Below are 69,924 nucleotides of genomic sequence, written 5' to 3'. Positions count from 1 at the left end.
AAAATGAACATGCTCACTGAAGGTATCCTGTGGAGAGCCAGCGGAGGAACACCAAGGATGCAGCCCTGGAAGACGCCATCCTTCAGAGGTCAGGAAGGAGAGGAAGCATTTTAGAGGCTGGGAGAGCCAGCCAAGGAGGCAGGAAGAAGTGGAGGAGAGGGATGCTCAGGAGCTGCTGGGAACCAAGGGTTTCAAGAAGAAAAACAGCTTGGGATGCTTCAGGAGGTTGGGATGGGTTTCTGGACTTGTCCCTGTGGAAAGGTGACTTTGACCAGGCCAGCTTCAGGGGAACACTGGCAAAAGAAACTGAGAAACGGCGCAGAGGTTAAGAGCACTGGCTGCTTTCGCAGACAGCCTATAACTCCAGCTCCAGAGGACCCAAATGCACTCTTCCAGCCTCTGTCAGGGACACCTGTACCCTCGTGGCATCATTCCCATCAGCACACATACATAAAATAAAAACAAGCCCATCAAAAGCACCAACCAGTGTGTCACGTAACTGTGGTCACCACCAGAAACTAGAAAAAAGGAATGGAGTGGGTTTCCCTCAGAGCCTCTAGAAGCAGCCAACCCTGCTAATACCTTGACTTTCGACTTCTGGTTTCTTGAGCTGTGAGAGGAACGTATTATTTTGGGTTAAAGCCACCTGTTTGAGGTAATTGCTATATCAGCCCTGTGGAGTGGATGCAACCCTTATCCAACTGTCCTTCTGTGCCCCCTGGACAAACGCTGATACTGTAGGAGAAGCAGGAGCTTGGAGACTCCAGAGAGAAGCCTGGCAACTCAGTAAGGTAAAGCAGGGCTTAGGAACCCACCCACCTATGACATCACCTATGACGTCACAGCAGGGGGGCGGGCCCCTTCACAACATACCCTGCTTGGATTTTCATGGACTCAGAAAGCTAGTGCTAGAGGTAGGGGACTTGAAAGGTCCTGTCCACCCCATGGGCCACCTCTCCTCTCTTGCCCTCAGTCACATGACAGTTCCCATCAAGGACTGTATGAAGGAGTGAGTCTGACCAGCTCTCCCACTGGAGGTGTTTGGAAGATATGTTGGAGGTATTTTACCCTCCAGCCAGAGGGAGTAGGACATCTCTGTCCCAGCATCCTCTCTTCCTTCTCTGGAAACTCCTAGGACCAGTGCCACCCCTGATCACCCACTCCCTCCTCTCAGCTTCCCATTTCCCTCCTCTCTCTGCAGAGGAAACCTAGCCATATACCCTGTGGTTAGCGTCCGCCTCTCTACTTTCTTGCAGAAAGAAGAGAATGTCCTTGGGAAAGGCAGAGACTGAGTTCGAAGTCAGGTTGGGATGTCCTGTTTTGGGGATCTCTCTCTTTCTCCCAGGCCTTCCAACTATTCTGGATTTTCACTTTATTATTTACTTATTCATTCATTCATTCATTTCTAAAGGAAAGCTCGACTCTACAAGGGATTGAGCTGGAAGATTCAGGCCCAGGGGACCCAGGGTGCCCAGCACTCCCATTCACCAGGGAACGAGCTCTGCCCCTCCAAGGAGCACACCTCTCAGGTCTGCCTGTGCGGCTGCAGCTTGCGGACCAAAGCAGTCCTCCATCCAAGGCCGGATCCGGTCCCACTTCCGGCCTCTCGGGTGCTGCCCAGCTTGCCGGCAGAGAAGAAGCCACCGGTTTCCCGGGTGATGGTCCTTTCTACTCAGCTCTCCCACAACTCCCCGAAGTTGAAAGCCGAGGACAAGCCCCAGCTGCTGGCTTGGCGCGACCAGTCGCCGCTGCGCCAGCTGGTGCCTATGAGCGTGTGGCCCAAAGGCTTTATTGACCCACTCCCGAAACCTTTGCCCGAGCAATCTCTGAGCACCTTTATCCACATCGAAGGGGTTCACATCCCCAGGGCAGTGTCCCCAGGGATATCACTTGTGGAAGACACTGAGGCCTTGCTGCCACCTTTACTGAAATGAGTGTGTTTAATCAATTATGATTGTCTACTGTAAACATGTAAAGCTGTTTATCTATTTTAACCAAGAATATATTTTATATACTCATTGTAAACCCAGTTGAGACTTCCGGAATTCTGTAGTACAGTGTGTCTTTCGAAATATATTTTTGTCTTTGTGTGTGTGTGTGTGTGTGTGTGTGTGCGCGTGCGAGTGCGTCTGATTGTAAGTGCAGTAAGTTGGTGAAGGTACCTGAGAGGGTGCTGGATCCCCTAGGACTGGAGTTCAAGGCAGCTGTGAGTTGCCCAGTGTAGGTGCTGGGAATTGAACCTGAGTCCTCTGCGAGAGCAACAAGCACTCCTTTCTAACTGTTGGGCCACCTCTCCAGGCTCTGCCCCCTTGAGACAAGGCCTCATGTAGCCCAGGTTGACCTTGCATTTGGTATGTAGCTGAGGCTGGCCGGGGACTATTTCGCCTCTTGCCTTCAGCTCCTAATTGCTGGGATTTCAGGCGCGGGTCGTCACACCCGGGAACGAGTTCCCGCTGATGATCCTTCAGTCACGGCTGCCCAGTCTCTACACGGTGGGTAACTTTTCTGTAGTGCCCATTTCCAGTAGGACATGGAGCCAGGTCACTCCAGTTCACTTTTCACAAACAAACTTACCGGGGTGCTGCTGGGAATTGTACTGAATTGGTGGGTGTGTATAGAGAATTGACATTGCAATCTGAGTCGTTTTACGGGTAACGTGGTGTGACTCCCTTTACCTGTGGGCCAATGCGTCCCTTCCTGAGAGGATGCCTCGGGTGACTAACAGAACGGGGACTGATGGAGTTAGATCTTTCCATTCTCTTGCTGTTCCACCATTTCAGTGTAAAAGTTCTGTTTATTTTCTCTCCCTCCTCCCCCCTCCCTCCTTTTCTTTCCTTTCATCCTCCTCCTCTTCCTCCTCATCTGTTTTGAGACAGGGATTAATGTAGTCCAGACAGGCCTTGAACTTGCTATGTAGCTGAGGACGACTTTGAACTCCTGACACTCTTCCACATACACACATGCATGCACACAGATATTCTACATATGAGAACACTGCATATTTGTCTTTTGAGTCTGGCTTAGTTTCCCAGTCTAATTGCGAAAGCCCAGTTCCATTGGATAAACTCAATGACTTACTCCTAGGCCTTTGGTGAGTGTTGATGCTATTGTGAATGAAACTACGTTGTGGGCAGGTATTAACATGCTTCATTTCATGCGTCTTGAGGTCAGAGGACGAGCTTGGGTGTCAGTTTTCACTTTCCACATTGTTTGAGACAGAGTCTCTTCTTGTTCCCCACTGTGTAGTCCAGGCTAGCCCCTGAGCTTCTGGAGAGTCTCCTCGCTCCACCTTCCATCTCCTCCCATCTCACGGTAGGCACACAGGAGCTACACAGACATGCTGCTGTGTCTGGCTTCACATGGTGCTAGGGATCCCAACTCAAGTTCTCCACACTTGCAGTGAGTCGTCCTCCGGTCTGAACACGGCATTTGTGGGGATTTCTAAACACTGGGTATAGGCTGTGAAGGAGAACCCCAGTGCCACCTGCCCTTCGTTTTCCTTTTAAAGTTTGTTTTTATTAGTGTGTGTGTGTGTGTGTGTGTGTGTGTGTGTGTGTGTGTGTGTGTGTTTAGCCTGCATGTATGTCTGTGCACCATGTGTATGCAGTACCTGCAGAGATCAGAAGAGGGAAAAGGATCCCCTGGAACTGGTGTTATAAAGAGTTATGAGCCTTTATGTGGGTGTTGGGAATCAAACCCGGGTCTTTTAGAAAAGCAGCCTTAACCACTGAGCCATCTCTCCAGCCTCATACTTTCCCTTTTGAAATTAAGCAATCTTAAGTTGAAATTCACATGCCATGCTTTACTTAAAGTACACAATTTGGTGACTTTTAGATTCTTCACAGATGTGTAACCATGGTCACAATCCTGTAGCTAGTTTCCTCATCTTAAATATCCTCCTATGGGGGACTAGAGAGATTGCTCAGTGGTTAAGAACACTTTGTGTCCTTATAAGAGGACCCTGGTTCAATTCCTAGCACCCACATGGTGGTTCCCAACTGTCTGTAATTCCAGTTCCAGGGGATCCACTACCTTCTGGCATCTTCAGGCACTAGGCATGCACATGGCACATAAACATACATGTAAAACATTCATATACATAAAATAAAGCTTTAAAAATCCTTTACCTGTTTCCCACTTGATTTATTTGTTATTATCTGAATGTTTGTGTCCCTCTCTCTATTTCATGGTTGGGATCTTTGATTTTGGAGACAGTTTCCCTACATAGCCCAGGCGGCCCTTAAGCTCAAAACCCTCTGCTTTTGACCCTCATATGCTAGGATTCCAGGCATGTGCCACAGTGGCTGACCTACATTTTGAGATATTTTTTAAAGATGCATTTTATTTTTAATTATGTGTATGTGCATGAGTGGGGTATGTGTGTGAGTATGTGTGTATGCACATGTGTGTGGAGTATGTGAGGGGGTATGTCTCTGTGTGTGTGGGCATGTGCATATACTGGGTTCAGAAAAGGGGGTTGGATCCTGTGGAGCTGGAGTTTTCAGGTTGTTGTGAGCCATCCAGCGTTCTTGGAACTCATCTAGTTCTCTGGAAGAACAGCAAGCAGTCTTAACTGACGCCTGTCTCTTCAACACAAACTAGGAGTTTCTTCAAGTTTCTTGTGAAATGGAGACTGTTTACGATGAGCACCCAGCACACAGCAGGCGTTCAGTAAGCAGCTGGTGCCACTGTACAAATTTTAATTTGTAAATGGTTTAAATTTTTTATGTGTATGTGTGTGTGTGTGTGTGTGTGTGTGTGTGTGTGTGTGTGTACATGTACATGCTTCTATATATGTGCACCATATTTGTGCAGGTGCCAGCAGAGGCCAGAAGAGGGCATCAGATCCCATGGAACTGGAGTTAAAGATATTGGGAGCCATCTGGTGTGGGTGCCGGGAATGAACCTGGTCCTTTGCAAGGGCAGCAGATCTTAACCGTGGGGTCTTTTCTCCAGCTCTAGTGCCATGGTTTGTCTTTTATATTTATTTAGGGCATGTACCTTTGTGTACGTGTACACATACACGTTTGCAATTATGTGCGTGTGTGTGCCATGGCGAGTATGTGGAAGTCAGAGGATAACTTGTGGGACCTGGTTTTCTCCTGCCACGGTCTGGGTCCTGGGGTGGTCAGACTCAGCAGCCAGCACCCTCGCACATGAGCCATCTTGCTGGCCCCACAGTTTGCCCTCCTTCCCTCCCTGGTGCAGGGACATCTCTAGCATTAACTTGTTTCAGTTCCTCCTTCTCCGTCCATGGCATTTAGAGCAGTTACCGGAGGCAGGGAACTGGGTAGCTAACGCAGACGTCCCCCTTTTGAAACTACCGTGGCTATGGAGCCTTGTCTTAGGAATGGGAGTTATATGTGCCTCAGAGACATCCTGTCAAGTTCAGTATCATTATTTTAAAAGTTTCCCATAGAAGTCTGTTTCCCTTTCTTAGATAATTGAAATCAACAGCCACACCCCCTTTTCCTCTATCTGTAGAACTTCCAGAGTAGAGCTCTCAGGTGATGTCAGATCCTGTCAGCCCAGGCCCTGAGAGAAGGTCAGAGTCCACCACCGTATGAATTTCTTCTTGCTGTGTGTAGAGCCATAGTTAAGAGCTCTGGATGCTCTTCCAGAAGACCTTGGTTCAATTCCCGGCACCCACATGGCAGTTCACAAAGGTCTGTAAGTCCAGATCCAGGGCATCCAATGTTCTTTGGCCACCTCAGCCACTGTACAAATGTACAGACGAACATGTGTACACACACACACACACACACACACACACACACACACACGCATGCACGCGCACACACACACACACACAAACGCATGCTCACAGAGCTTGAGTATCTGGAAGCTTTTAAAGCCACACTTGGTGGGCACTCCCCCCACCCCACCCCACCCCACCTCCTGAAGAGACAGGAAGAGAGGATTGATTCATCCTCTCTAGAATCTTCCAGATGATCACGCCTGACTTATGAATTTTCATTACAGGAAAATGGTGCCAGAGATTAAGTGAACCTGCACAGAATGTCAGGAGGTTCAGAGACCAAGGAGGCTGCTCAAAGGCCGGGGGATTCTTAACCTGGCGCAGAAGCCAGATGTCTGTTTCTAAGCTCTCCTTCTCGAGGGCCGGTATTCGTGGAGAAAATAGTGCTGTGCCATTTGGAGCTGGCCTGGAAGGCCAGCACCAAAGAATGCGCGGTAGTACTGAGTGTGGGGTGGGGGAGGGAAGGCTGGTGGCTGTCTTGCCCCCTAAGTTTTCCTTGGTCCGGGTTGCAGCCAAGGAAAACACGAGCCTGGTTCCCCCTTCCCAGCAGAAGAGAAAACCGGGGTTTTACAATTACCGTCTGGAAAAACCTTCCACCTCGCGCCCTCCTGCAGGCCCCCAGACCAGGGAGGGGAGGTCCTCTCTGTCGGCTGTAGGGACACAGATTCCAGGGTCTGGAAACAAGATGGGCTTTTTTTCCCTCAAGGGGCTCACAATCTTCGCTAAAACCAGACAGACCTTGGGCGTAGCGGGGAAAACTCCTTTATTACACACTGAAATTCCATCCACGGGGAAACTGGCTGGAGCGTCGAGCCAGCCTCCAGCCAAGCCCAGGGCAGCCCAGCTCCATCCAGTCTTAGTGCTCACCTGGTGCCCTAGACCCCACTCCAATTCTGCTAGCCATCAAATTTCCGCTGCCTGGTCTGTGTCCCGGCGGCGTCTAGGTCCGCCCCTACCGAAAATCCCAATCGTTTGCTAAGAAATGACTGGAGCGGGTAGGGCTCGGTGAGCTGGAAGACAGTCCCCTGCCTGCGAAACTTCTCTTATCTCACTGTCCTCTCCCTGGGCCCAGATGTCCCCACCCGGTGGAATAGAGCTAGGGAAGGATGTAAGAGGGGTTGCTTTTCTCTGCGAACCCCTCGTCCCTCCCCACCCAGCTGATTTCCTGCCCTGGCTCCCGCACCGGGCTGTGGCGCCAACTAAATCTGATGAAAATGCAATTGCCAAGTCGTTAAGGTATTTGAATTTAAAAAAAAAAAAAGGAAAAAAAAAAAACTCCTGAGAAAGAAAGTATTTGATGGCTAATAATCTCATTTCAATATAATGGGACCTTCTTCTACAGAGAGCAAGACAGGTTAAGAGATATAATTATGACTTCGCAAACTCTCTCCCAAGCGCGGGAGACACGCTGACAGGTCTGTGCGAGGCTGCGCCCAGCTTCTCTTGCTCGGAGGATAGACGCTTTGTCTGAGCGGCCCGTTAAAGACACGCGGTCCCTTTTCAACCCCCAGCTCGGCCTACACTGCAATTTAACTGTCAGCCGCGTCCTCGCTCGGGGATTGAGCGTGAGGGCAGGGGGTTGGGTGACGGAAGGGGAACCGGACTTGGAGGAGCGCCATGGAGGGGTCTGACCGGTCCAACGCTGCTGGACCCGGAACCCGGAGGTGGAGCTTCAAATCTGATCCCACCAGGGGCTCTTTTTAAGGGCGTCTACACCGCAGGGTCCAGGAGGAGCAGCGGTCAGGAGGACTCGAGGGGCACAGATTTATTGCCCGCGTGGTGCTTTTGATCTAAAATGAACAGATTCTACCTGGTGGGACTGCTCGGCGTCAGGGCGTCAGGGGCCAAAAGGAATCGACTCAGGAGGCTGGAGAGACCCCGGACTCCGGAAGGAATGCCTACTTGCCCCCTTTACTACACTAGTAGAAAAACTCCCTAAAAACCTGTGTAGGGAAAGAGAATTCTCGCAGGCTCACCTCTGTACCCTTAACCAAAGTTCAAAGAAGGGAGCCTCTAAAGCGCTGGGCACGTCTGTGAGGGGAAGGTGTGAACGAGTACAGACGGGTATTCAGGCCCAGAGATTCAGGAAAGGTCAAGGCTCGCGACTGCCGAGGAGGAGTCCGAGTCACACAGACAGCGAGATGCGCCCCTTAGTAACGCAGGTGCACAGACCACCAGGGAGCGAGCTCAAAACCTGCGGGACTGCGTGTGCGTGCCTGTGCGCGCGACATCCCGGGGACTGGGGAAGGAGAAAGCCCCTGCAGGGAGATCGACCGTACTCAGGGTGGGTGATCGGACACCAGGTGCAGAATCTGGGGTGTGGAAGTGACCCGAAGTTGGCAGGAGCTTTACACCCAACTTTTCTCACCGAGGTCAGCTCGGCCCACCTTCGCTGAGAAGGAATTCGAAGGATGCGGGCGCACCGGCGACCCTCCCCAATCCTCTAGGCCTAGGGGATCCGCCCAACTCCGACGGTGTAGCCCTTAGGGGAGTGAAAGCGTTGGGGGATCCCCAGGGCTCCTCTGAGACAGGAGAGGCCACTAGGTCACTCAGCGCAGCGACTCCAGGAGTAGGTGACTTCATTTTGCCAAGATCCCAGGTTTTCATCCATTTGCCGCAGGGCTCACGCACTTGCAGCCTCTCCAGAACCATTTCAACAGCAGTACAGTGAGGGTGGCGCTGTCGCGTCCTCGACGTTTCCTTCCTCCCAGCAGGGTTCGGAGCGGCCCGGGAACATCCTCCCCCTGGTGGCCCGAGCCGTCTGTTTTTGAAAATCTTGAGCAAACCACCCTCAAAGCGAGCCTGGCTGCGAGCCTGGCTGGTCCTGGTTGCATACTCCCTCCCGGTTATATGCTAACCCTTTGACCTGGTCGGGCCCACGGTGGCCAGGCTGTGCCAGGCCGAGCCTTTCCCTGCCCACCCCCCTCCGTGTCTCTCCATTGCAGGATGGTGCGGGAACACGTGTAGAAGGGTCCCCAACCTTGATCTAGTAGGCTTCCTGTCTCCTCTCCAACGTGCCCTTCCTTCAATGACCTTAGCACTGAGACCTGGTGAGCACTGGGTGGTGAGCGGCCACCGCAGGAGAGTGTTGCTGATGGGAGCCATGTGGCTGCCAGGCTGAGGGAGGCTCCGGGGTGACCCGTGGTGATGGGGGTTCCCCCATGCTGAACGCGCTGGGGGAAGAGGGCAGCTCCGGGCGGGCGCCTAGATGTGCTGGCCCGGGTCCCATGCATGTGTGTGTGTGTGTGGGGGGGGGGGGCGGAGGGCGGGTGCGTCGCCGGCGGGGTCAGGGGCGAAGGGGCAGGCGGAGGGCAGCTCGCGGGGAGCCGGCGCGGAGGCTCAGGTTACCCGGCCCGGCCCTCCCACCCGCAGCTCGCGCGCGGGGGCCGGGGCGGGCTCGGGCCGTTCCCCCCGCTGTTTGCATTTCTCTGGCAGGCGGCGGGGCTCGGCTTGAAAGGAATGGCCCTGGTTTGGAACGGTGTTTATTTTTCTTAACTAGCCAGTGCGGACAGACGACCCCGTGGGCAAGGCGACGGGACCCGGCCGATCCTGCGCTTGGGAAAGGGGTCAGGACTGGGGCCAGCCGGGCAACGAGGGGAGCTGGGAGTGGGCTCTGGTCCCCCTCCCGCCCCCTCACAGCGACCGCGCTTGGGGGAGGGGTCGCGGCTGGCCCGAGGATGACTTTGTTCCGTGTAGGCAAACAGACCTTCTACCGCGGTTGCCTTAGATTTGACCTTGCACGAGGCCGGGCAGCCAAGTGGCAAACCGTTTGATTTGCACGGCCTGTTTTCTGGGATTTAAGTTCGTTGTTCCTGATTTTTAGTTCTAATACCCGTAGGACCATTGTGACTCAGTTTCCTCCTCCCTCAAAGGGCTCTAACGGTATCGCTTTGCTCAGTGAATGCTGTAAGGCTTTATAACAGCATTATTTAGGGCAGAGAGAGCCTGGGACCTGCCGGGAGCTCTGCAGGTCAGCCCTTTGGATGGGGGCGGTGGCCACGCGAGGACGCATGGCGTGGAGGAACAGACCGCAAGAGTGGGGCCCCTAGGGAAAGGGCTTGAGATGGGGGCCCAGGACTCTAGCTGTAGGAAAGAAGCGAGGGCTGGGGAAGAGTTCTGAGCGTTTTGACAGCAGATGAATAAAATGCAAATGATATTCAAAGCAAGATTCTAATGAGTTTCTATTCTTTGAGCGGCCACAGCCCAGGCAGGGTCCATAGTGATGCTGGAGCTGGAGTGAACTGGAGGCCCGGGCAGGGTCCAGCAGTCCGAGTCTCGGGTGTGCACCACGACGGCGAGTGTGAGTGTGTGCGTGTGTGAGTGTGTCGCGAGCTTCCTCCTCCGGAATGTGCAGAGCGGGCTCCGGGTGTGCTCGCACTGATGAAAATGAGGTCAGGGAAGGTCGTTCCACTCTGCAGCATAAATCAAGGAGGAAAGGAGAGTGGATGTGAGAGACAGTCCCTGGAGACCGGGAGGGGGAGGGGGAGGGGAGAGAGGGATAGAGACAGAGGGAGGGAGGGAGGGAGGCAGGGAGGGAGAGGAGAGAGAAGTTCGGTGTAGACTCTGCAAGAAGGGGGTTTAAGGCTCTTCCACGCTGCGCTTCCCGCGCCCAGAACCAGACAAGACCGCGTCCTCAGCCGTCCCCCAACCTTAACACAAACACTCTTTCTCCGTCTCTGTGCCTCTACCTCTTCGTGTGTGTGTGTGTGTGTGTGTGTGTGTGTGCGCGCGCGCGTATGTGTGTGTGTCGGTGTCTCTTTCCAACCCCACCTCCTCCCTCCAGGGTCCTACTGTGTAGCCCTGGCAGCCTTAGAACTTACTATGTAGACCAGGCTAGCCTGGAACTCACAGAGATCCGTCTGCCCCGTCCTCCAAGCATTGGGATTAAAGGCCTGTGGCACCGTGAAACTCCTGCACCCAGTCCCCCCCGCCCCCCAGGAGTGCACGTGTTACTGCGCACTGTTACTCCTCGGCACAAGCCTGGGTTGGGGGGGTGGGGTGGGGGTGGGGGTGGGGGCGGTGTGTGTGTCCCTGACAGGATCTCAATGAACTGTCCGCAGACGGCTGCCCTCTGCCATCCTCCTGCCTCAGGAGTCTAGCCTTCTCATCTCCCCTGGTAACTTGGCTACTGTCGCCCCCCCACCCCCTTCTCTGCTCCCGGGCTACCAGAGAATGTGTTGCTCCTTCCGGTGCCGACCTGCGCCCAGCTGGGTGATCCCAGTGGGTGATCTCTGAAACCCAGGCTGCCCGGGGCTGGAGCAGACAGGAAATTTCCAGGCTACTCTTGCTTCCAGGAAGCCAGACCACGTGCCACAGGAAGGTGGGGGTGGGATATAGCCGCCATCTTCCTACATCTGGGAGACCTAAGTCTAGAAAAATGAGGGGTGGAGGGGTCACCCGGTCTGGGCAGCACCTCCGTGGTGACCAGGAACTGTGCTCCTGGCTGGCATGACGTCCACTAGCGACCACAGGAAGGGAAGAAGGCGTACTGGGCCGGATGGCGTCTTTCCCTTCCATCTGTGCCTGGGCCTGCGTGAGTTTCTTCTCCGCTCCACTCTCCTGACAATAAACGGCGACGCTGAGACCCTGGACAGCGGGTACAGCCAGGTGCACCACACACATACGGAATTCAGTGCACAAAGGGCTGCTGACATCGGCAGCATCCCTGGGTGTCCGCGTTTGCTAGGTCACACATTCGTTCAACAGACAGTGAACTTCTTCCAAATGTCCGGCAATGAAAAGACGTTGAGGGCGCTTACACTTTCCCGGGGTAGAAAGACAATCACCAGGTAACACAAGAACATGTATGTGGCACCAGGTAGAGCAAGTTCCTGCTGTGAAAGAGATAAAGCTTGGCCAGGAGGACTGCAGGGAGGAGGGGCCTCTGTGAAATCAGGGTTGGGCCACGCAGACTTCTGGAGGGACAGCATGGATGGCAGATGGACCCCAAATACAGTGTCACATGTCGGGGGTGTCTGATTTGAACGGAGGAAGGGGGTGGGACCAAGGTTAGTGGAAGGTCAGGCTGTAGGCCCTGCTGGGGGGCCTTGGACCATGAGTCAGGTGGAAAGGAATGGCATAATTTGATTTATATTCTTTAAAAATGGTCCACCAAGACCAAGGCGATTTAACTAAGTTCAAATCGTCCCGGTCCAACTGTAGACCATTGAACACTTAGGCCAGGACGTATCCTGCCCTCCCCACAATACAATTTTGAAAAATTGTCTGGAACTGGACATTAGGTAGGGTCTCTAAATAGCCCAGCCTCAGAATCTGGTCCCCCAGGACCCATATTCTGAGGGTGTCTGTCCTACCCTGGGACTGTTCCAGACTGTGGAGACAGTGGTGTGTGTGTGTGTGTGTGTGTGTGTGTGTGTGTGTGTGTGTGTGTGTGTGTGTGTGTGTGTGTGCTTGTGCACACTCCGTGTAAGAAGGTGACATCCAGACTGTGGCGCGGCTTTCAGCAGAGGACTGGATGCTGAAAACCACGAGGTGGTACCACACCGCCCCCTAGCGGCTAGGAGGGAGATTGCTCCACAAGTCCCTATCATATGCAGAGCTGTTCCTGGGCGACAGGGGGCGCAAGGACAGGTTTATGGGTTTTTGCCAGGTGCCAGGTGTTTGGCATCAGAGTAACTCAGGAGATTTGGGCTTCCGAGGTAACTTCATCCCTGAAGTCCTGACAAGCAAGATGCTTGGTGAAAGAATGGGCGGGGGCGCTTCTGCAACCTTGACGGCAGGGAGTGGATGAGCTTCCCTGCTTCCTGCTCCTTTAATTGCAAGGTCCAGAGATCCCTGCTTGGTGCTGGGAACCATTCTCCGTCCTCTGCTGTCTCCTAGTGGGCACGAATAACATTGCCATTGCCAGGCAAGAGATGGGACTATCCTGTGAAGATCTGGGTACAGAACACCCTAGAATTACGTCCACCTAACACCAGGGTCGTTATTTGTTTTTCTTTTAAAGACAGTTCTCACTGTGTAGCCCTGGCTGGCCTGGAAATCCATATACAGACCAGACTGTCCTCGATTTCTCAGAGATCCGCCTGTCTCTGCTCCAACAAATATTTACTGATCTACCCAACCACGGCCTCTCAGAGGAGTCAAGAGGCCGAGCCATCTGGTTCTGAGCACCATAGTCATGTTTTAATAGTGGACAATACAGACGAAACGATCCCTCAAGGTTGTTCAGGTGTCTGCCAGAAAAATTAGGATTTGTGCCCACATAAAAACCCCATAAATAACCGTTGATCGCAGCTGACTTTCTAACAGTCCAAAGCTAGATTGCACCCACTTGTCCTTATGAACTTTATTTTTGAAAATCATTTATTACATCTGTTTATTTATGCACACATGCCACAACATTCATGTGGAGGTCAGAGGACAGTTTGTGGGACTCAGTTCTCTCCTTCCACCATGTGGGTCCTGGGGATTGAACTCAGGTTGCCAAAGCTTGGTGGCAAGTGCCGTTACCCACTGAGCCATAATGCCAGCCCTGTCCTTTGAACTTTAAATAACTGTTAAGTTCACAGGAAGTTCAAACACTGTGCACAGAGGTCGCAGGCTCTCTTCACAGATGTTTTACCATCACAGAGATGATGCTACTGCAGCCTTTATTTTGTTTTTGTTTTGTGAGCAGGATTTCACTGTATACCTTTGGCTGTCCTGGAACTTGATCTGTACCCCAGGCTGGCTTTGAACTCACAGAGGTCCACCTGCCTCTGCCTCCTCAGTGCTGGGATTAAAGGCGTGCGCCACCACGATTGCCTCTACTGATGCCCTTTGCAGCCACACCCACTCTCCCTCTCCTCGAAAGGCGACTGGAAGTGGCCTGTGACAGGAGCCTTGTCAGGACAGCGCAATCCCCTTCTGCACTGCCCAGGGGAGAGGCCGCTGCCTCCTCTGACATGCAAGTTTTCCATTGCTTAAGTGGCATTAAAGGCATTTCTGCCTTTCTCTTTGTCTGTTTTGGTATTTGGAGATGGCACACCATGCCACTCAGGTTGGCCTCAAATTTGTCATCCTCTTGCCTCAGCCTGCCACGTCCTTGGCTTATAGGTGTGCACCTGTGATGGCCTTGCTTGTTTTCTCCTTTTCTAACTTTTGCTAGCTTTCTAGTACTGTGAGAAGTTACCTGAGGTGACTAACGTGGAAGGAGGAGACGGGAATTTTGACTCTTGGTTCCAGAGATTGCATCTGGTCCTGTTGCTTTGGGCCTGTCTACTCAACAATACAACATGGAGGAAGAATGTGGAGGAAGGGGGACCTGGTTACCTTGAGACAGCTGGGAAGGAGAGAGAGAGAGAGAGAGAGAGAGAGAGAGAGAGAGAGAGAGAGAGAGAGAGAGAGAGAGAGAGAGAGAGCGACCTGCACACAGAGAGGAAGCCCTGGACCTGAGTTACAGAATGAGACCCCCACACTCAGTGTGTGGTGGGTGAGGCTTCCCATCTCACTCAAGCCTCTCTGGAAACACCTCACAGAAGCGTCCTAGGGAACTCCAAACCAGCCATCTTAGTGCAGACGAACCCTCACTATGGCTTTGGGCTGCAGCAGCAAACAACTTCCGATGTCTATCTCTTGGTGCACGCATCATTTATCCTCCTTCATAGTCACCAGACGTGGGATTGTCAGCAGGTAGTGGATGCACATGTAATAGTTTGATAAATCTGGCTAAACTGATTTCCTAAGGATGCATGAATTTATTCTCACCGACAGTGTTTGAGACTGAATTTTCTCACACCCACCATCACCACTGGGAATAGCCTACCTTTTAAATTGTTATTAATTTGATGGGTACAAAATGATCCGCTCGCTGTTGTTTTTAATTTGCATCTCCCATTCATTGATGAAGTTAGTCTTGTCTTTCATGTATTAACTCCGTGTGCGTTTCTCTCGATGGCGGCTTCCATTGTTCTGTTTCTTCCATTCAGATGTCCTGTCTTATCAACTCCACAGTTCTTTTGCATTTTGGACAGTTATCTTTGTGTATCATAATTAATATTATTTAAAAAATATCTTCTATGGCATCTTTTGACATATGCACGAACTGTTTTTCAGGGGACTGAGGAGATGGCTCAGGGAAAGGGATTGGTATGCAAACATGAGGACCTGAATCCAATGCCCAGCACCAATGTGAGAAGTCAGGCATGGTGGAGTATACTTACAACACCATTCTGAGGAGGCGGAGACCGGGGCTCACCAGGGCAAGCTGCCTAGCTAGACAGTGCAATTGATGAGGTCTATGTTCCATCAAAGACCATGCCTCAATGAATAAAGTGAAGAGTGATTGAGGAAGGTTTCCAGTGTTGATTCTGGGTTTCCACATTCACATGTACACATGCATGCACATATGCACACATATACATTCAAACATATATGCACACATACCCACACATACACATGCAAAAATAAGAGAAACAAGATGGACGGCTCCTGAGGAAGGACACTTGGGCTTAGCTTCTGGCTTCCTCACACACTCCCATATGTGCATGCACACGTGTACCTGCATGTACACAAACACGCACCCTCCCTGTATTAGTCAGGGTTCTCTAAAGTAACGGAATTTATAGATGGAATCTCTCTATAGAAAGGGGAATTGGTAGGATAATTTACAGGCTGTGGCTCAGCTAATCCAACAGTGAACAGGCTGGATGTCCTGGCTGGTCTTCAGTAGATGCTGGAATGCAGAAGTAGGCTGTAATGCCAGTGAAGGAATGGACTTTCTAGCAAGGTGAGAGCAAGCAGGGGAAGACCAAAAGCTTCCTTCTTCCCCATCCTTAGATAGGCTTCTAGCAGAAGGTGTGGTCCACAATAGAAGCATTCCTTCCCACTGTAGATGAATTTATGAACGGTCTTATTAAATAAAAAACACAGAGCCAGATATGGGGGTGGGGGGGTGGGAACCTGAGAGATCAGGGAAACAGGGAAGGCCACAGCTAACCTTACTCCACCAACTCTGCAGCTTCCAAAGATGAGCTACTTCCTGTCTATCCACACCTATATGCCTTGCTGTTCTGCCATCTGATTTGCTCTCTCTGTCCAGCTACATCACTTCCTCTCCCTGCCCAGCTCTGTCACTTTCTGTCTGTCTGTACAGACAGACCTCCAGACCTCCATGGTTAACTAGTGTTGGAATTTAACACATGTGCTACCATTGCCTGACTTCTATATAGTGGTTGGCTTTTCCCTCTGATCCTCAGGTAAATTTTATTGGGGCACACAGTATATTGGGGAACACAACACATCACCACATCCCACCTCAAGGTCCAGATTAGAAGTGGATCTACCTACTTCAAATTAAGCACACATCCCTCACAGGTTTGCCCTCCATTTTGAATCTTAGCTAATTCCAGATGTAGCCAAGTTGACAACCAAGAATAGCCATCACACTCCCCTTACACACAAAAAGACTGCTTTTCAGGCGGAGTCCTCCATTGGCACTCTGGAGGGAGCTGCCTGGATGTAAGGGCAGTCCTTCCCCAGGGTCAGGTGAGTGGTGTTTCTCTCCTTGTCTCCGGGACACCTAGGGGTAATTCTCAGCGTACTGAGCGTAAGGAGCACTGAATTTCCTGCTGGTGTGCCCAAGCTCACCCCTTGGAGCTCAGCAGAGCACAGAGCCAGACCCAAGTCTGAAGTCCCTGGGGGAGTCATGTGCTGCTGCCGTGTGCGTGGGACTGGTGACCGCCTAGTTGTGGGGGCTTGTCCATCTTCCCTGTGCACGGGGACTCACTCTTTGTTCCCAGCTTAGCTGTGTCTCCTCAGGCCTCAGGTTAGAGGCCTGCTGGGCTGCCCAACGCAGAGCAACCTGCTCACTGTCTGCTCTACAGCCTTCCCCCCACTGTCCTTCCGCTGTCCGGCCTGTCCTCCCCGTCCGGCCTGTTCTCCCCGTCCCGCCTGTCCTCCCCGCCCCGCCTGTCCTCCCCGTCCGCCTGTCCTCCCCGTCCGCCTGTCCTCCCCGTCCGCCTGTCCTCCCGTCCTGCCTGTCCTCCCCGTCCGCCTGTCCTCCCGTCCTGCCTGTCCTCCCCGTCCGCCTGTCCTCCCCGTCCGCCTGTCCTCCCCGTCCGCCTGTCCTCCCCGTCCGGCCTGTCCTCCCCGTCCGGCCTGTCCTCCCCGTCCGCCTGTCCTCCCCGTCCGCCTGTCCTCCCATCCTGCCTGTCCTCCCCGTCCGGCCTGTCCTCCCCATCCGGCCTGTCCTCCCCGTCCGGCCTGTCCTCCCGTCCCGCCTGTCCTCCCCGTCCGCCTGTCCTCCCCGTCCGGCCTGTCCTCCCCGTCCGCCTGTCCTCCCGTCCGGCCTGTCCTCCCCGTTCTGCCTGTCCTCCCCGTCCACCTGTCCTCCCCGTCCACCTGTCCTCCCCGTCCACCTGTCCTCCCCGTCCACCTGTCCTCCCCGTCTGCCTGTCCTCCCGTCCTGCCTGTCCTCCCCGTCCGGCCTGTCCTCCCCATCCCGCCTGTCCTCCCCGTCTGCCTGTCCTCCCCGTCCTGCCTGTCCTCCCCGTCTGCCTGTCCTCCCAGTCCTGCCTGTCCTCCTCGTCTGCCTGTCCTCCCCGTCCCGCCTGTCCTCCCCGTCTGCCTGTCCTCCCAGTCCTGCCTGTCCTCCCGTCCTGCCTGTCCTCCCAGTCCTGCCTGTCCTCCCATCCTGCCTGTCCTCCCCGTCTGCCTGTCCTCCTGTCCTGCCTGTTCTCCCGTCCGGCCTGTCCTCCCCGTCTGCCTGTCCTCCCGTCCTGCCTGTCCTCCCCGTCTGGCCTGTCCTCCCGTCCTGCCTGTCCTCCCATCCGGCCTGTCCTCCCCGTCTGGCCTGTCCTGCCTGTCCTGTCTGTCCTGCCTGTCCTGCCTGTCCTCCCTGTCCTGCCTGTCCTCCCAGTCCTGCCTGTCCTCCCAGTCCGGCCTGTCCCCCTCCCCCGCCTGCACCTGTTGCCCAGTGCCCACAGAGGCCAGACGAAGCAGTAGGAGAGCGCTCCTTCCCACCAGGCAGCCCCTCTCCTTGAGTTCTCGAGTGAGGAGTGAGGGCTGAGGGAGTGATGTGGTCCCTGGGAGTTGGGCCTGGCTCCTCGGAACCCCTGAGCACATCTGAGGAGGAGGGATTGAGACAGGCTCAAGGCCTTGCTGGAGAGAGTGGGAGACTTGGGAATGTTCTCTGAAGAAAGAGCGAAGGCAAGGTGAGGTCGGGACTCTCCCTCCATGTGTTCGGAGCACCCTTGGGCCCTCCAATGTCTCAGCTCTGCTTCTCCTCAGCAGCCTCAGGAAACTCCTAAGTTCTCTGTCACCTCTTGCCTGGCTTCCCCTCTCAGCCCCACGGAAGCTGGTGGAGGGGAGCTGTGGTCCACTCAACTTCCCCTCCATTGCTGGGCCCTGGTTTTATCCACCAGACAGACAGGCTGTCAGGGAAGACCGGTGTGTGAACACTGCCTGGTTTTACACCTTCCATCACACACTACGGTAAGACCTGACAGGTAGGGGACAGAAGGTGGGGAGGGGAAGGAAGGAGAGGGTAGAGAGGAAGCTGAAATCTAGCTCTATCCGGGCTCACATTCAGGCATGGACTGGGCACAGGTGGCTGAAAGAAATCCAAGAGCAGAGATGGAGCTGGGGGAGGGGCATGAGGCAGAAGGTGGTGAGGGGGGAGGGGCAGGAGACAGAAGGTGGTGATGGATGGGGTTGGTTCAGTGGGGGAGTCTCGCCCTGGAAGCCTGGCTGGACCACTAGCTCCCTTGCTAAAGCACCAGAAATACTTGCTGAAAAAAATAGAAGGTGAGAAAATCAGATGTATCTTTCCCTTATTAATATTCATGCATAATTTGCCCAAAGAAGAGATTTAAACCCCCCTAGGAAATTTTGAGGGAGATGTAGTCATTTCAGAGGTCTGCTGAGCCATGCTAAGTTCAGGGCTGCACCGAGACATGGCTGCACCGCTAGGCTTTGGAAGGGAGCTCCTCAGGCATGCTGTGCGCCAGGGCTACCCAGGAGGCAGAAGTAAGGCTGGCCTGGGCGTGACTGCATGTGCCTTTAATCCCAGTGCTGGGGAAGCCGAGGCAGACAGCCATCTGTGAATTCGAGAGGTCAGCCTGGTCTACCTCGAGGGTTCTGGTCTCTTCTGATCTGTAGCAGACACTGAGGGCACTTTTCTGTAATCTCCGCTAGGGCAGGTCACCTGTCTAATTAGCATAGAGGAGCAGGATGCTGGGACATTGTCGCCTGAGCTCAGGGACCAGGTGCTCCTCTCACTTCTGTATTTTTAACTCCTTGCATTTTTTTTTAATGCAGAAGTATTTTAAAATAAATCGCAGATATTCTGACATTTTGTCCTTAAATAATTCATTAGACGTCTCTAAAGAAAGAACTCCTTGCTACATAGAAAACAAGTGTACCCAAGTCGATGCTGATACATACAAACCTATATATGTATATGTATATATACACGCATATACATTTCTCAAGGCTTGCTCCTTGGTCTGAGCTTGCATTCGTGCCACATGCATGCTTGAGAGCCACATGCAGGGAACAGGCCAGTTCCAGCCTCTGAGCCACTATGGGCTTGTACCACTTGGATGTGGTCACCTGTCACCGTCCAGCCTCAGATGACTTGGGTTGCTGATGTGATATCGAGGATGAGAAGAAGCGACTCCCTAGACGCTGGCTGGAAGCCAAGGACATCAAATAGAGGGCGTCTGGGGACAGTGGTCCGGAGAGGGGCTTTCTCTGACCTGCTGTAGCAGGTCAAGGAGCAGCCTGGGAGCGGCATCCCTAAAGAGGCCGACTGTGTCTCAGAAGAGGGCACGAGAGGTGTACAGCATGCCAAGAAGTGCCCTCTTACAGGCTCTCATCTGCTCTAAGCCCAGCTGTCTTTCCCAGAATTCCCACTAAATGAACCCTTGCCCCAGGAAGTAGGCATAAGGGTCATTTGTTTTTATTTCCTGTCACCTGAATAATAAATTTGTAACATTACATTTTTTTCTGGGCTGATTTTTCTTCCTTCTTGGGGATTGAACCCAGGTCCTCACGAAAGTCAGGCAAGCAGTCTACCATGGAGCCATGTTTCCAGTCTTTACCGGAAACTTCAGGGAAAGGGGAGGGGGCCCAGGAATTGAGAGACCCTGCAGAGTGTCTCGGGGGTTGGAGCACACAGTTCAAGGGAAAGGAAAAAGTGAGTGAGCTGGCAGGCCGGTGGGCCTCAGGAGACATTTGGAGTTAAAAGACCAAATCAGAAAGGCTGGTAGTGGTTGGCTGGGGTTGGAGTGTGAGGTCACTCAGGTCGACCTTCTGAATAGGGATAGCCAGGGAGGTGACAGGGGAAGGGGATAGGGACAGAGAGGCCAGGGACTTGGGAGGATGGTGCATGAGCCTACGTGGGCCCAAGGTCACCAAGGACTACAGCAGGATCAGCAAGAGCATCGAGCCAGGTTCAAGACCGAGGATGAATGGGGAGGGCCGGGGTAGCACAGGGGTGGCCATGACGCTGGTGCCACTTGTGCCGTGGACCGACATAGAAGTCCCCTTAGGTGCATACGGCAGACGGGGGAGGCCGTGACGTGTGCTGTCACGCCCAGGTGGCCCGAGGTGAAGGAGAAGACTCAGTGGGTAAAATGCTGGCCTTGCAAGCATGGGACCTGAATTTGATCCCCGGCACCCACATAAAACACAGCTGTGTGTGGTGGCCTGTTTGCCATCCCAGCCCTGGGGAGATGGAGACAGGAGGGCCACTGGGCCTTTCTGGACAGCCAGCCTAGCCTAGTCAGCAAGCTCCAGGACGGCAAGAGACCCTGTCTCAAAAACCAAGGGGACGGCAGCTGGGGACCGATAGGCAAGGTTGTCTCCTGGGCTTCACACACACACACACACACACACACACACACACACACGCACACGCACACGCACACGCACACGCACACACACACACACACACACACACACACACACACACACACACACTCCCAAGGGTACCTGCACGCACACAAACACACATGCACATACAAGACGCACACAACAAAGCAAAACAAAATGAATCAACAACAGTGAATCACCACAAGAGGGCAGCAGAGCAGCAGCGTCCTTACGGAGAGGCCGGTCTCTGTGAGGGCAGGAGGTAGCATTCAGAGGAGCTGGGGGGGGGGGGGGGAGTGGCTCTTACTGAGGGCCGCAGGTTTGAGAGGGCAAAGCTCGTAGATTAGGGGAAGAGTAATGCGCTGCATAATTTTACCTCAACTTGACACAAGCTATAGTTATCAGAGAGGAGAAAAACCCCTCCATAAGATTGGACTGTATTGAAACCCGTAGGGTATTTTTAAAATTAGAGATGGCTGTGAAAGGGCCCAGCCCACTGGGTGATGCCATGCCCGGGCTGGTGGTCCTGGGTTCTATAAGAAAGAAGGCTGAACAGGCCAGTAAGCAGCTCCCCTCCATGGCCTCTGCATCAGCTCCTGCCTCCAGTTTCCATTCCTGTTTGAGTTCCTGCCCTGACTTCTTTCAGTGAAGAACAGCAATGTGGGAGTGTAAGCCGAATAAACCCTACCCTCCCCAGGTTGTTTTTGGTCATGGTGTTTCATCATCCAGCAGTGATAACTGTAACCATGACAAATAGAAATGGGGCTAGCCTCAGGAATTCCTAAGGTCTCCCTGAGATGCGACTCTGGGTGACGGTGTCGGTGAGCAGAGAGACCATGGCAAAAAGAGTTAGTCGGCTGCTCTGGGGACCTCAGTCCCACCCTTTGGGGCAGAAGGAAAACAGGCGCCCCTCCGAATCGAGTGTCAGCACGGGATTCTCTCCTCTGGCCTTTGGTGAGGGCTCCCGGTGGGTGTTCTGAGGTAACTGTGGCATCCCTCCTCACTTCTGCTGAAAAGGTGCAAAGGCCCAGGGGTGGGGGGAGAATGAGGCACAGAACCTGGGGATGAAGTGAAGACCTCTCTCCCAAGGCTGAGGGGTGCTCAGCTCACGGTTTGAAGTTGGCTGACAATCGGATGACTCCATCGACCGGCAGAAGCTCGTGGGGTAGGAGGACTAAGAAGCTGATCATTTTGACATTAGACCTCCCTAAGGCTGAGAGAGAGTGAAGGCCCCAGGTGCCTTGAAAGGCAGTGCAGACATGGGGCTGAGGCAGAGGACAAGCCTTGGGCTGCTCCATGAATCAGCTGGACTTGTGGATTCCACCTTCCTGAGGATAACGGCAGGCCAGGGCCAACCCTGTCTCTTTTCTCGCTTACTTCCCTTCGGAAAGTTTGAGGTGAGTCTCTGAGAAGAATCCCCTCAGAGGCAGCTCCCTCAGTGCCCCCACACCACTGAGGCAGTGAGGGCAAGAGACCCCTTTCTAGTCGCCCTAGAATCCTGAATCTGGGTTACCCCTCCCTCACAGAGCCTTTTCTGTGGAAACTGAGCTGTCGAGGTGAAAGAGTATGGATCCATCTTCTGCCCCAACAGTCAGAGCCCTCAACACACACCTTTTGCTTTCCCTTTGGGAACTGTTGAAACGCTGCAGGAATTTCCAGAAAGCTCTGAAGGCAGACAGAGGCAGACCAGAGGAGAAAACAAAAGACACACAGGGAGCCAGAGGAAAATGAATATCCACAAAGCTTAAGAATCAGTTCAAGGCTCAGCACTTTAGACCCAGGTTCACGGCACAAGCTGTCACCGATCAGCCAGAAGTGGAGGCGGGAAGATCAGGTCAAGGTCAGTATTCCCTTTGTAGGGTGTTCAGGTCCAGCCTGAGCAACATGAAACCCTGCCTCAGAAACAAAACAAAAAGAGTTAACATTTTGTTATTGCCAAAGAAGATATGCTACGCCCAAACCACACAGGCGTTCTGTAAGATGGAACACGTGGAGAAATGAAAGGTGGACCACGGATGTCGTAAACACTGGTGTAGAAACACTGGAGTTTCCTAAGGCACTGTTGAGAGCTTGGCATGGATCATGCCCTTAGCCCCATCTGGGCAGGAGCAGCGGGAATTCAAGATAAGCCTCAGTTACACAGCAAGTTGGAAGCTAGCCTGGGCTACCTGAGACCCCACTTCATAAACACAAAGGGGCCAGAGAGATGGCTCGGTGGTTAAGAGCATGAGCTGCTCTTGCAGAGGACTGGAGTTTGGTTCTCAGCACCCGCTTGGCAGCTCACACCTGATTGCAAGGGCAGCCGCAGGGGATCTGATGCCCTCTTCCGGCCTCTGCACTCAGGGCCCACAAACAAAGGACAGCTTCCCCCCCACCTCCAGGAATGAACCACGAATGGAAACAGGAGAGAAAGGACGACAAAACCAGAGGCTCTGTCTGGAAGGCCTGCTGAAGTGACTGTGTATCAGAGAGAAAAAGATGACTAGCCTATGGGAGTGGCGGGGCCCCTGGGAGCTGGGCAGCTGCAGTGTCTGCAGCCATGCTGGTGTGACAAGGACAGCGGGCGTGGGAGGGGAGGGGGTGCACAGTGGAGGACACGGGGTGCGGCTGAGCATGACTCTGGGCTGATTGACAGGCGGGCCATGGTTTGGATCGACCTTCTGTGTAAGTATAACGAAGCACACGGATGGAAGTCGCCCAGCTGACACGGAGGAGCTCCGCTGTGCAGATTTCGCACTGGGAGATGGACAAGGCTGGTGTGTAGCTGGGGAGGGGCTCACAAGCCCTGACAACTTGTCAGTCAGCCTTCCAGGGTGAGACCGCAGCTCAGTCCGTGGGGGTCGGCAGTGGGCAGGACTGCTCAGATGTGCATCTTTGGCCTCGACTTAGACTTTAATCCTTTTTTGGACCTTAAAGATGGACTTGGGGTCTTTGTTCCTCTTCCCAGCATGGCCACATGGAGTAAATCTCCTGTTTCTTCTTTTCACTACTCATTTTTCTTTCTTTCTTTTTTTGATTATTGAGGATGGGTGGCTGAACTTGACTCGGGGGGCATGGGCTGTACCCCTCAGCTTGATAACATAATATTAGGGAGGGCTCAGGTCTGTATTGAGCAGAGTAGTCCTGAACTCTCGATCAAGTTCTGAACCTTTCTTGAAGAATTATGTTATTCAGAGGTTTGGGAGGAGCTCCTGGGAGCCCCGGCTTGAGGGAGACAGGCCACCCTTCTTGGGACTTGTGGCCTGGCTTGGGTTAGATGCCTCCAGGAAGCTCCTGTGTAGCCCACACACATTTCTTAAGACCCTGAGATGAAGAAGACATAAATGGTCAGTCATACCTGTTCTTGGTGCCCACAGGTGTGCCCTGTCTCCCCACAGGTGTGTCATTTCTCCCCACAGGTGTGCCCTGTCTCCCCACAGGTGTGCCCTGTCTCTACACAGGTGTGCCCTGTCTCCACACAGGTGTGCCCTGTCTCCCCACAGGTGTGCCCTGTCTCCCCACAGGTGTGCCCTGTCTCCCCACAGGTGTGTCCTGTCTCCCCACAGGTGTGCCCTGTCTCCCCACAGATGTGCCCTTTCTCCCCACAGGTGTGTCCTGTCTCCCCACAGGTGTGCCCTGTCTCCCCACAGGTGTGCCCTTTCTCCCCATAGGTGTGCCCTTTTCTCTCCACAGGTGTGCCCTGTCTCCCCACAGGTGTACCCTTTCTCCCCCACAGGTGTGTCCTTTCTCTCCACAGGTGTGTCCTTTCTCCCCACAGGTGTGTCCTGTCTCCCCACAGGTGTGCCCTTTCTCCCCACAGGTGTGCCCTGTCTCCCCACAGGTGTGCCCTGTCTCCCCACAGGTGTGCCCTGTCTCCACACAGGTGTGTTTTTTCTTTCCACAGGTGTGCCCTTTCTCCCCACAGGTGTGCCCTTTCTCCCCACAGGTGTGCCCTTTTTTCTCCACAGGTGTGTCCTTTCTCCCCACAGGTGTGCCCTTTTTTCTCCACAGGTGTGTCCTCAGTCAGGCTGCTCCTGGCCTGCCATGACTCCCTTCACAGCTTTCTGGAGTGGCCCGATGCCTTTTCCCCAGCCCTATGTACATTTCTCTAGGTGTCCCCTGTCCCCAAGCTGGTGACTCATTTCCTACTGTGGTTACTGCCCCCTCACTGAGTAGTAGAACTGAGGATGACAGCTGTGGCGTTCCTGAGGAGGTGGGCAGTGCAGGGGCTTTCTGGTTGTGGTGAAGGGTGGGAGCAGGGGACAGAAGCGTGGAGGAAATGCCCGCCTACAGGTCTGCCCTCAAAGACTAAGGAGGAGGATGTAAGATGGATGGCCTCATGCTTGAAAGCCTGTCAACATTTTTCCTCACCTCTGTTCTCTACAGAGTCCTGCTCTGACACACACACACACACACACACACACACACACACACACACACACGACAGAACCTGTTCTCTGCTCTGTTTGTCCCCCCCCAACCCCCATCACACACCTGAGGAGCAAGGCTAACAGCACCAGGATCTTGGTCATCAGGAGTCCATAGAACACAGGGACCAGGACAGGATCAGAGTCCAGGGTGCAGTTTGGCGGCCTGGAGAGACAAGAGGAATGTGAGAGGGGCTGGTGGTGGTCTTCTCTGCCAGCCCCCACGACAGGCGTTCGTGGATCAGGGCCTGCTGGGCACTTACTCTGTAGCCATGGCGGCAGCAGCTCCTCCATTCCGGGACACAGAGGTTTGTGTCTGTGACAAGACGAGGCTGTGGGGAAGCCAGGCTGCCTGTGAGGAGGCAGAGGCTGTCGGGGAAGAGAAGGGACATGGGTTAGTGGATGGAACAGCTGTCTGCTCCCACAGGAGGAAAGGAGACAGACTGAGTGCAGGACCCATTGGTTCAGAGGGGGAAAATAGGGTTGGAACTTGGGACTGGGCCTGTGAAGTTGCTGCGTCCATGAGGTCACACAGAACATTTTTTTTTGTGGGCCAGTTGATGTGGCTCAGGGCCAGGAACATTAACCAAAGTTAAGACTTCTTGTCTTTTACCAGAATTCTTTTCTACCCCAGGCTGCTAGATGTTCACCTCTGGTGTCTGTCCCATCCTCATACTCCTGGACTGTGGGGAAATCAGCTCCTGGCGGGAAACTAAGGCAGTGTGGTGGTTTGAATGAGAATGGCCCCCATAGGCTCACAAGTTTGAATGTCTGGTCCCCAGCTGGTGGAGCTGTTTGGGAGGGATTAGGAGGTGTGGCCTTGTTGGAGGAGGTGTGTCACGGGGGGGGGGGGGGGACCCTGAGGTAGTCCACACCATTTCCAGTTAGCTCTCTCTCTCTGACTCCTGCTTATGGACCAGATGTAGCTGAGAGTTCTACATCTTGATCAGGAAACAGCAGCAAGAGAGAGTCACGGACCTGACCTGAGCTTTTGAAACCTCAAAGCCCCCCTCTAGCGACTCACTTCCTCCAGCAAGGCCACACCTACTCCAGCAAGGCCACACCTACTCCAGCAAGGCCACACCTACTCCAGCAAGGCCACACCTACTCCAGCAAGGCCACTCTCTATGAAGTCTATGGGGCTGTTTTCATGTAAGAACCACCACACCATGTAAGAAACAGCTGAGTTTCTTGGCAGGTGCTTGTAATCCTGGTGCTGGAGAGGCAGAGGCAAATGGACCTCTGGGATTCATCGACCAGCTAGCTTAGCCTGCTTGGCAAGTTCCAGCCCAGTTATCTTCTGTATTTCACACACATGCATATATACACATGTGCCCATGTACCTGCAGACAGACAGACAGACAGACAGACACACACACACCTGAATCAGATCCCCTGCACCCATGTAAAAACTAGGTGTGGTGGCATGCACTAATTCCTGGGCTGGGGAGGCAGAGGCAGGAGGATCCCCGATGCTCACAGCACAGGCCAGGCAGCTCAGCTTAAGCAGCCAACCTCAGGTCTCAGTGTCAGACCTCGTCTCAACAAAACCAATGTGGATGGCTTTTGAGGAATGATGCCTGAGACTGTGATCTGGCTTCCACAAACATGGGCATACGTGTGCACCCATGTGAACACCCACACACCCCTGCACATAAATAAGAAAAAAAATGAATGTTGAAGCTGCTCACTTGTGTGTTCACAGAGAAATGAGCCATCAATATCTGCTCTTGCCAAAGTCAGAGTGGAAAAGTCTGCTCTGCTCAGCAGCCAATGTATCTGCAAATGGGGAGCCAGTTCCCCACTGTCTGAGAAGATGTGAGCGGCACCACCCACCTCTGCGCGGAGTGCACCTTTGTCATAGTTTTTTTGTTTTTTGTTTTCCGAGACAGGGTTTCTCTCTGTAGCCCTGGCTGTCCTGGAACTCACTCTGTAGACCAGACTGGCCTCAAACTCACAGAGATCCACCTGCCTCTGATTCGAGTGCCAGGCTGGGCTCCATTAATGTTTTGATGCAAGAAAGGTGCCTTAGTCAGAGTTTACTACTGCTGTGAAGAGACACCATAACCTTGGCAACTCTTGTAAGGAAAACATTTAATTGAGGGGGCTGGCTTACAGTTTCCGAGGTTCAGATCATGATGTGGGGGGTGTGGGGGCATGGCAGCGTGCAGGCAGACGTGGTGCTGGCTGCATCTTGACCAGAGGACAGCAGGATGTCAGCTGATAGTCACACTGGGTGCCATTCTGAGCACAGGAAGCCTCAAAGCCTGCCCCCACCGTGACACACCTCCTCCAACAAAGCCATACACTCTAACAGTGCCACTCTCCTTGGGAGCCATTTTCTTTGAAACCACCCCAGAGGGGTGAGGCATGCTTTCCATGCTGAATCAAATCCAGGTTATGAATGTGAAAAGCTCAGAACAGTTTCACTGTCATGGTCTTCGTGGTCTTGATGACTGACGATCTCAGCCGAGTGTGTGCCAGTCTGGATGCTGTGTTTGTGCAGAAGTCACTGCCACACTCATTCGTAATTTGGTAGGACAAGCTATGATAATTGTAAATCCATGGACCCAGAATATATTTTTTCTATGAAAAATAATTTAAGTTTAGCTACAACTTTATAATTTTTCTTCTTTAAAGATGTACTTTTTTCTATTCTGTGTGCATGGGTATAATGTACCCATGTATGCCATGCCCACAAAAGCTGAAAATGGGGGAGATGCTCTGGCACTGAAGTTACAGAGTGTTGCAGGCTGGGGTGTGGGTGCTGGGAGCAGACCAGGTCCTCTGCAGTGTAGCCAGTGCTCTTAACTGCTGAGCCATCCCTTCGGTCCCTAACTTCATTTTCTTTTTCCTTTCTTTTCAAGACAGGGTTTCTCTGTGTAGTTTTGGTGCCTGTCTGGATCTCCGTCTGTAGCCTAGGCTGGCCTCGAACTCAGAGATCTGCCTGCCTCTGCCTCTTGAGTGCTGGGATTAAAGGTGTGCACCACCGCCACCTGGCTTAATTTCATTTTCTTAAGGGGAGAGAAGTAGGCAGTTAATTTTCCTAATAAAGACACTCTAGAGAGTGGGAGAGGCTGCCGAGCTGAGAAAAAATGCACAATTTAAAAGCTCACACTTTCTGTTTTAAGTGGTGAGAAACACAGGGCCTTGTGTGTGCTAGGCAGACACCCGGCTCTGGGGTGCATTTCCAGAGACACCCGGCGCTGCGGTGCATTTCCAGCCACTGTTTTTATGAAATAAGATCTCATAGAGCTCAGGCTAGCCCTGCCTTCACTATGGAGCCTATTCAGGTGTAGAATTCAAAATCCTGCTGTCTTTCATTCCTGTGCATTGAGATTATAGATCCACAGCACCATAGCTGGCTAAAAGATAAAAAGTTTAAAAGTTGCTACTGATAATCAAAGGTTCATTTTGAAGGTGTACCAAACATTTCTGTTTTTTAGTAAAAATTTAAAGTGTTAAGCTTTTGAAATTGTTTAAAAGTTCCTGTTTCTATCAGCATACTTATATGAAACCAATTTCCTTTAAAAATTTAAATTATAGTATATTGTGTTTATTTTTAATCGTGTGTGTGTGTGTGTGTGTGTGTGTGTGTGTGTGTGTGTGTGTTGCATGCACTTACCCCACAAAGTATTTGTGGAAGTCAGAGGACAACTTGCGGGAGTCAGTTCTCTCCTTACACCACACGGATCCCAGGGGTTAAACTTAGTTTGTCAGGCTTGGTGGCAAATGCCTTCAGCACTGGGCCAGCCCGCTTGTCCCGAGACCAGTTTTCTACTGTGAGCACTACTTTAAAAAATCAATATGTTTTCTTGGTATATTATCTCCTAAGAGCTGTGATGTTATTAATAGTTCTTATATTAGGTAAATTGACATGTAAGACTAAGACATTCAAATATGGATATATTATGCATTTGTGAATTCATTTTTTTTTGTTTGTTTGTTTTGAGACAGGGTTTCATGTAGTCCAGGCTGGCCTTGAACCCTTATCCTTCTGCCTCCACTTTCTGAGTGCTAACATTACAGGCATGTGTTATCACACCTGGTCTCTGCTATTTCTCCCCCCTATGAGTGTGTGTGTGTGTGTGTGTCTGTGTGTGTGTGTGTGTGTGTGTGTCTGTGTGTGAAATGAACCACAATGTGAGGATGAGTAAGCACAGTTGTGAGCCACTAAAATTTAGCCAGTAGGCACTGAAATGTGAATTTCCTACAATTTTCACATCACAAAGAATTATTTCATTCCAGCTGTGGCAGCACATACTTTTAATCCCAGAGTGTGAGAGGCAGAGGCAGGCAGATCTCTGTGAAGTCAAGACCAGCATGGCCTACAAAGGGAGTCCCAGGACAACTAGGGCCACACTGAGTGAGACCCTGTCTCAAAACAACAAAACAAAACAAAACAAAACAAAATCTACCTCCTTGCCCCAGGCCAACAAGATGTTTTAGCTGGTATATGCGGTGTTGCCAAGCCTGATGACCCGAGTTCTGCATGTTGGAAGGGGAGAACTGACTTTTGCAAGCTGTCATCTGACCTCTACACATGTGCCATGACATGTACTTCTAAACACGCATGTGTGCGTGCGCACACACACACACACACCAATAAATGTGATAAAATATTACTTTTCCTTTGATTTTTTTCCAATTAGAAGACCCTCCTGACTTTGGGGACTCTAGCTTGCTGACCAGGAGGAGTGGACGGACCCCACCCTCCTACCAGTAAGCCAACACTGCCATGGAATGTTCCAGGGGAGAGTTTCTCGGCAACCTGTGAGCACACATTTGTGGAAGATCCACTCTGTGGGATGCACTGAGGAGGCCTGGGCTCCACGGGGCTCGGACTGCTCAGCACAGTGAGCTGGTCTGTCTGAGCATCTGTGAAAAGCCACTGGCTGCAGGCTGGTGAGTCATGGACAGTTGAGGCGGCTGAGTGTGCACAACTATGTGAGTCCCCGAGTCTTGTTCCCAGCAGCCTTCCCAGGAGGCCACGACTAGAAAGCATCCAAAAGGAAGCGAAGGCCCTTCCCTGGAGGGTAGGGAGAGAGGCCCTCCTGGAGACACCACCAGGTCACATTTGGGGGTCAGGATTCTAGAGCTGCAGGAATCATGTTATTCGGGCATCAGCAGTGCATGGAGTCCTCTTGGATACCATCCCTGGTTACAATGAAGAAGCCAGCACAGGGGTCATCCCAGATTGAGAATCGGGGTGCCAGCATCTGGGGACTGGAGCTGCTGATTAACTGGATGCATGTAAAAGCTGATCTCTCCTGGCACCAGCTTTTCCTACCATGCTTGTGGGTGGGCACTGGTAATTCACAGGGAATGTCTGCCCTGCTCATGGGTGGGCACTGGTAGTTCACAGAGAATGTCTGCCTTACCACTATGTGAACTACCAGCACCTTTGAGTGTGTCCATGAACCCGGAGAACAAGGTCAAGGGTATGCATAGAATTTGCCCCGCACCAGGCCTCTGGCAGCAGTACCCGCCCCCCATACCAGGCCCCTTTTTCCCTCCTTACCTTGGAACAGCAGCAGAAACAGCAGCAGAGGTGGCAGTGGGGACCTCCTGGCCATAAGGCCCTTTCCTACCATTCTGGGAGGGGCACAGGGGACAGAATTGAAGGTGGAGAGGCTTGCTTCTGGGTGCCTCTTCCAGCACCTCAGCAATAAGAATAAATGAGAAAGGTCCAGGCCTGGGGTGGGGAAGGGAGGGATTGTGGAGGGAAGATTCAATGGGCCAAGGGCCATGGGAGCCTCCAGCTGTGGGTGTGGATCTGTCCAGGAGGACTCTTCCTGTACTGTAGCCCAGGTCCCAGGCCTCTGTAGAACAGGCTTGCTCTCTCTTGTGCCCAGCTACCCTCTGCGCTGGATTCCCCTAGGGGAGGAGCATCTAGTCAGAGGAAACTGTGGTCAAGCACCTGGCCTTTCTCATGTCCTCTCTCACTTCTGCAGGCTGCCCCCCCCCTTTTTTTGCAGGCCCCAGCCTGCCTGCCTCTCGAACCAAGGAAATAAGATTTGAAATTTGAGCATGCAGGCACTTTGAGGTCTAATCACAGACCCCAAGGCTCATTGGTTCTTGGGGTGATCAGAGGCTCCAAGGCCATACTGTCTGGTGAGTCAGTGATCCCAGGGGTGGCCAGAGATGCCATGGCCAGGCTGTCTGGTGGGTTAACATCATGCTTCCATCCTGGGAGTGAGAGGAGAGGGGGCATTGAGATTCAATCCCAGCAGAGATGTGTAGGCAGGGCTCCTGGAAAAGGTGAGGGCATATGGGGAGAGCCCTGAGGTGGGGGGTGGTTCTCAGATGAGACAGTGGTAGGATGGGGCAGAGGGTAGGGCTAGGGGACCCAGGAACCCGGGTTGGGCTCATCCTCACATGCTCGACTAAGGCACATGCGTACACTAGAGACATAAACCTAAGTGGAAGAAAGACTTGAGTCTTTTTCATTAACAATTTCATTTTTTAAAAAGGATACGATTCACAGAAGTGGGGGAGGTGCGGGGCGTGAAGTGCCTGCCTAGCATGCGTGAGGCTGTGGGTTTAATCTGGCAAGGCGGTCGGTGCAGGTTTATAATCTCAGCACTGGGGAGGTGGAGGCAGAAAGAGCAGCCTTGGATACACAACTAGTTTGAGACCAGCATGGACTACATGAGAATCTGTATCAGAACAACATCAAAACAACACAAAACAAAAAACAACCATGACAAGAACCAAAGCTTTACAATGGGTGGCGAGGCTGTGTGTAAGTCCTGGTTAAGCCACAAGGGGCACTGCCAGTCTATCTGTTTGGGAGCCTGAGCTGGTAACTGGACAGGGTGAGAGGCACTCGCCTCTAAGTTCACTGCGGTGCCCCCTCCTTGCAGCAGAGGTGACCGAGAAAGGGCAAAGGGATGGACAAAGGAGGTCATAAAAAGGACATCGGGTGGGGTGTTCGGGGAGCCCTGTGGGAAAGCAGGACTAGGCTTTTAGAGCCAGGGGCAATTGGAGCACTCGGATTTAGAATTAATGTCAATTATTTCTGGATTGGTTAGGGATATCTTTTTAAGATTTATTTTTACTACTCATTTATATGTATGTATGTATGTATGTATGTATGTATGTATGTATGTATGTGTGTGGCTGTGTGTGGGTATGTGCATGTGACTGTAGGTGCCTATAGAGGCCAGAAGAGGGCGTCAGATTGTCAGAGCTAGGGTTGCGGTAGTATAGGGAGCCACCTGACCATATTCATCTGTCTAAACGAAACAACTTCTGAAATGTTTGTTTGAAGTATTGATGTGCATATACCTAGGAATTACTTGTGTAATAAATATAGTATTAGAATATATTGCTGGGTGGTGGTGGTGCACGCCTTTAATTCCAGCACTTGGGAGGCAGAGCCAGGCCGATCTCTGTGAGTTTGAAGCCAGCCTGGGCTACCAAGTGATTTCCAGGAAAGGCGCAAAGCTACACAGAGAAACCCTATCTCGGAAAACCAATATATATATATCAACGCTTTAAATGGTCAAGGAGGTAGAGGGAGAAAAAAAATTGGTCCAAAAGTGGACCTTTAAGGCCTGGAGGATGTGCGGGTGTGGCAGCCACGGGGCAGGATGTAGAGTGTGGCCTTCCTGCGCTCTGAAGAGGTGACGGACTTCTCTGAAAGATGGTGAGGGTGAAAGCTGAGGAAGCGATGGCTGCAGGGGAGATTTGAACACACTCGACCCAGGCCATGAGGTTGGGACCGGAGCTGCGGGTACCCTGTAGGGAATCTGGAAAAGGGACTGTTGAGGGGTCACTGGGGCTGTAGACGAGGCAACAGACAGGCTTCGGCAGGGGAGCAGAAAGAGCCCAGCCAGGCTCAGCCTGGAGGCCGAGGGCCCCTGACGTCAGCCTGAGCCGGCCTAGCAGGCTTCAGCCGTGTCACACGTTTTCAAATACCGACACCCCGTTAATGTTGTTTCTAGGACCCTCCAGCCATCCATCTTGAGGACCCCAGGGCAAGCATGCATTGTGGTTTTTATGTGACACATTCCCTTTCCAGCAAGCTTGCACACTTGGTCCCCAGCCGGCGGTGCTGTTTGGGTGTGGGTTCCCAAGCCGGATGAGGACGGTAGAGTGTTACCCCTACCCTGGACACCACTCAGAGAGCACGGTAAGAGTGGGGCCGCTCCCCACCTAAATCAGGCTTGGGCCTACCCAGCTCCATAGAGACAAAGGCCACATCACGATAAAGTCAGTCAAGCTTCTGTCCCACCCCCCACCCAGCTTTTCAGAAATCACATGACCGACAGTCTGCTAATCACTTGGAGAGGCCTCCCCCCGACCCCCTCCAGGGCAGCCCTTCCTCTGTGACCTCGTCCCCCACCTCCCCCTCCTCTCCGGTGACTCCCATTTCAGACCTGTCCTCAGAAACAGTCTCCCGGGTCGTTCATTCCCGCTGGACTCACACTGCCGCCTGAGACCCTGCTCCCCAGCTCCTCCCTCGGCATCCTGGGACAGCCGGTGCACAAAGGCCAATGGTGCGGGGACCCACATTTGGGAATGTGGAACCTTCATGAGTTGGAGTTTCTTCAGAGAAATTGGGTCATGAGGGTCAGGCTTAGAGGTCTTATAGTTGGCTCGCACTTCCTGTTCCTTCCCTCTTCCTGAGTGCAGATGCAGTGTGACCAGCCAGCCTCCTCTCCTGCCAGCGTGTCTCCCCGCTAAGAGGACTGTACCCTTCTAGAACTATAAGCCCAAAGAAACCCTTCCTTCCTTAAATCGCTTTTGTTAGCGTCTTTTACCATAGCAACAGGGAAGCAAACCAAGACAAAAACAGGACGCCAAACCCAAGGCGCCACGCCAGTTTGGCTCAAGTCGTTTCCAGCCAGTTCACACAGGCCGATATGGTGAGAGCCACGAGGAGCCCACCCGTGAGCAATCAGGCCTGCCGAGCCTCACTCCATCAATCTGCAAAACCGCGTGCGGAGACAGCACCTCCTTTGCAAAGTCATCGTGAGAATTTGTGAGACACTGTACGTGAAAGTTCGGTGCTCAATAATGATATGAGATGTTGATATTAAATGTAAAATCATGATGGAGACATACACCTCGGCATATCTGGGAGTAGGCATCGCAACTGAGGAGTTGTCTCCACTAGAGTGGCCCGTGGACAAGTCTGTGGGGCGTTTTCTTGATTAATAATTGGTGTGGGATGGCCCATTGTGGGTGCTGTCACTCCTGGACAGGAGGCCAAGCTGGTGGTCTACTAAACAGCTATCACCGTGCCCTACAACTTCCTAATTATAGGGCCGACAAGCAGACAGGTAGACGTGACAGCTCAGGCTTTAGACGGATTAAAAGTTGAACATCACCAAAAATAGAATGCATCCATTTTAAAAGCATCACATTTACGATTAAACGTTTCTTTCCTATTTGGAAGACTAAAGGTTATTAGGCTTCATGTAAAAACAAGTCTTTTAGGCAATTCAATAGAATAAACATTTCAGTAGAAATAGGAGATATGGCTAGGAAAAGGGAATCTCCCCCAGAAGAAACACAGCTTAGCAATGTTAATAAGATATATTCAAGATGGAAATTATTAAAATAAATGCGGATTCATTCTTCTCAGCGAGATGAAAACAGAATAATGATAACGGAGGCAGGGGAGGTTTAAAGATAATTGCGTGTGCTGCTGGGTAAAAAGAATCGATTCCATCCTTCCAGAGAGGTAGTGTGGCAAGATGAATCTGAGTCCACCTTGAGGACGTAGGGAAGGTTGTTGTGGAATATTACTTTAACTATGTAAAGGTGTGTTGCTGTTGTTTATGCTGGATTTGTTTAACTATGTAAAAATGAGTTACATTTGCTTTACCTTGCCTATCTAAGGCACCTGATTGGTCTAATAAAAAGCTGACTGGCCAATAGCTGGGCAGTAGGGGGATTGGAGGGGCTGGTGGGCAGAGAGAATAAGTAGGAGGATTGGGGGAAAGAGAAGAGAGGAGAGGATGAGGGAGAAAAAGGGGGAGATGCCTGGGGCCAGAATGAAAGAAAGGTAAAAAGCCCTGAGGCAAAACATAAATGAAGAGAGACAGGTTAAATTAAGTTATAAGAAACAAGCATAAGATAAGGCCAAGCATTCACAACCAATAAGACATCTCCGTGTCATGATTTGGGAGCTGGTTGGTGGCCCAAGAGAAAGCCTGCTACCCAAGGTGGCCTGCCAAGCATGAACACAGTCCTTGGTTTGACCGACCACATTCTTTAACCTGGCTATCACCCTCATGATCCCAGCAATCAGGGTGGAATCAGGAGGTTAGAAGTTCAAGGTCAGGCTAACAGCAGGTTTAGCTACTTGCTATCAGGGCTGATGACCTTAGTTCAATCCCCAGGACCCAACATGGTGGAGAGAACTGACTCCTGAAAGTTGTCCTCTGATCTCCATACACATGCTAAGGCATGCTCAAGAGCTCTCACACATATACACACTAAAGAGATAAATAAACATAAAACAGTTCAAGGCCACCCCTAGCAGTACAGGAAGTTTGTGGCCAGGCCTGGATACAGAAGACTCTGTCTAAAAATAAAACCGAAAACGGGACCCATGAGGTGGCTCTTTGGGTAAAGGCCCTTCTTATCAAGTGTGAGGACCTGAGTTCAATCCCAGAGACTCACATAGTGTAAGAAGAGAAGTGGGTATGTTTCAGGGTCCTTGGGTATGACATTTGTGGATTTTGCTGTGCAGATTTTTCATGACACACAGGCCATTGATGATGCCGGAGTTGTTCTAATTTCGGATATCGGATGGTGGGGTTGGGTGGCCCAGGTTGGAGGCTGGTTTCAAAAATGGTCAGGATCGCTTGCTATGGCGATCCTAGGATGTCTTGGAATTGACACATGCTTCTGGGCCCTCTGCCAACTTAAAGCGCGATTCACCACTCATGCAGATGTCACCGACAGGCCCCGCTAGCTGTCTCAGCACATACTGAATCCACGAAAGTGTGGGTTCAGAAGCTTGATAAGCAGAAGCTTGATAAGCGGTAACCAGAGACGGGTAACTTCCTAGGATAGCATGGGCGCCTAAGACAGGAAGTGTGGAGGGCACTTTCCTATGACGGGTAAGTTCATGCTACTGGGTCGACCTAAGATGGGTGCCGCTTAAATAAATAAAAAGGGAGGAGATGTTGGGATCAGAATGGCTCTGACCCCTCTAAGATTGCCCCCACCTCCCCTGTTCTGAGTGCACTGAGGTCAGGCTGTTCTGTGGATGTTTTGCTGTTTGGTATATCTCGTGGTTTGGCAGCTGTGGCTTCCTGGGGCATGCTGACCGTTCCTTGACCCTGGGTGCTTGATAAACAAATTTGTTTGTTTCCTCCTGAAAGGGTATATAAGATGGGGAAGAAAGAATAAAGAGAGTCCTGATGCTTGCAACTTGACTGGTGTGTGCTGTGTTCATCCCGACTTCCCTCGCCAGGTTTCGGGCTCAATTGCCTTGCAGGCGCGGCATCTGATGATTAAGGATGTTGAGCATTTCTTTAAATGTCTTTCAGCCATTTGTGATTCTTGTTTTGTGAATTCTCTGTTTAGCTCTTTAGCCCATTTTTTAATTGGACTGTTTAGTATTTTGATGTCTAGTTTCTTGAGTTCTTTATATACTGTGGAGATCAATCCTCTGTTAGATGTGGGGTTGATGAAGATCTTTTCCCATTCTGTTGGCTGTCTTTTTGTCTTATTGACTGTGTCTTTCACCCTGCAAAAGCTTCTCAATTTCGAGAGGTCCCATTTGTTAATTGTTGTGCTCAGGGTCTGTGCTGTTGGTGTTATATTTAGGAAACGGTCTCCGGTGCCAATGCGTTCAAGAGTACTTCCTACTTTCTTTTCTATTAAGTTTAGTGTAACTGGATTTATGTTCAGGTCCTTGATCCACTTGGACTTGAGTTTTGTGCATGGTGACAGATATGGATCTATTTGTAATCTTTTACATATAAACATCCAGTTATGCCAGCACCATTTGTTGAAGATACATTCTTTTTTCCATTGTATAGTTTTGGCTTCTTTGTCAAAAACCAGGTGTTCATATGTGCATGGATTAATGTCAGGGTATTCAATTCCATTCCATTGGTCTGTATGTCAGTTTTTATACCAGTACCAAGCTGTTTTTTATTACCATAGCTCTATAGTAGAGTTTGAGGTCAGGGATGGTGATACCTCCAAAGATTGCTTTATCGTATAGGATTCTTTTAGCTATCCTGGGTCTTTTGTTTTTCCATATGAAGTTGAGTATTTTTCTTTCCAAGTCTGTGAAGAATTGTGTTGGGATTTTGATGGGGATTGTATTGAATCTGTAGATTGCTTTTGGTAAGATTGCCATTTTTACTATGTTAATCCTACCTATCCATGAGCATGGGAGATCCTTCCATTTTCTGATATCTTCTTCAATTTCTTTCTTTAGAGATTTAAAGTTCTTATCAAAAAGGTCCTTCACTTGTTTAGTTAGTGTTATCCCAAGGTATTTTATATTATTTGTGGCTATTGTAAAGGGTGATGTTTCTCTGACTTCTTTCTCAGCCCTTTTATCATTTGTGTATAGGAGGGCTACTGATTTTTTTGAGTTGATCTTGTATCCTGCCACTTTACTGAAGGGGTTTATCAGCTGTAGGAGTTCCCTGGTAGAGTTTTTGGAGTCATTTATGTATACTATCATATCATCTGCAAATAGTGAAAGTTTGACTTCTTCCTTTCCAATTTGTATCCCTTTGATCTTCTTTTGTTGTCTTATTGCTCTAGCTAGAACTTCTAGTACTATATTGAATAAATATGGGGAGAGTGGACAGCCTTGTCTTGTTCCTGAATTGAGTGGTATCGCTTTGAATTTCTCTCAGTTTAATTTGATGTTTGCTGTTGGCTTGCTATAAATTGCCTTTATTATGTTTAGGAATGTTCCTTGTATTCCTGATCTTTCTAAGACCTTTATCATGAAGGGGTGTTGGATTTTGTCAAAGGCTTTTTCAGCATCTAATGAGATGATCATGTGGTTTTTTTCTTTCAATTTGTTTATATGGTGTATTACACTGACAGATTTTCATATGTTGAACCATCCTTGCATCCCTGGGATGAATCCTACTTGGTCGTGATGGATAATTTTTTTTGATATATTCTTGGATTCAGTTTGCCAATATTTTGTTGAGTATTTTTGCATCAATGTTCATGAGGGAGATTGGTCTGTAGTTTTCTTTCTTTGTTGCATCTTTGTGTGGTTTGGGTATCAGGGTGATTGTTGCCTCATAAAAAGAGTTTGGTAGTGTTCCTTCTGTTTCTATTGTGTGGAACACTTTGAAGAGTATTGGTATTAGTTCTTTGAAAGTCTGGTAGAATTCTGCACTGAAACCATCTGGTCCTGGGCTTTTTTTGGTTGGGAGACTTTTGATGACTGTTTCTATTTCTTTAGGGGTTATTGGTCTGTTTAGATGGTTTATCTGGTCTTGATTTAATTTTGGTATGTGGTATTTGTCCAGAAAATTGTCCATTTCTTCCTGGTTTTCCATTTTTGTGTAGTACAGGTTTTTGAAGTATGATCTGATGAGTCTCTGGATTTCCTCGTTGTCTGTTGTTATGTCTCCCTTTTCATTTCTGATTTTGTTAATTTGGGTGCTCTCTCCTTGCCTTTTGGTTAATTTGCCTAGGGGTTTGTCTATCTTGTTGATTTTTTCAAAGAACCAACTCTTTGTTTCATTGATTTTTTTTTCGTATTTTTCTCTTGTTTTCTATTTCGTTGATTTCAGCCCTCAATTTGATTATTTCCTGGCATCTATTTCTCCTGGGTGAGTTTGTTTCTTTTTGTTTTAGAGCTTTCAGTTGTGCTGTTAATTCATTGGTATGGGATTGCTCCATCTTCTTTATGTGTGCATTTAGAGCTATGAGTTTTCCTCTTAGCACTGCTTTCATAGTGTTCCATAAGTTTGGGTATGTTGTACTTTTATTTTCATTGAATTCTAGGAAATCTTAAATTTCTTTCTTTATTTCTTCCTTGACCCATTGATTTTTCAGGTGGGCATTATTCAGTTTCCATGAGATTGTAGGCTTTCTATAATTTTTGTTGTTGTTGAAGTCTAACTTTAAGGCATGGTGGTCCGATAAGATACAGGAGGTTATTCCAATTTTTTTGTATCTGTTGAGATTTGTTTTGTGTCCAAGTATGTGGTCAATTTTTGAGAAGGTTCCATGGGGTGCTGAGACGAAGGTATATTCTTTTGTGTTAGGATGGAATGTTCTGTAGATATCTATTAAGTCCATTTGAGTCATAACATCTGTTAGGTCCTTTATTTCTTTGTTAAGTTTCAGTCTGGTAGATCTGTCTTTTGGTGAGAGTGGTGTGTTGAAATCTCCCACTACTAATGTGTGGGGTTTGATGTGCGTTTTAAGCTTTAGCAGTGTTTCTTTTATGAATGTGGGTGCTTTTGTATTTGGGGCATAAATGTTTAAAATCGAGACTTCATCTTGGTGGATTTTTCCCGTGATAAATATGTAATGTCCATCCTGATCTCTTTTGATGGATTTTAGTTTGAAGTCTATTTTATTAGATATTAGGATAGCTACACCAGCTTGTTTCTTAGGTCCATTTGCTTGGAAAGCCTTTTCCCAGCCCTTTACTCTGAGGTAGTGTCTGTCTTTGAAGTTAAGATGTGTTTCTTGTATGCAGTAGATGGATGGGACCTGTTTTCTTATCCATTCTGTTAGCCTGTGTCATTTTATAGGTGAGTTGAGACCATTGATATTGATGGATATTAATGACCAGTGATTGTTAATACCTGTTATTTTTTGTGGTTGTGTTGTGTTGTCTTTCTTTGTTGTATGTTGGTGTGGGATTATCTATTGCCTGAGTTTTCATGGATGTGTTTAGCTTCCTTGGGTTGGATTTTCCCTTCTAGTGCGTTCTGTAGGGCTGGGTTTGTGGACAGGTATTGATTAAATCTGGTTTTATCATGGAATATTTTGTTTACTCCGCCTATGGTGATTGAGAGTTTTGCTGGGTATAATAGTCTGGGTTGGCATCTGTGGTCTCTTAGTGTCTGCATAACATTTGTCCAGGACCTTCTAGCTTTCATAGTCTCTATCGAGAAGTCTGGTGTTATTCTGATGGGTTTGCCTTTATATGTTACTTGGTCTTTTTCCTTTGCGGCTCTTAATATTTTTTCTTTGTTCTGTGTGTTTAGTGTTTTGATTATTATGTGGCGAGGGGAATTTTTTTTTTTTGGATCTAGCCTATTTGGTGTTCTGTAAGCTTTTTGTATCTTCATAGGTATTTCTTTCTTTAGGTTAGGAAAGTTTTCTTCTATGATTTTGTTGAATATATTTTCTGTGCCTTTGAGTTGGTATTCTTCTCTTTCTTCTATCCCTATTATTCTTAGGTTTGGTCTTTTCATGGTGTCCCAAATTTCTTGGACGTTTTGTGTTACGACTTTTTTGTCTTTAGTGTTTTCTTTGACTGATGAATCTATTTTCTCTAGTGTGTCTTCAGTGTCAGAGATTCTCTGTTCCATCTCTTGTATTCAGTTGGTTATGCTTGTTTCTGTAGTTCCTGTTCCTTTAGTCAGGATTTCTATTTCCAGCATTCCCTCAGCATGTGTTTTCTTTACTGTCTCAAATTCATTTTTCAGATTTAGGAATGTTTCTTTCATCTGTTTAATTGCTCTTTCTTGGCTTTCTTTGATTTCTTCCAAATTTTTGTTCGTTTTTTCTTCCATTTCTTTAAGGGAAATTTTTTATTTCCTCTTTAATGGAGTTTTTTATTTCCTCTTTAAGGGAATTTTTTATTTCCTCTTTAAGGGCCTCTATCATCTTCTTAAAGTAATTTTTAGGATTGATTTCTTCTGTTTCTTCTGTCTTGGTATGTTCAGGTCTTGCAGGTGTAGAATCACTAGGTTCTGATGTTGCCATATAGGTCTATATGTTGTTGCCTGTATTTTTGCACTGGCGTCTACTCATCTCTTCCTCTGCTCAGTGCAGGTGGTGTCTGTGTCTGAAAGTGCCTCTCTTGTTCTAATTTTTAGTCTTGGTTCACTAGGAGTTCTTGGTTAAATTGGTGCTGTTGGGCTGTTTCTTCAGGGGCAGCTGATTTCAGTCAGTGAATTATATACTTATGATTCTGGTGATCTGGTTCGATGGCTGGGCAGCGCCTTCTTCTGTGTTCTCAGGTCACGTTTTGCTCATTTGTCAACTCCTCAGCTGATCTTGTTTCCTCAGACTTCAAACTGTAGGGATCTGAATCCTCTCCCAGATGGACTTCAGCTGAGCAGGGTAGTCTCACAAACACCTCCAAGTTGTTGGGTTTCACAGGACCAGCAGCTGGGCCCTGGGTTGGCCTCAGACAGGGTGTTCAGATCCGTTCTGGTTCTATCCCATGGAGATAGCTTCTTCCTGGGGTGTTGGGATTAAAGGCGTCCCTGTTCCAAGTTCTTGATTAAGAGCTTGTTTTCACTAACTCTTCAGCGGGTAATAGCTCAGTTTCTGGTCTTTATTGCAACTGTGTTTTGGCCGCTGCCCGCCAGGCCTGCCTGCCTCTGCAGGCTGCCCCCTCACCCCAACGCCTGTCTCTATTGGAGATTTTAAGATGTTGGTTTTTGATCTTTTAAGACAAGGCAGCCAGGGATGATCTGGAATGTATGATCCTCCTGCCTATACCTACATGGGGACTGGTATATACTCATGAACCACCAAATCCGGCTCATGTGATGCTGGGGATAGAACCCAGGGCTTTGTGAACACTAGGTAGGTAGGTAGTCTATCCCCTGAGCCACAGAACTTATTTGTAGCCCTGGTTTGTGTCTCTTCTCAAGGTGTCTGTGGAGTACCCAGGCAGCCAGGCTGGCATGAAAGCAATCCTTCCAGCAGCCTGGCTAATATTCCTCATCTCAAGGTAGTCAGAAGCCAGGAAAAGATCTAATGGCTGCCAATTAAGACACCAAACCAGAGCGCTGGAGTGGTGTGGGACAGTTGTACACTTTTGAAGGTGTATTTGCTGTGGTTGGTGTAATAAAAAGCTGAATGGCCAATAGCCAGGCAGGCAGTATAGGCGTGATTTCCAGGGAGAGAAAGGAAGAGGAGATGAATCCAGGTACGACAGATGCCAGGAGACAGGGAAGAAGCAGGATGGGCTGTACGTGACAGAACATAGATGAATAGAAATGTGTTAAGTTATAAGAAGAAATCTATGCTAAGGTTGAGCTTTCATAATTAATTATAAGTCTCTGTCATTATTTAGGAGCTGACGGGCAAAACAGAGAAAGACTCACTGCACTGGAGAGATGGTTCAGCACTGGCTGCTCTTCCACAGGTTCTGGGTTCAATTCCCAGGACTACATGGCAGCTCAAAACTGCTGGAACTGCAGTTGCAAGGAATCTGATACCCTCACACAGACATAAGTGCAGGCAAAACACCAATGCACAAAATAAATATAAGCCATTTTAAAAAGGACAGCATCAGTTTGGTCCCATGAAACCTCCCTCTGGAATTTCTGTCCTCCTGTTCCCCTCAGCTAGCCCTCAGGTTCAAGCTTCCAGGGATGCATACCAGGTCTGGGGATTGCTGGAGGATTGGAAGCAGGATCTTTGCCTGCATAGACTCCCCTGCAGGTGCAGGCAGATAGAGAGAAGGGCCCCTGGCTCCCCCACACTGGCCACCACAGGACTTCCATGTAGGCAGGAGAGGTCAGAGCCTAGAGACTGAGCTCCATTTCACCCACTGCTCCAGCTCAGCAGGTAGACCACATTCAGGCCTGAAGCCTCATCCCTTCACAGGACCACACCTGCTGCAGCATCCTGACCTGCCATCTATGCCAGCCATGGCCCTGCCACACAGCCATGACCCTGAAACCACTCCACCTGAACTGAATTCACCACACTCAAATTTGTCAATGAAGCTTGGCCCACCTGGGATCCTACTGGAATTCATGGAAGGGGTGGGGCATCACCCTCAGTTAAAGCTGACACCTGGAGGATCCATTTCTCCAGATTCCAATATCTCAGCCATCACCAGGTGTGTGGCCTTTTTCCTGAGCATACAGGTCACCAAAAGCTTGGGAATCAACAGAAGGACTCCAAATTTGTTTCTGCTGTGTTTATTCATTAAGTAATTCATGGAAAAGTGAGAGTAGAGATTTACGATAGTGTCTAGAGTTCCTGCCTAGGCGTCCTCTTCATGATGGGCTTTAAACTGTGATGAAAACTTTGCTCCCTTTCTTGTTTTAGGTCAGTATTTTCTCACAACAGCAGAGTAGCAAATTAATATATGTATCTGGACTTTGGTGTGTTCTTTTGTTTGCTGTTGTTTGAAGCAGGGACTCGATATGGACTCCTGCCTGGGTGAGAACTTCCAATCCTATTGTCCCAGCATCTCCAGTTCCAGGCAACTGCCACTATAATGCATGTGTCTTTAAAAATAAGATTTTCTCATAATATAAGAAATGTGCGATGGATCATTAATCCCTATTTGAAGTTGTACTACAGAGCTATAGTTATAAAAACAGCATGGTGTTGGCAGAAAAAGAGACATTGGGATGAATGGCATGGAACTGAAAACTCAGACATGAATCCACACACCTATGAACTCCTAAAAGCAGCCCAGAACACAGTGTAAAAATGACACACACATTGTATCTCAACACACAGTGCTGGTCAAATTTGTTTCCTTCGTGTAGAAGAATCCAAATTGAACCACACTTATCCAAATGGATCAAAGAGATCAATATAAAAACAGATACAAATAACCTGATATATGAGAAAATATAACCTTGAACTCACTGGCACACAAAAACTCTTTGAACAGACCACCATTAGAACAAAATCTATAAATAAATAAAAAAAACAAATAAATAAAAAACTGGACCTCATAAAATGGTAAGGCTTATGCAGAGCAAAGGACACCATCATTAAGACAAAGTGGCAGCCTAGAGAATGGGACAAGTTTTTTTTAATCAACTACACACCTGTTATGGGGATAATATCCAAGGCAAATAATGAAAACTAAAAAACGAGATATCAGCTAAACAAATAATCCACTTGAAAAATTGGTTAGAGGTCTAAACAGTAGTTTCCATAGAGAAACTCAAGTGGCTGAGAAACACTTAAAAGAAATGTTTGACATCTTTCACCATCAAGAACATGACAATTTAAACAATTAAGAGATTTCATGTTACATCATCACAATGGCTTAGGTCAATAAAACAAGTGACAGCTCCTGCTGGCAAGGACGTGGAGTAAGGGGAACACTCAGCCATTCCTGGTAGGAGTGCAAATTTGTCCAGCCACTATGGAAACCAGTGTGGAAGGTTCTCCGGAAGATGTCAATCGAATTACCTCAAGATCCAGCTATATCACTTTTGGGGAATGTACCCCAAAATTGCCACATCCCACTAAAGAGATGCTTGCTGAACTATGTTCTGCAAGAACTGTCTCTTCCTCATCCTCCGTGGAAGTCTTACTTTCTTTCCCTGATAGAGACACAAAGAGGTTACAGACAGTCTAACATCACACAGGTCCTGGACAAAGTAGGGAAGAGAATCCCTGATACCTGCTGGGTGGCTGCACTGAGAGGTTAGAGGCATCATGTTGGAACACTAAGGGCTCTCATGATGGTGACTCAGAGCCAAAGTAAGCAGAGATGAGGCACAAAGGCAGGAGAAGTTTTACTAACTGCAGCGGGTAAGGAGAGCCTGGGAATTGATTGGAAGACAGTGTCTTCCTGGAACATAGAAACTATGGGGGATTTTATGCAGGGGCATCTACATATTTTGAGATGTGAGTCAATTCTGGAAGATGCTCATTGAGGGACTATATGACACTTTTAAACATGGTCAGTTCAAGGTCATGTATCTCACACTTTTTAGTGTTAAATGAGAGAGTACTATGGGAGAGAAATACCACTTTGACTGTATCAGTCATGGCACCCCTAAAATGTAACTTAACACTGCCTGACTAGAAACACATGCTTAAGATCACACTGATGCTACTTGGAGAGGTCAAGGACATGAGAAAAGAATATCAAGATTACAAATGCCATATGACCGACTGGACAACTCTGCTGATGTCCACATCATTATGTCCTCCCCTTGTGTTTCTATAAATCTGAAGTTAAATAAACCCTGCCTCCTGTAAGTAGATCTTTGCCAACTATTAGACCACACATGAGAAAAATTAGTAGTAGAGTGGCTGGATATAAGAACGTGAGAGAAAAAAAAATTAAAAATCACTATGTATTTTGCCAAGCCTTGATTGGACCATTGCATGTGACATCACATGGAGTCCAAGTGATGTAAGCTAGATATCAGCCAATAAAAGGGCGCCACCTAGGGCTGGGTTTTGTGTTTGTACTTCAGAGAAGCAGTTGGTTCTCTGAGGAGCAGTTGGATTCAGTTGTATCTGCTAGATTTGGACTTTTCAAAACCTGTACGATTCTCAACTTAGTGAGTACATTTCCCAAGTCTTCAGTTTGGGCTTTTGTCTCTTGGTATCTGTTCATTGCTTTCTTGACACCATTGTTTTGGGTTTTGATTTTTGCCTGTAAGTCCTTTTTCCTCATTTCACCTCATTTTCCTTTTATCAGCTTCTTTTCTTTGCCATATTTCCCTTTGTTATTTTGTAATTTATACACAAAATGGTATAGATTATCTCTATGGCATAAGAAATTTGATCCTGCATTCTCATATCTGAGTATGTTGCATTTTGATCCTATTTACATGCTCTAATTCACTTACCCACACATCGACTGTGACAAGTACTTCCTAATGAGCTAAGGTTATTCCCTCTGCATGTTTAGGACCCCTAGGAAAAAAAATGTGACACTTGTGTTTGTGGAACTGGATTATTTCAAGTAACACTTTCTCTAGTTCCAAATGTGTTCCTGAAAAAGGCATTTCGTTTTTTTTTTTTTTTGATGTCTGATTATAGGACTTACCTAAATGTTGCGTGTGTGCTCTGCTTTGTGTCAATTTGTATGTATGGATGAATCCCCCTGGCTCTGCTTCCTGAGTGCTGGGATTAAAGGCATGTGCCACCGCCACCTAACTGTATTTTTTACATTTCATGAGGGGAGGGATGGAATTGCCAGAGCTTACAGAAGGACAGTGATGCTAGGACAGATCTTCCTTTCAGACAAAAGTTCATCAGTAACGATGGACTAGACACTCACTGGGTGTCTGAAGGGGTTTTATTCCCACCAGACAAAGTATGTCTCCATGAACTTCATGGTTGCTGAGGGGAAAGGAATTGCTTCAATAGCAAGAAGCAGGCTTGGTTATCATGAGAACTATGCTTCATGACAGAGCATGGGTCTTGAATTTAGGCTACTTGGGAAACTCATTGATTGTGTTCATGGGGTGGGTGGGGAGATATGGTCAATGTATGACTTTGTGACAGCAATGTATGTTTGCCTCTTCTGGAAAAATAACAGGAGTGGGGTGGGGAGGGATAGCAGCCCTCTCTGCTAAGGGCATTTGTGCTTGGGTTCAAGAATGTGAACAGAAAAAAAACTGATTTAATAATCAATGTAATAATTTAACGGAAAAATAATTTAAAAAATCACTTTGGTTTTTGCCAAGCCTTGATTGGTCCATTGCATGTGACATCACACGGATTCCTTGTGAGGTATGCTAGATACTAGCCAATCAAAAGGCACTGCCTGAGACTGTGTTTGTCTGTACTTCAGAGAAGCAGTTGGTTGGTGGGAGAGCAGTTGGACTCAGTTGTTTCTCATATACTTGACTTTTTCTTTGACCTGTTGGATCTGGACATAGTGAGTTTAATTCCCAAGTTCTCAGTTTGGGCTTTTGGCAATTGGCATTTATTTATTTCTTTATGTACATTATTGGTTTGGGTACTAATTTTCCCTGTTATTCCTCTTTCTTCATTTCAAGCTATTTTCCTTTTATTAATGTCTTTGTCGTTTTTGGCTGTGTTCTTGTGTATTTTACAAGTTTAGTGTTATATTAAATGCATAGGATGAGGAATTTGATCATTATTTTGATATTTGTCTGTACAGTACTTTGGTCATATTTATCTGCTATATTTCACTTCCCAACCCATTGAATTGGGACCATATACACAGGCTATCCCCCTGCCTGCTCATGACCTGGAGTGAACAACATGTGACACTTGTGTTTGTGGAATGTGCTGTTTGTAATATCGCTTTCACTAATTCCAGGTTTCTTCCTGAATTAGGCATTCCATTCCACTGATGTCTGATTTAGGACTGACCTCAGTGTGTTGTGTATGCTGTGTTCTTTTGTTGTTGATGAACCTTGAGTGTTTCTGCTTAAAGACGTCTTGATCATGAAGTCTGGTCTTATGAATGTGGTATTGAATTTGATGTGAGTCATTAATTACTCTCATTCAGGATTTTCCAATCTGTCACTCAAGGATATTGCCTGATACTAGGATCTTTTTTAAATGTCTTAAATGGTTCGGCAATTAGGGTAATAATTCTTTTATGAAATGTGCTTGAAAAAAGTGTGCCTTCCCTCAGTTATATGGTCTACTGAAATACTTGTGGATCAGTGCTGCTAGTTGTTGAGATTGGACAAGTTGATTTCCAGTTTGCTGGTTTTGGCTCCTGGGATCTAGACTTGCTGTTTCATATTTATATTTCTGTTTTTACAGTTTTTCTTTATATTTATTTTTCTTCGTATAGTATATCCTGACTGCATCCTCACCTCCCTCCACTGCTCCCAGTTGCCCCTCACCTCCTCTCTGCACCAGATCCACTGTGCTCTGTGTCCCTTTAGAAAAGGGCAGGCTCCAAGGGATAGCAACTGAACACGGAATGACAAGATATAATAAGATTATATTAAAATATTTGTTTTTGTTCTAGAAACAATTTGTGCTTAAAGTATCAGTTCCCTCATTAAATGCTACCCAAGTTTAATTTTTGAAAATTCAATCTTTTATTTCCATGTTTTTTCTCAAGTATAGAAAACATTTTCAAAATTACTAGACTAAATTTGAATATTTTTTCATTTTTCTTTGTTAAGAAATTTTCTACTCACTCTACATACTATCCACAGATCCCACCTCCTACCTCTTCCCACACCCCTACCCTCTATCACAAGCCACCACACATCTCCACATCCCCCAAATCAAGGTCTCCCATAGGGAATTAGCAGAGCCCGGCACACTGAGCCTAGGCAGGTCCAAGCCCCTTCCAACTGCACCAAGGCTGCCCAAGGCGTCACACCACAGGCACCAGATTCCCAATGGCCTGCCCATTCACCAGGGATGGATGCTGATCCCCCTGCCTGGGTGCCTTCCAAACAGTTTGAACCAAACTACCATTTTCCATATCCAGAGGGCCTAGTCCAGTCCCATGGGAGCTCCAAAGCCACTAGTATACAGATCATGTGCTTCCTCTAGTGTGACCGGTCATCTCTGCATGTCTTTCCATCATGATGTGGATGTTCCCCTCCTGCAGAATCCCTCCTCTCTCTCATCGATTGGATTCCTGGAGCTCAGCCTGGTGCTTTGCCAAGGATCTCAGCATGTACCTCCATCAGTCACTGGACAAAGGCTCTATGATGACAGTTAGGGTATTTACTAGACCAGTCACCAGAGTAGACCAGTCCAGGCACCCTCTGTACCACTGCTAGCAGTCCAAGGTGGGGTATCCTTGTGGATTCCTGAGAGCCCCCCCAGGACCCTGCCTCTTCCTATTCCCATGATGTCCTCATCTATCATGGTATCTCCCTCCCTGGCCTCCCACTCTGTCCCTGTTGTGGCTTGACCCTCCCATTTCCTTATGTTCTCATCCCGGACACTTTGCCCTCTACCACCACCAACCCCTTCCCCCCACCAACATCCAGTCCTCTCATATAGATCTCATCCACTGCTCCTTCGCTGTGTCATCCATGTCTCCCACTAAGGGTCTTTTCTTGTTAGATAGCCTCTCTGGAGCTGTGGGTTGCAGTCTGTCCATCCCTTCCCTCATATCTAGTATCTACTTAGGAGTGAGTACATACTATGTTTATCCTTCTAAGTCTGGGTACCTCACTCAGGATGATATTTTCTAGTTCTACCCATTTGTCTGCAGACTTATGATGTCATTGTTTTTCTCTGCTGGGTATCCTAGGCTTTTTGTTTTTCCATGTAAAGTTAAGTATTGTTATTTCCACGTCTGTGAAGAATTGTGTTGGGATTTTGATGGGGATTGCATGGAATCTGCAGATTGCTTTTGGTAAGATTGCCATTTTTACTATGTTAATTCTACTTATCCATGAGCATGGGAGATCTTTGCATTTTCTGATATCTTCTTCGATTTCTTTCTTCAGAGACTTAAATTTTTTAACATTACAGAGCTTTCACTTGCTTAGTTAGAGTTAGCCCAAGGTATTTTATATCATTTGTGGCTATTGTAAAGGGTGATGTTTCTCTGAATTCTTTCTCAGCCCATTTATCATTTGTATATAGGAGGGCTACCAATTTTTTTGAGTTAATCTTGTATCCTGCCACCTTACTGAAGCAGTTTATCAGCTGTAGGAGTTCCCTGGTAGAATTTTTGGGGTCCCTTATGTATACTATAATATAGTCTTCAGGTAGTCAAAGTCTGACTTATTCCTTTCCAATTTGTATCCCCTTGACCTTTTGTTTTCTTATTGCTCTAGCTAGAACTTCAAATGCTATGTTGAATAAGTATGGGGAGAGAGAACAGCCTTGTCTTGTTCCTGATTTTAGTGGAATTGCTTTGAGTTTTCTCTCCATTTAACTTGATGTTGGCTGTTGGCTTGCTGTAAATTGCCTTTATCATGTTTAGGTATGTTCCTTGTATTCCTGATCTCTCTAGAACCTTTATCATGAAGGGGTGTTGCATTTTGTCAAAGGCCTTTTCAGCATCCAATGATATGATCATGTGGTTTTTTTCTTTCAATTTGTTTATATGGTGTATTACCTTGACAGATTTTCATATGTTGAACCATCCTTGCATCCCTGGGATGAAGCCTAGTTGGTCATGGTGGATAATTTTTTTGATGTGTTCCTGGATTCGGTTAGCCAGTATTTTATTGAGTATTTTTGCATCAATGTTCATGAGGGAGATTGGTCTGTAATTCTCTTTCTTTGTTGCATCTTTCTTTGGTTCGGGTATCAGGGTAACAGTAGCCAAATAAAAAGAATTTGGTAATGTTCCTTCTGTTTCTATTGTGTGGAACAATTTGAAGAGTATTGGTATTATCTCTTCTTTGAAAGTCCGGTAGAATTCTGTGCTGAAGCCATCTGGTCTGGGCTTTTTTTTTGGTTGGGAGACTTTTAATGACCATTTCTATTTCCTTAGGGGTTATTGGTCTATTTAAATAGTTTATCTGGTCTTGATTTAACTTTGGTATGGGGTATCTATCCAGAAAATCATCCATTTATTTCAGATTTTCCTTTTTTGTGGAGTACAGGTTTTTGAAGTATGATCTGCTGATTCTCTGAATTTCCTCCTTGTCTGTTGTTTTGTCTCCCTTTTTATTTCTGATTTTGTTAATTTGGAATGTCTGTCTCCCAGCTTTTTGGTTAATTTGGGTAAGGGCATGTCTATCTTGTTGATTTTCTCAAAGAACCAACTCTTTGTTTCATTGATTCTTTGTATTGTTCTGTTTGCTTCTATTTTTGTTGATTTCAGCCCTCAATTTGATTATTTCCTGATGTCTGTTTCTCCTGGGTGAATTTGCTTTTTCTTGTTCTAGAGCTTTCAGGTGTGCTGTAAAATCACTAGTATGAGATTTCTCCAACTTCTTTATATGGGCTGTATTCTTTATTGCTATGAATTTTCCTCTTAGCACTGCTTTCATAGTGTCTCATAAGTTTGGGAATGTTATACATTTGTTTTCATTGAATTCTCGGAACACTTTAATTTCTATCTTTATTTCTTCCTTGATCCATTGGTGATTCAATTGGGCATTATTCAGTTTCCATGAAATTGTGGGCTTTCTGTAATTTTTGTTGTTGTTGAAATCTAACTTTAAGCCATGGTGGTCTGATAAGATGCAGGAGGCTATTTCAAATTTTTTTGTATCTGTTGAGATTTTCTTTGTGACCAAGCATGTGGTCGATTTTGGAGAAGGTTCCATGGGGTGCTGAAAAGAAGCTATATTCTTTTTTGTTAGGGTGGAATATTCTGTCTCTATCTCTTAAGTCCATTTGAGTCAAAATGTCTTTTAGTTCCCTTATTTCTCTGTTAAGTTTCTGTCTGATAGACCTGTCCATTGGTGAGAGTGGGGTGTTGAAGTCTCACACTACTAGTGTATGGGGTTTGATATGTGATTTAAGCTTTAGTAATGTTTCTTTTATGAATGTAGGTGCCCTTGTATTTGGGGCATAAATATTCAGAATTGAGACTTCATCTTGTTGGTTTTTGCCTGTGATAAATATGTAATATTCTTCTTGATCTCTTTCAATTGATTTTAGTTTGAAGTCTATTTTATTAGATATTAGGGTAGCTACACCAGGTTGCTTCTTAAGTTCATTTGATTGGAAAGTCTTTTCCCAGCCTTTTATTCTGAGGTAGAGTCTGTCTTTGAAGTTGAGGTGTGTTTCATTTTGCAGCAAATGGATGTATTTTGTTTTCATATCCATTCTGTTTGCCTGTGTCTTTTTATAGGTGAATTGAGACCATTGATTATTAATAGATATTAATGACCAGTTATTGCTAATCCTGTTAGTTTTTGGTGGTATTGTTGTATGTTTCTTTTCTTTGGTATTTGTTGGTGTGGCACTATCTATTGCCTGAATTTTCATGGCTGTATCTAACTACCTTAGGTTGGATTTTTCCTTCATTTGCGTTGTATAGGGCTGGATTTGTGGATAGATATTGTTTAAATCTGATTTTTTTTCGACCACCAATGGTACTTTATTCTGGAAATTTCTATGTATTACATAGGTATTAACATCCTTCCTCTCAGCCCCACACCCCCTGCACATACAGAAAGATTAAAAAAAAGATGTCCTGTATGAAATCTTCTTACCTAAAGCCCTGAAGTGTGTCCCTGCGTGTGAGTGAGACTCTGGAAGGACTGGCCTTGTGCTCAGGACTGCCAGTCCTTCCCTGGGGCAAATGGTCAGCACTCCTGCTTCCTCTTCGAGATCCATTTCTCAATCATTACACATTAGCATTCCCCACTTGACACCTCCTTAGCAACTTGATTGCTAGATATATTTTTCATTTGGCAAAAATTCAATATGGCTTTGCGTGGGATGTTTAGTGTCAGAAGCGGCGGTGTTGATGCTCAGGCTCTGCGGGGAAAATAGAGAGCATGTATATTCCTGGAAGAGCACAGGTTGGAGGCTGAAAGGGCTGTGCAGTTACCGCCTCATCAACACCGCCTGCTTCTCAAGTCTGTGACATTGGCCGGAATACAAAAGCCTCCAAGGACGACCCTCTGCCTGCTTCTATTCCGGGGTGTTGGAGTAGGTATGCATGACACCGACACAAGGCACACTATGGCATCGGAAGATGGCTTCCTGGGACCATCTTCGAAGACCTGGGTGTGCCCGAGACAGCATCCCTCTACCCAGAAGGGTATGCCTTAAGGATCTTCACGTCATCCACGGGACGGTCCTGGGAGTTTGTCTCCACCATGCCCACTCGATTCACCATCCCTATGCCCTGGCACACGCGGCCAAAGATGGTGTGTTTGCCGTCCAGGCACTGGGTGGGAGCGAGGGTCACGAATAACTGGCTGCCATTGGTGTCTGGTCCTGCTTTGGCCATCGCAAGGATCCCAGCCCCAGTGAACTTCAGGTCTGGGTGAAGTTCCTCCTCAAACTGTTTGCGGTAGATAGATGCGCCGCCTCGACCTGTCCCTGTCGGGTCACTGCCCTGGATCATGAAGTCCTTGATGATCCTGTGGAATTTAGTGTCGTTGTAGTAGCCCCAGGGAGTCAGCTCTGCAAAGTTCTTGCAGGTCTTCGGCGCATGCTTCCAGTACAGCTCCAACACAATGACCCCCATGCTAGTCTCCAGGTAGACGTTGGGCGGCTGCCAGGTGTCAGGGGGGATCGCCGCCATGCTGAGCGAAAGTAGCCTAAATCTGGTTTTATCATGGAATATTTTTTTCCATTCTTTTTTTTGTTTGTTTTACAACACCATTCAGTTCAACATAATAGCCACAGATTCCTCTGTTCTCCCCTTCTCGCCCCCCTCCCTTTCCCCCCAGCCAACCCCCCATTCCCACCTCCTCCAGATCAAGGTCTCCCCCGAGGACCGGGATCGACCTGGTAGACTCAGTCCAGGCAGGTCCATTTCCCCCCTCTCCCAGACCGAGCCAAGTGTCCCTGCATAAGTCCCAGGATTCAAACAGCCAACTCATGCAATGAGCCCAGGATCCGGCACCCACGCACAGCTGCCTCCCAAACAGATCAAGCCAAATGACTGTCTCACCCATTCAGGGGGCCTGATCCAGTTGGGGGCCCCTCAGCCTTTGGTTCATAGATCCTGTGCTTCCATTCATTTGGTTATTTGTCCCTGTGCTTTATCCAACCTTGGCTTCAACAATTCTCGCTCATATAAACACTCTTCTTTCTCACTAATTAGACTCCCAGTGCTCCACCAGGGGCCCAGCCATGGATGTCTGCATCCAGATTCCTCAGACCTTGGATGGGGTTTATGGCACAACTATCAGGGTGTCTGGTCATCCCATCACCAGAGTAGGTCAGTTCCTGACGTCTCTCGACCATTGCCAGCAGTCTTTTGTGAGGGTATCTTTGTGGATCTCCGTGGGCCTCCCTAGCTCTCTGCTTCCTCCCCTTCTCATGTGGTCTTCATTTACCATGGTCTCCTATTCCTTGTTCTCCCTCTCTTTTCTTGATCCAGCTGGGATCTCCCACTCTCTTTCCCTCGACCGTCGCCCTTCATTGTTCCCACTCATGACCAGGCTGTTCATGTAGATCTTGTCCATTTCTCCGTGTCTTTTTTTGGGGTCCCATTTTCCAGGTAGTCTCACTGGTGATGTGAGTAGCAGTCCAGTCATCCTTGTTCCACATCTAGCATCTTCCTATGAGTGAGTACATACCATATTTGTCTTTCTGAGTCTGGGTTACCTCACTCAGGATGATTTTTTCTAGATCCATCCATTTGCCTGCAAACTGTATGATGTCATTGTTTTTCTCTGCTGAGTAGTATTCCATTGTGTATATGTGCCACAATTTATTTATCCATTCTTCAGTTGAAGGGCATCTAGGTTGTTTCCAGGTTTTGGCTATTACAAACAATGCTGATATGAACATAGCTGAGCAAGTGCTCTTGTGGTATGATTGAGCATTTCTTGGGTATATGCCCAAGAGTGGTATAGCTGGATCTTGGGGGAGATTGATTCCCAATTTTCTAAGAAAGCGCCATATTGATTTCCAAAGTGGTTGTACAGGTTTGCATTCCCACCAGCAGTGGAGGACACTTTATGCTGGAGAGGATGTGGAACTAGGGGAATTATCATGGAATATTTTGTTTACTCCGTCTATGTTGATTGAGCATGTTGCTGGGTATAATAATCTGGGTTGGCATCCATGGTCTGTTAGTGTCTGCATAACGTCTGTCCAGGACCTTCTGGCTTTTCTCTATCATATCTTCAACGCCAGAGATCCGCTCTTCTGTATCTTGTAATCTGTTGCTTATGCTTGCATCTGTAGTTCCTATTCATTTACTCAGATTTTCCACTTCCAGCAGTCCTTAGATTTGTGTCTTCTTTGTTGTCTTCAGTTTTCAAATCTTGAACTGTTTCCCTCACTTGCTTAATTGCTCTCTCTTGGCTTTCTTTAAGGGATTTACTGATATCTCCCATTGTTTAGTTTGACTTTTCCTCGACTTCTTTAAGGGAAATTTTCATTTCCTCTTTTAAGATCTCGAATATCTTCTTAAAGTCACTTTTATGGTAGATATCTTGTGTTTCTTCTGTGTTGGGATGTTCAGGTCTTGCTGGTGTAGGTTCTGATGGAGCCATATTGGTTTTTATGTTGTTGACTGTATTTTTGCACTGGCGTCTACCCATCTCTTTCTCCACTTGGTGCAAGTGGTGTCTGTGTCTGAGGAAGCCTCTCTTGGTTTGATCGATACTCTTGGTCCAGTGGGAGCTCTTGGTCTAGTCGGTGCTGATGGACTCTTTGCCTCAGGGAGCAGATCTTAGTTCAATTGGCCCTCCTGCACTTTATTAGTCCAATGGGGTGCTGGCTGGCTCTGTCCTAAATACAGGTTTAAAACATATAATATATATTATGTGTAGTAATATGTATATATATACATATTATATATTATGTGTAGTAATATGTATATATACATATTATATATACATATATAACACATTACAATATTTATAATTGTGTATATTATAATATATGCCTATTATAATGTATAATCCCACTAGTTAAGGCTTAGAATATATTATACTATATAGCATAATCATAATTTAATAATCACAACTCTACAGTAAGTATAATACATTACACTATACTCACATTCCCATAAGGGTTTGCACAATACATTTCCATACATGCTTATACTGTACTTGATCATATTCCCCTGCACTACATCAGTTCCCGACCACGTCTTTGTGACAGACACTGTGACTTTCACACAAGCCTAGTCCACTTCCTCATGACCAGGACAGACAGGGTAGATCCTGGTTCTGTTTGTGGAGCTGCTTTGTCTCCTGTAGAACTCTATCTAGTTAAGCTACTTTCCTTAGAACACAACAGTTCTCTGGTCTCTGTGCTGAGCATGGATTCTCCCTACAGTCTCCTTATGTGCTATGCTGTTGTTCCATTTGTTACAAATGTTACTTCTGCCATTCTGACCATGAACTAAGGGCTCTTTAGTGTGTTGCTGAGATGGAGGTGAAGGATCAAGACTCTGGTTCATGATCTTCACATCTGTGTTCATCAAGGAGAGGAGCTCACACATGCTCCATTCCTTGAGCTTACTTGGTGGTGGGATCAGGCTAACACTGGCACAGGGATGAGTTTGAATGCCTGCCTTTGCTTTCTCTTTTGGGAAGTATTTTGTATAACCCTGCTCTTCATTCTTCTGGAAAGCTTTGAATGATTCAGGGATCCATGAGATCTGGGCTCCGCCTTGTTTGGAGCTTTTCTGCTGCAAGTCCTAGTGACTTACATGTTCAAGGGTTTTTGTTTTATCTTAATTCAATATTCACCCATATCTAAGAATTCCTTTCATAGTCTCTATTTTCATGTGGTATAAAAACAGTAACATCCATGAAAGACCCTCTGGACTGTAGATGTATCAGTTACAACATCAGTTTTTCTATAGTGGAATTTGTATCTCATCTCTCTCTATCAGCTTGGTTGAGGGGTTTGCATTGTGGCACATCCTTGAAGAGAAGCAGCTCATTCTCTCAGGGATCTCTAGAATTTCCTCACATGCCAACTTTACTTATACCAACTCAAACCTTTCCTTGGATTCCTCATCCACTGCTTTGAGTTTGGGTTCTTCTAGAATTTTTATATCCTTGAAGAACATCATTACATTGTTTGGGATGTCTCAGATTTCATAACAGAGAATTCCAATCTGCAGCCTTCCCTCCTTAAACTGCATTCATGTTTTTCTTTTAGCATTTTGTGGGTCTGAAATTTCCCACAGGATAAAGTGGTTGAAACTGAGCAGAACACCATGGACAGCCACATGGAAGAGGACATTCTTGAAAAGGATTTCAGGATGTTGATATCTCTAGGCTGTGGTTCCTTCGGGGAGGTGAAGCTGGCCTGCCACCTTCCCACACATACACGAGTGGCTGTCAAGGTCCTTGAGAAAAACACCAACAGTGTGGCTGACATCAGTACTGAAGTGAACATCCTTCAGTCTCTGGAACATAGGAACATCGTTCGATTTTTTCACATGATCGACACACTGTCAACCACTTACGTGATTATGGAGTACGTGGCAGGAGAAGATCTGGAGAGCTGCCTCAGGGCACTGGGCTGTCTCCCGGAGGAGGAGGCTAGAGGGATTTTCCGGCAGGTGGTGTCAGCTGTTCACTTCCTCCACCAGAGACACATCGCACACCGTGATATCAAATTAGAAAACATCCTAGTCGATGCAGCAGGAAATGCAAAGCTTTGTGACTTTGGTTTGGCAATTGAAATCACAGAGGGGCAGAAGTTGGAGGAGCCTTGTGGCTCCTTGCTCTATTGGGCTCCAGAGATCTTGGCAAGAAAGCCCTATGATGGACTGGCAGGTGATATGTGGAGCTTGGGTATCCTCCTATATGTCCTGGTCACAGGGCACTTTCCATACATGGAAGAAACCCTTGAAAGTATGCACAGGGTCATCATCACAACAATGTGTCCCATTCCACACCATCTGTCCAAACCCTGTCACTTCATCATTGCCCGACTACTCATGGTCACCACCTGGTACCGATTCACAATCTCTCAGCTTGTGGAACGACCATGGCTGGGCCCCATTCAACAATATGTTCCGCCTGCCACCAAAGAAATCCTGCCCAAGGTCGTGGAGGCTATGTGCACCATTGGCTATACCTGTGAGGAGATTGTGTCATCCCTAACTCACAGGCGAGAAGATAATCATGTAACGGCCACATGCAACATTCTCAAACACCACCTGAGTTGTGGGGACAGCCATCTTCAAGATCAGATGCCCTGGCTAACTCGCAGCCCTGCTGGTCCTGTTTGCCTCCCTCTCCCCTTGAAGAGAGCCAGTGAACCAGCGTTTACTACCAGTCCACAAGCTGGGAAGAGTCACTCTAAGGTGGAGGGTGTGGAAGAAAGAGACAAAACATGCAGAAGCTACACCATGCCTCACAGACTCTCCTTCCTGGAGACGCTGCCCTCTTCAGACAACACAGTCCCAGATAGAGATGATCTTGTGGCTGGCGTCATCAACACTGCTGCAGAGGACACTGCAGTCAACAGGAATTCTGCTGACCCCCTGCCCGGGAATGTCTCCTCCCCTGAATCAGTCTTCCATACAACACCCACAGGAAGTCTGAACCTGGGCTTCTCTGAAGAAGATGCATCCCAGGAGCCAGACATTCCCAGTGACCAGCCCCAGGTGGCACAAACGAAATCTGGATCCAGGCCATTCAGGGTCTGGAAACTGGTGAGGAAGCAAATTTCCCATGCACTGAGAGCACTGTGCTGCTGCTGCTGCTGCCTGCCCACCTCAAGGTGAGCCCTGAACCCTTGCATCAGGAGCTGCAAGGGAAAGAGGGACAGGGGAGACCTACATGGAGAACAGTAGGTTGGGCCTCACAGATCAATTCCTACATTTTTTAAATATGCTATTTCAATATCTTTTTTAAATGAAAAGCTGTACCCACTCAGAGGGCACAGCAATTCAGATATGTGGTACATTAGATGGCAATTTGCACAGCATTCTGTTCATGTAAAGTTCTGGAAGGTTGAGGCAAAAGCAGATAGCATAGCATGGGGACCACAGGGTGGGAAGGAAGGCAGGAGAGTTTGTCTAAGGGGTTAAAGGTTCAGAATGAAGGAATAAGGATGAGAAATATGGCACACAACTTTTATCTAGCAAAGTCACTAACAGAGGTGCTTTCATATTTCTCTCTGCTTTGAAGTGTGGAAACTGAAATGGCCCAGTAGAATTCCAGCCCTGGGGAGGAGCCACAGAAGGGATCCAAGACAGATCGCCAAGGCGCCAGCTCCCTTCAACACACGGCAACAGGCTCCTGCATCGATACCCCAGCTATTGGGTCTCAGCTGCCACTTTATAACTCCTCCAGCTAACTTTAGCTCCAGCACTATTGTTGGATGAAGAGGTGGTCGGAAGGCAATGTACCCAGTGACTCTCTACCTTCCTAGCTTTTGTTGTGCTTGTAGGACCACTCACACTGCATGGACAACAGCAGCCTTTACAACCAGGAAATGACTTCACATCAATCTCGGCTGCTCATCCTCTTGGTCACTATAACACCTCCAACTACTTCTCTGGCTACCTTTTGGAAAGAAGAGTAAGACTTGTGTAAGTCCTGGAGAGTGGACATGGGTGAAGGAGATAAAGGGGACTGTAGCTAGAGTTATTCTGCCTTGCCCACAGTCAGGACAAATCTTTGTCACCTGCCAGTCCCATAGCCATCAGACCCAACCAAGTAAACACAGAGACTAATATTGCTTACAAACTGTATGGCCGTGGCAGGCTTCCTGCTAACTGTTCTTACATCTTAAATTAATCCATTTTTATAAATCTATACCTTGCCACATGGCTCGTGGCTTACCGTCATCCTCACATGCTGTTTGTCATGTCGGTGGCTGGGAGAAACCCCCTTTCCTTCCTGTTCCCTTAATTCTCCTCTCTGTTAGTCCTGCCTATACTTCCTGCCTGGCCATTGGCCAATCAGTGTTTTATGTATTGACCAATCAGAGCAATTTCGCATACAGACAATCCCACAGCAGGGGACTAATTGGGAAACAGGATGGAGACCGGTACAGGGAAAATGAGAGGTGGTGTAGATTAAGGAATAGAGTCTGCCTTGAGGAACTTCCTGTCAAGAAAGGAACGTGAAGATGTGTGTGTTTCCCTGTGACAGGGGCCATGGACAAACTAGAGCAGTAAGATACCTCCCCTGAAGTGCAGAGTGGGAGGGAGCTGGGAATAGCCCGCAATGAGGAGGAGAGGGCTTGCTCCGATGGTTCCTGGCATGTAACAAGGCACACAAGTAGGATGCTGTCTTGAAAATAACATCCTGTTCTTTCCTACAGATCCGGGTGCAGCAGGAGAATGAAGCAGGACTATTGGTCATTGGAGTCCCATCCTCCTCAGTGCTGAGTAAGTCCTGTCGGTTAAACTCACTAAGACAGGCACTTTCCTTATTCTTTCGGGTTTTTTTTGAGAAAGTGAAATGGCCTATTTGAACAACAGTCTTGGTGTGGTTACATGCAACAGGAGGGATCCAGGCTGGAAATCTGTGTCATGTGTGATGATATGTTAGGGCTCCAGGCTCCAGTATCCATCCTCCAGGTTAGGATCTCCGCTGCCATCTCCGCATCCTTCACCTCACTGTTGCCCCTGCACTGTTGTTGATCATCCCTGAGAGTCAGGTGTAGCATCCACAAAGTGAATGTCTACATCCCTCATGGTTCCTGTGGGCCAGTGTTCCAAGGCATCTAAAAGGGCTGCCTCTGTCAATAGGACAGACTTGCACACAAGTCTCAGGCTTCCATCATCCTTGATCTCTTCATCACCTCCAAACTGCTTTCTGACTGTCTTTTAGAAGAACTACAGCAACTGTAAATCCACTAGGAGATGGGAGAATGGAGATAAGGGGAGGAACAGGGGAAAGGAGGTGGAGAGCATGAAGAGCAAATGAGAGGACCTGTGGAGAGCGGCAGAATGTGTCTAGAGGAGATTACCTGAAATGAGTCATTAGAAAAGGGCGTTGTCCTGGGTAGGGGTCTTGAGGCAGTGAGACCAGGAACAAACGTCTCAAGCAGAGCAGAGTGAGACTCTGCTTTCATCCTTGGCACTCTATTCAGGCATGAGGAGGGAAGGCTCCGTTCTGATCCTTCTTAGCATAGGTCAAGGTAGAGAACTATGAGGCTGCTTTGGAAATGGATTCCCATTCTGGTTTTCTGATGAAGGGTGCGGTTAGGGTGGCTCCATCATTCAGTGGGGTCCTCTTCTGGTCTTGTCTGACATGGCCTTTGGCAGATCTGATGACATCATTGTCATTTCTCCACAGCCTCCTTTTCCCGGATTTCCCATGTTACCTCCCACCTCTTAAGAATCTTGCATCATTTTCCCATGTTATGGAAGGATTTATACCTGATATTTGACCTTACATTAACAATGTTCTGCTCCAGCGTGGGAAGGTAAGTTGACATTGTCAGGCTTGATACTGAGTACTGCCTGTACAAGGCCAGAGCCACGGGACTTCTCTCTGACCAACGCCCACCACTGGGCTCAGGCTTACAAGGAAACCTTGATCATCATGGATCTCTTGATGACAGTCACTGATGCAGTGTGAAGCAATGGTCAGTGTAGTGTCTGAACTGGTTTCCAGGACACCTTTCACTAGGGAGCAACTCACTGATTTGGCAAGAGAAAATGAACTAAACTGGGACTGCAGGGTATTAATCTGTGTGAATCATGAACCTGAAGGTAAGATTGAGTACAGTAAGTATCTGTTTGTGGTAGAAGATGAGTCTTTGAAGCCTGGTCTTGATGTGCTGAAAATGATCCCATGAAGTGCCCTGTGCCAGGATCCATGACACACAGGAAAGTTATCATTGATTTGCTCAACTGAAGAGCAATGGGAGACTGAGAGACTGCAGAGGTGTGAGAAATGAGGAACCAGCTTCTCTGCTGTAGTTGGCCTCCAGCTCCATTCTGACCGTCTGATCCTGACCTATTAACAAACCCTGATGTATATTACAGGCTTTGACCAGATCTTCCCAGCAGGATGAGAGCCATCTTGTACTGTCACTTACTTCTAGATCCCTGATCATCTGGTAAGTCCCATGTGCACACAACAAGACCCAGTCATTTTGATCAGAGAGAGAGAAATTTTCAGTTTGTGGGTATCACCTGGTGTCAGGCTCTGTTTCTGTGGCACATCAGTGAAGGCAGAGTTTTAGACATGGTAGAGGAGTCTGTTGAATTCTGGAAATGAGATAAGGAAATTTCTTGAATCCTCATAGTTATTTTTTTTTTTTTTTTTGAGATTGTGTCTCACTCTATAGCCCTGGCTATCCTGACAGACTCTGTGTAGAACATGCAGTTCTCAAACTCACAGTGATGGACCCCCTTCTCTGCTTCCTGAGAGCAGCGTTTACAGATGTGGACTCACATGCCTGTCTTCAAGTTCTGGATAGCATCAATGGTAAATTCCTGCAAACATTTGAGGCAGAAGTAGACAATTCTGTGCTTCTTTCATCCTGACAGGGTCAGGGACTGAACTGAAGGTTCTGTTATCCAGGATGGACTACAAACAACAGCAAATCCAATTCTAACCCTCAGAATAGAAGTCCATGTCCACCAGTGAACAGATACCTGCAGGTGAGAACTGCTGTCATGAATTCTTCTGGGGACCCTGGTCAGTGGGCTGGAGGAGGTATTCCTAGATGATACATCCTTGGAAACAAGGCACAGAACATGTGGCGGCTACTTTCTAATCCTTTATCTCAGGATTCCCACTGCAGTCCAGGCACACATCCCATGACTTCAACCTGATCAATCAGGAGAGTCCAGATTGGCTACCTGGTCTGATGGATTGAGTTCTTTCCATTTGAGCCATGAGATCACAGCTGAGGACTCAAGGTGGGTCACTGAGACAGCTGGTGCCTGTTTTGGGATGTTGAATGCAGGGCTTTCACTTTAAGGACACCAATGGCAGAAGCAGGGCACAAAGCCACATAGTCTACAGAGGAGCTTCCAGTTCTACTCCTCTGGCCCCCAGATTCTGTCTGCTTGGCTGCTGACTTCCATGGTTATTCTTACCCATGGGTCTCAGAGAGTTTTCGTTACTTGTCAAAACCACTTTGAACTGTGTTTTATGCCAATCAACTTTGTTCATACTCCCAGGTAATTGAGAGCCCAGGGCTGCAGGTTTCTTAATTCAGATCTAACTAGGACTCTGTGCACCCACTCTGGACATTCTGTGATGGGAGAAGTGATCAGCCCTCCCAAGAACATTGTGGACCAGGCCAGGAAGACCACTGTGCCAGTGTTCTGTTGTTCATGTTACGGCCCCTACGAAACTCCCGATTTTAAATATGAAAGAAGATAGTGATATTTGTCCTTTGGGACACACCTGTCATACATAACACAGTCATCCTCAGTTGTGTCTGTTTTCTGAAAAATATCTAAATTTCATTGTTGAGGGTGAGTATGTGCCCTTGCCCTGTATGCTCTTCCTCTATTTAGTTATTACTTCTCTATTTATTTACTCATTATTCATTTATGTATTCATTCTATGTCTTTTATATCCCATATCTTGATCACATTCATGTCCCCAGTTGTAGCAGGAATCTTAAAAGTTCTTATTAATAAAATCAAACCCGAGGCGAGTTATTGGGGTCCATGCTGGTAGATCAGAGAGACAGAACAAGCCACAGCTATCTCACCTTGCCAATTCCTCAGCTGGTCCTGTTTCCTCAGACTGGAAGCCTCTGAGTCCTCATCCAGAATGAATCTCAGCTGAACTGTGTTGCTCCAAAGCCTGAAAGCTTAACCAGCCAAATGCTTAACCAGCCAAAATGCCTCTAGTTTCTGGTCCTCATGCCTTATATATCTTTCTGCTTTCTACCACCACTCTCTGGGATTAAAGGCTGGCTTTCTGGGATTAAAGGCGTATGTCACCATGCTTGGCTTTTTCCAATGTGGCCTTGAACTCACAGAGATCCAGAGGGATTTCTATCTCTGGAATGCTAGGATTAAAGGTGTGTGCTATCACTGCCTAACTAGTGGCTTTTTCTGTTCTCTGACCCCAGATAAGTTTATTAAGGTACACGATATTTTGGGGAACACAATACCACCACACCCAGTACTTCACATCCTCCCTCCATTATTAAACCTGCACCAATAAAACAAAATTTAAGAAAAAAAAGAAAAAAGTAAGAGAATATTAAAAGGAGAAGACATAAAGATCTCCTGATGGAAGCTGCAGTGACCGAGTGTGACAGAGAGAGTCACACTGTGACATCTGTCCACATATCTTCACCTGTCAGTGCTCATTGCACAGTCACTGGTCTGCTTCCAGGCCCTGGGTTTCTACTCCACTAATTTTGTATTTGATAGACCTCGTGTTTCTACTACACTAATTTTGTATTTGATACTGTCGTCTGTCTTTTGCAATGGGCACATTAACTTGTTTCACTCTATGGGTATGCAAATTTAAAACCCTGACTTCAAAATCACCAGTGCCACAGTACAAACCTGCTTCTAAACAAAGAGACAGTGTTGATCTGGAGATGGAGAGCAGAAGATAAAAGCCAGAGATGGCAGAGTCAGCAGGAAGAATTGACTAAGGGAGGAATTTGGATAGGATAAGAGGGGGGGGGGCAGCCATAAGGAGAGGGATGCACAGTAGGTCTAGCTTAAGTGCTGCATATTTCCAGTTCCCCTAGAGTCCCTTTCACATGTCCTTTCTCTTTAAAGTGAAGAGCTCTATACATCAGGAGACACAGGGTGGCGATCTGAGGTGTGGCCTGGGACAGCAGAAGTAGGAGCTCTGCAGGAAGTCCAGATGGCAGTGTGCCCACTTCCCCAGCAGAGAGGGTCTCTGTCCAGCACAGGAGGAGGTAAGCCAACTACCACAGGACTCTCTCCAGGAAACCTTCGTTATTGAGGAAATATGATCCAGGGCTGGTGTTTCACAGCATCCTTGTTTGAGGGGGTCATGAGCCAGTACCATGTACAAGCTACCCATGAATATGCACACCCTGTGGACCAGTCTGCAGGGGAATAACTAGCAGTCCTCATTAATCTGTTTACCCTTAGGGTGTGTGGTCCTAGTGAAATGTTTCCCCAAATGAAGGAAAGGGAGCTCCTTCCTCTATTTCCTCTCACCCCTTCCCTGCTGTTGTATTTGCAGCCTTCAAGTGTCCCTGTGTCCAGCCCATCAGAAAAGACACAGTTCCACTGCATGCTGGTCTAGTTTATGTGTTTGTGAAGGGGCCTCACTGTAGGGAGTTTTTATCAGAACCATATTTGTCTCCTAACAGGAAAGTGCCAGCAAGCTGGAGGAAAATGGGTACCACATCGGATGGAATGCAGAGAATTTGCTCCACTTTTGAAGTGAGTGGGCCTTACCTAGCCTAGGACACAGTGGTCAGAGGTTGGGTCAGCACTTTTAAAACTTTGTACCCAGGTACCACTGTGTACAGTGGTCAAGCCTTCCCAGCCTTGTTGACCTTACAGCTATGTCTTGGCAATAGGCTTTCTGCTTGCTTGTCCTGCTGGGATAAGTGTCTAAAGGGTTGTCAGGTGCACATGACAAGCAGACAATGTCTACGTCTCCATGCAGTGAAGGATGCCACTCTGATGGGGATGAATGTCAAGGCTCATCTATGTGCAACACATGGCCGAAAGCATCACTGAGATCACTCCATAACAGTCTGTAGTAGATGCTTAGTTTTTGGTTTCTGGTCTAAACTTGTTCTGGCGTAGAGGTTAGGAAGAATCAGGATGCCCAGGCAGGTCTGCCTCAATCCCAAGGGTAGGTAGTCATTGGGCTTATGTTACAGAGGACCATAGAGAGAGAGAGAAAGTCATAGGTGAGGCATGGCTACAGAGGGATATTGAGAAAACTTGGTGTGGTGGCAATCTTCCCTCTCTGTTCCTAACAAAATGAGGAGAAACAGTTTGAATCAAAGATGGTGAACATCTTTGAATTGAGACAGGGCTTACTATTGTAGCTTTTCAAGATGAGTTTAATGTGAACTTTTTATATCAGTGGCCACTGCAGGGAGGAAATGGTGGCTTCTAGATGGTTATGTGAGAGAAGTCATCTTATGATGATGCTCAAACACTTAATACTCTCCTTGCCCCACTTACTTCCACCTGGAGGCAGCAGGAATAGGTGCAGATTTTGTTCCAATATCTTTCCACACACTGCCCCAAAGTCCCTCAGTGATGCTCACCTCCCAGTTGAGAAAAGTGAGTCCTAGTGATGCTGGATAGGTTGCTGATTTGCACAGAGCCTGACTGGTTGGAATTGTTTAGATTCCTCTCAGAACACTGACACAGATAGGATGGCTAGGGTGGTGACAGCCTGGGTCTCTGTAGTCTCAGAGGTCAACTCCAGAACTCTCATTGACCAACCTTTTCTCCTCAGATCTGCAGGTTCTGGTGGATATGTTCAGACAACCTCATCTTCACCATATGTGCATCCTGTGTCATCTAGGCAAGTGTTCAGTGATCTGGGTGCAGGAAGCACATCACCTAGAAACAGACATGTTGGTGGAACCGCTTTTCCTTCTTGGTCCTAGGGCCTGTTTATGGGACAGTAGCAGAGCAGCTAGAACAAACCAGTCCCTGAAATCAAGGCTTTCCAAGGAGACCCCACTGAGTTCTCCCTCAGGAAGGTCACATAGGAAGAAAAGGGACATTACTGTTGCCTCATTATGTCCTGAACTCCACCAGAAATAAACCAGCTATTTTCTGAAAGGCCACAGGTCTAGGGTGGGAAAGGAGTTTTCTGCCAGCCTCATCTTTGATCTAACATAAGCATTTTCTCATAGGTGCCTGGCCATATCCCTAGTCTTGGATCCCAAGAATTCCTGACCTGAGTATGTGCACACTTACCATCAGAGACATGGAGGGAAAAGAGCACCTCTCACCTCTCCTACTTTGCAGACTAGCATGGCATTGTCAGAGCTCCAGAGGAACTCAGAGATTCCACACAGCAACAGGAGGCCATGCTGTGGAGGACAATGGCATGGTTTCTCTTCCACCATCCAACTACAGACAAGGACTCCAAGTTAACAACAAGAACTGTGGAATATACAGGAGTGGTCCCTTGTGACAGCCTCCCCGTGGGTACTTACTGTTGAAGCCTTGCCCAACTTAGACCCCTTTGCATTTTGACAGTTTGGAAATTAACATAATCCTCTGTGTCTTTGCAGATAATCCAGAACACCTGCCTGACCATGTAAAGAAATATCTCAGAGGAACCTTGGGAATTAAATGTGCTTCCCTTCCTGAACTGATGAGTGGATTCGTGAGAAGGGCAGTATCCATGGACCACCTGTCCCAGGCCTCCTCTAACATGAAGAAGGAGAACTTGAGGTCATACCCTCGGCCCATCTTTCACTGGTATTAGACTGAGACAATTTTCAAACAAATACAGACGCACTTAATTAGAATAACAACATAATTTCTATAAATTGGCATTCAGAATGTTTGACCCCTGGAGGAGAGAAATCTGAAGCTATATGAGCTCTCAGGTTCTACCAGCTGTTATTCTAAAGGCAACAGATGTTTGCACTTCATCTATACACTCAACAAAATCCAGTCTGATGCTCAAACACAAGATGTAAAAACCAACTGGACCTAAACCTAGAAGAGAGGGCAGAGGACAGGAGAGATTCCTCCCGACCATCATCTTCTTCTTCCAGGACTTCCCACCAAGTCTCAAAGATCCACAAAGGGCTACAGGGAAGTAATGGAGACAGGACACATGGAACATAACAGAAAGTTAAGTAACAGACCCAGTGAAATCCTGCCAGCTGATGTTCTCATAGTCAACCAGGGAAATCAAGGCAGAGAGAGTGGCTTGTCCACAAATGACTGCAGAAGAAGATTTAAAAACAAGAATAAGGAACCCCTTTTAAAAACAAGAATGAGGAGTCCCTTCTAAAAACAAGAAACATGGGCTGGAGAGATGGCTCAGCCGTTAAAGGCTAGGCTCACAACCAAAAATAAAAACAAGAAACATGAACACAGTCACCATTTCAATTGACCCCAAATACAACCACTATAATGTTCAATACACTTATAGAAGAGGACTACGTAAGTTCCTGCCTTATAGGAAGGAGGAAGGAGAATAACACAGATGAACTGTGGACTCAGGAGCCCTGCTGCCAACAGCCATGAATATAGAGAGGCAGGAGCATGGCTGGAGAAGGACACTCCCCAGGACCTCTAGAGAGAGCTTGGCCCTGACACACTCCAGAGGACAGCAAATCTCTGCCAGTGAACGCTCTGTGTCTGTGAGGAGGTGGAGGCGTTGTGTGTGCTGTGTGTTGTGCTGAAACCTATCCCATTGTGTGGGATGGAGATGAGCTGTCCAGCGGATCTGATAACAGCACTGTATGGATGGCCCAGTCAGCTGGGAAAAGCAGCAGTGCTGACACCTAGATACTCACATGTGCTACCCATGCCCCTCCCCATGTTAACATTGTACATACAGGGTCAGTGTAAGGACATGAATGACACCCCTCACCCACACTCACCACATAGTTCTCTTGGTGTTAGGACTAGATATTCAACTCCCTTCTGCTCTCCCCCACACAATGCTAGATTCTAGACCATGCTAGACATGCCTACAACCACACTGTACTAAGACATGGGGAAATGTTGGACACTTGACCTCCTGACAAGGACACACAGTAACTTCTTGGTTCAAACACTCCTGGAATCTTCCTGCACAGACACACAACACTAGGTATAATGCAATGTGGGACACTACAGCCATGCCACCTCACTTGTACTACCAGCTGTCAGACCTGATAAACAACCCCTACATCACACACACACACACACACACACACACACACACACACACACACATACACACACACACACACACACACACACACACACACACACACACACACACATACAAAGCCTCCAAGACACTTACTTCTAAGTATGCATGACTTCTAACCAAATCACACATTGACTGCTAGGTATCAGGCCTTCCTGAACAAACACCCACACACACCTCACATGTATTCCTAGCTCTGCATTCCAAATGTCATCCACATAATCCTTTATTGCCAGCTATTTATCAGGCCATAAAGAACACTCTCTTGCCACTGTACCCAAATACTCTCTTAGTATTGGACCCTACTTGACACCCTAATATCACTGAAATTGGACATACACTGCCAGAGTTCAGGCCCTCTGGAATATCACACACACCACAACAATCTATAATATTAGTATCAGGTCCCCTGGACACTACAGTCCATCAACTCATATATTTCTGTTGGATATCAGACCTGCTGAGCCATGCAACACTCCATGGCAACTCTTAAGAGGCTAGCCAAAAGTCATGGAATGCACACATCACCCTGCAACTACCCCACATGCACTGCTAGGTGTCAGGCTCTTCTGAGACCCTAACACCATCACACACACTCTTAAGTGTCAAGCACACTTGGACATCACATAGCACACTGCCAATCTACTTCAAAATGAATGACCAGACCTTGTCAGACACCAGCTCAGTTACAAGCTAACACATACAACGTAGGGATTGTGCAGAGCTTACACCCTGTAATTCCACTGCTCTCTCTGACATACAGTGTTATCAAACCACCACCCTTTGACTACACATCCAAACATCAGTTGCAGTTTGACCTCATACGCCACATTAATTGACAGCCACCAGCCCAGGCTGGGAACTTCTCCCCCTGTAGGTCTTGCATGATACCTAGAAATTCCATTGCTGGACATCCTTCTGTGGAAGACACACCCACACTGCTAGGCATCAGCTTCTACTGGACTCCTTCCTATGCTGTACAATGTGCTGGGTCTCAGGCTGTACTGCTAGGTACTGGGCCATGCTACACATTAACCCCTGTCCAAACCACACTGCAAATAAAGTGCTGTGTGTCATGTTCACTTGAACACCAGGTTCCATCACAAATGACATGCTAGGTATGAAAGAAGGTTGACACCCACCTTAACCCTTGATATATACTACTGATCCAATGAACACTGCAATATTAATGGCTCTGCTAGACACCCCCATAACTGACATATGAAAGACACACAACTCTGTGCAGATTTCAGTCATGTGTATTGAAGTATTTTGTATGCATATACAATAACTGGCTTCAAGCCTTACCCAAAATCACACCATTCTGTTGACACCACACACTACTAGACAGTGGCTGGGTGTAAACAGGGCTGAAAATTAGCAGGGCTTTTGTGGCAGCAGGTTGGGTGCAGGAAGAGAAACTTACTGGATGAGGTCTGTTATCATGCACAATATCTGGTTGGGACTGGGGAGTCCTGAGGATGAGATACAGAGTAGGGCATCCAGGCCTCAGGCAGGTGTCCAGCAAAGCCTGAAACCAAGCAGTGTGTTTCAGGCTATGTGGCAGGGGTAGGAGTGTCCAGCAGGGCCTGGTAACTAGTGGTACATGGATGGGTTGGAAGCAGGCCTGGGGGGCAGTAGATAGTAAGTCCTGTCATGGGCAGTTCCTGATAGTGGGATGAGTCTCTGGGAGAAGCAGGGGGATGCCCTGCAGTGTGTCTTATGAGTACAACAGTGTATGCTGGGTGGCATCAGTTGGGAGGTGTCTAGA

At 47.9% G+C, this 69,924-nt stretch overlaps 3 protein-coding genes and 1 pseudogene across 11 annotated transcripts; 2 read left to right on the top strand and 2 right to left on the bottom strand.

The window, feature by feature from the left end:
- The first annotated feature begins 848 nt into the window (after positions 1 to 848).
- Positions 849 to 2,029, top strand: LOC143269947 (uncharacterized). Of its 2 annotated transcripts, none has more exons than XM_076557655.1 (3): positions 849 to 914; positions 1,257 to 1,304; positions 1,412 to 2,029. In XM_076557655.1, exons 2-3 carry the CDS (start codon positions 1,267 to 1,269, stop codon positions 1,932 to 1,934), a joined length of 561 nt encoding a protein of 186 aa, XP_076413770.1. In that variant the 5' UTR covers positions 849 to 914; positions 1,257 to 1,266; the 3' UTR covers positions 1,935 to 2,029. The 2 variants fall into 2 exon arrangements, with proteins under 2 accessions (XP_076413770.1, XP_076413771.1); XM_076557656.1 differs by lacking the exon at positions 849 to 914 and adding an exon at positions 922 to 1,059.
- A 20,976-nt stretch (positions 2,030 to 23,005) lies between these two features.
- LOC143269946 (uncharacterized) lies at positions 23,006 to 33,176 on the bottom strand. The gene is made up of 4 exons (XM_076557654.1): positions 30,500 to 33,176; positions 25,242 to 25,347; positions 25,046 to 25,144; positions 23,006 to 23,875 (listed from the first exon to the last, which is right to left on the bottom strand). Exons 1-4 carry the CDS (start codon positions 30,726 to 30,728, stop codon positions 23,743 to 23,745), a joined length of 567 nt encoding a protein of 188 aa, XP_076413769.1. The 5' UTR covers positions 30,729 to 33,176; the 3' UTR covers positions 23,006 to 23,742.
- A 12,132-nt stretch (positions 33,177 to 45,308) lies between these two features.
- Positions 45,309 to 67,325, top strand: LOC143269944 (putative sperm motility kinase W). Of its 8 annotated transcripts, XM_076557650.1 has the most exons (14): positions 45,309 to 45,401; positions 56,521 to 58,095; positions 58,506 to 58,909; positions 59,647 to 59,713; positions 60,627 to 60,756; positions 61,322 to 61,395; positions 61,608 to 61,766; positions 61,863 to 61,942; positions 62,072 to 62,203; positions 64,043 to 64,185; positions 64,609 to 64,681; positions 65,721 to 65,789; positions 66,127 to 66,424; positions 66,511 to 67,325. In XM_076557650.1, the coding sequence occupies exons 2-3, from the start codon at positions 56,579 to 56,581 to the stop codon at positions 58,528 to 58,530; spliced, it is 1,542 nt and encodes a 513-aa protein (XP_076413765.1). In that variant the 5' UTR covers positions 45,309 to 45,401; positions 56,521 to 56,578; the 3' UTR covers positions 58,531 to 58,909; positions 59,647 to 59,713; positions 60,627 to 60,756; positions 61,322 to 61,395; positions 61,608 to 61,766; positions 61,863 to 61,942; positions 62,072 to 62,203; positions 64,043 to 64,185; positions 64,609 to 64,681; positions 65,721 to 65,789; positions 66,127 to 66,424; positions 66,511 to 67,325. The 8 variants fall into 8 exon arrangements, with proteins under 8 accessions (XP_076413765.1, XP_076413759.1, XP_076413763.1 ...); XM_076557644.1 differs by lacking the exon at positions 61,608 to 61,766 and having other exon boundaries at positions 61,829 to 61,942; positions 66,127 to 66,420; XM_076557648.1 differs by lacking the exon at positions 61,608 to 61,766 and having other exon boundaries at positions 61,829 to 61,942.
- On the bottom strand, positions 51,943 to 52,980 carry LOC143269945 (peptidyl-prolyl cis-trans isomerase-like 1 pseudogene; annotated as a pseudogene).
- Positions 67,326 to 69,924: the final 2,599 nt, after the last annotated feature.

Source organism: Peromyscus maniculatus, chromosome 21 (assembly GCF_049852395.1).
Source record: "Peromyscus maniculatus bairdii isolate BWxNUB_F1_BW_parent chromosome 21, HU_Pman_BW_mat_3.1, whole genome shotgun sequence".
Lineage (NCBI taxonomy): Eukaryota > Metazoa > Chordata > Mammalia > Rodentia > Cricetidae > Peromyscus > Peromyscus maniculatus.
The sequence above is the reverse complement of the archived record's forward strand: the minus strand, read 5'-3'. Positions and strand labels throughout refer to the sequence as shown.

Coding starts and splice junctions, on each gene's coding strand:
- LOC143269944 (XM_076557644.1), top strand. CDS start 56,579: ATGGACAGCCACATGGAAGAGGACATTCTTGAAAAGGATTTCAGGATG. Junction 58,096..58,505: donor TGCTGCCTGCCCACCTCAAG/GTGAGCCCTGAA, acceptor TCTGCTTTGAAG/TGTGGAAACTGAAATGGCCC.
- LOC143269946 (XM_076557654.1), bottom strand. CDS start 30,728: ATGGCCCTTGGCCCATTGAATCTTCCCTCCACAATCCCTCCCTTCCCC. Junction 25,348..30,499: donor GTTTCTGCTGCTGTTCCAAG/GTAAGGAGGGAA, acceptor CTTCCCCGACAG/CCTCTGCCTCCTCACAGGCA. Junction 23,876..25,045: donor CTGTTAGCCTTGCTCCTCAG/GTGTGTGATGGG, acceptor TCTTCATCTCAG/GGTCTTAAGAAATGTGTGTG.
- LOC143269947 (XM_076557655.1), top strand. CDS start 1,267: ATGTCCTTGGGAAAGGCAGAGACTGAGTTCGAAGTCAG. Junction 1,305..1,411: donor GAGACTGAGTTCGAAGTCAG/GTTGGGATGTCC, acceptor TCATTTCTAAAG/GAAAGCTCGACTCTACAAGG.